Source organism: Onychostruthus taczanowskii, unplaced genomic scaffold (genome assembly GCF_017590055.1).
Source record: "Onychostruthus taczanowskii isolate IOZ18803 unplaced genomic scaffold, ASM1759005v1 scaffold4, whole genome shotgun sequence".
Classification (NCBI taxonomy): Eukaryota; Metazoa; Chordata; class Aves; order Passeriformes; family Passeridae; genus Onychostruthus; species Onychostruthus taczanowskii.
Window position 1 is genome coordinate 14,303,731 of NW_024501459.1, and position 72,089 is coordinate 14,375,819.

Here is a 72,089-nt window from a genome sequence, read left to right on the forward strand (position 1 = left end):
CTTGATCATCTTCTGTTTCTCAGCTTTCTGCCCTTCAAGACAGCTTTGAAAATTTGTCTAAAATTTAAAATCAACACAGGCAGCTTCATCTACCATAACGAATAGGAAATATTTGTGCTGCCTACTGGTGCCCTGTCCAAAATCCTTATTTCTCGAGAACAGGTCCACTGAACGGTGAGAATGTTTCCATAGCTACCATGCTGTGTGGGCATAAGGAAGAAAAATTTTCAGGGAAACCTTTGTTGTTTATTAAACTGGCTGATAAAGGTGAAAAAATTAGGTGACATTTCAGGCTCAGAATTCCTTCTTCAGTTCAAGCAAAATCATTGTGTTCCGCCTATAAATATGATTTTCTGTTTGTTTCAGCTGTCTCACTGATGGGCAAGGCTGTATGAGCCTGAGCTCTGGAAGGAAAGAGAACATCACTCCTGTTGGTCATTCAAGATGTCAGCTTTGATCACTAACCTGGGAAGGACTGTGACAGCATAAAAAGGTCTCTGCCTCTCAGTTTGTGCCTCATTCAGGGATCTCAGCTTTTACCCAAAATTTGTCTGAGACAAACATATTTCCAAGCTGAGCACTGGGATGCATGTGACACAGTCAAATCTCCCAAGACTGTTTTCTGAAGGAATCCATATGCTTGCTACTGTCAACACTTTTCTAAATAGCTGTAAAGTTGCATTGATTTTCTCAGTACTGTAATGTCCCAGTGACATTAGGCAAGAATGCCTGTACAAGTCTATTACCACATACCCAGCAAGTATTACCAGACAAGAAAGAAGCACAACTCTTCAAGTACTGGGGGAAAGGTTGTCCTAGTTCTTTGGAAATCTTCTGTGTTTCTTTGACCTGGCAAAGACCCAAAACTGCCCAGTGCTTTCTTCAAGGTTTTGCAGTTGTGAGGCAGAGCCTGGCAGCTTTCTTAATTAACTTGATAAAAGTGTTTGGAAATGACATATCAAAAGAAGTGAAGCAGGACTAGCTATAGTTACTCATGGTAAAAACAAAAACAACAACAACAACAACAAAAAAAAAAAAAAAAAAAATGGGGCAGGGCTGTGGCCCTGAGTGAGAAACTGAGCTCACTGTTCTGTGAGGCAGGGGCAAGGTTGTGATGGGGCAGACTGAGGCACACCTGGAGTTTCAAGCAGAGAAGAAAAAGTACGACAAAGGGTAGAGCATTATTGTGGTATTACTGGCTCCCCCTTTTTGCAGCACATGATGCAGAATGGGACTAGGAAGATGCTTCAGCTCTGGTACTGTATGTCTTGTCTTGTATGTGGTAGCTGGCAAGGGATCTCTCAGCTGTCCTTGCACAAAGACATCCCTGTCATCAGTCTGCAGTGGGCCCAGTCCATCAAGTGAGCAGACTGTCTGGTACTGTTACACAGAAATCTCAAACTGAGGGATTTTTTACAAAGGCTTGTGAGGGGGATATCCTGTACTCCATCATTTTTTCTCTACAGCTCCTCTAGCCCCCTCCTCCCACTTCCACACCCTGAGCTCAAGTTTCTAAGCCTTTTGAACTATTTTAAAAAATGTACAGCTTGTCCTCTAAGACATAGGAAATTACATTTGATGGTCTATTGTATAAGAATTTCCATATTTAGACAAAAATCAACAGATACAATCTCTGATTTCCTTTCCCCTATACTCCTCATATTTGCCTCTTCTTGCATTGCTTGGTTTGGCTGCTGCCATGGTGTAGCAGAGATAGATGGCATCAATTAGAAGATGGATTTATATTTTATTTTTTTTTTAGTGAGAGATATATTCAAGGAGCCTGCTCATCCAGATCCTGGGTACTCACCCTGGTATGGGTTGTCTACCCCACAGCTCACATCTGCTTTTTGATGCTTTTAAAGGTACTTCAAAGATAAGCTTCTACTCAGCCTGTGCAAAATATATGTCGCGTATAAGGAAATTTTGGCTCCCTGGTCTGTAAATTCTGAAGCAGTCATTCTAAGGCTTTATAAAACAGAGGTTAGTGATATTAGACTGGATTAATTATGTAGCTAAACTCCTAAAAGGATTTCTAAACATTAATTTTGGGTTTCTTGTAGTTATCTATTTGGTGTAACCATGATGTAGATTTTCTCAGTAGCAGTCAACTCAGCAACAATACTGATTGAGGAAGGATCTCGGTAACAAGAGCTCAATAGCTTTGTAGTAGTTAAACCCATTTGAAGAAATCCTGAAGAGGAACACTATAAAACAGAATAAAGTCAGAATAATATGTTAAAATATCAATGCAATAAAAATTAAACTTTTTGATTAAAAATTAAATTCCTTGAAACCTTTAAAAGTATGATTCTGGCTAATTTTAAAGCAAAGAAAATGACCGATGAATTCAGCAAATAAGTTAAAAAAACTTCAACTATCCCCCCCAAAAACCCAAAACCCCTATGAAATTAAGGGAACAGCTACAATTTATCATTTGCACTTGAGACTTTGGCCTTTGTCAATTTAGACAAGAAGAATCATTCTTATATTCAGTTTCCAAACTGTGGGATGGACTTCCTTTGATGCAAAAAACGTTTGCTGAGATCCAGTTTCTACTCTGACAACAGTGCACATATTAACCTTTCCTTTCCCAAAACAAGAACAGATTTCTCTATCTATTGCATACATAAATTTATTCCTTGGGTGGCATTTATGAGAAAATAGAAAATATGTCACATCCAGGGGGAGTTGGTCACCTCTTACATTACAAATTAAAAGTTCCTGCACTTTGATACCCAAAGTGATCCAGGTGCACATCTCTGACCACCAAGGATTCCAGTGTAGTTAGAACTAGTCTTTCATTAAATGTTGTTTAAAAAATCTGAGGGCTCAAGTTCAAATGAAAAAAAAGTTCTTTTGTTTTGTTGCATTGGATTTTTATTGCAAAATGAGACAGATCATTATAAATGAAAAGTTAATGCTTTTTACTTTTAACTCTCCAACCTCTCTAAGTATTTAGGATAGCCTTCACTGTTTAGAAAGCACATGTAAGGTTTGCAAACTGGCCAATTTTTGTACAATAAATCCGTTTAAAATATATAGGTTCAGCTAACCCGTATTTTCCATTGTCAGTCTTCTGTCTTATTTATTAGTCTACAAAGAGTGTTTTGCACTGCGAAATATCCATGTAACCACAATGTTTGTATTCACATGGAGAAAATTATAAGCACATGAAAGTAAAGCACATTCCTCATTATCTTTATGCTGCTTGAAGATTAAGAATACAATAGATTAAAAGAATCCAGGAATAAGTTGGTCTCCGGGGGGCAGTCACAATATTTGCCTAAGTCTATGCTGCTTTACTATATGAATTACAAATAAAGACCTAATAGAAATATTTGAAATTTTTTTTGAAACACTCTAACTATATGGCCCCACCCCCCTTTGGTTTTTGTGTTTCAGAAGTAAAGTTGATCAAAAAGGTTTGTGGCATGCATTTAAAAAAAAAAAAAAATCAAAGTCCAGTCTGTGTACAGTAAGACTATTCAAGATATGTAGTTTTACAAAAACTAAGAGAATATTACCAGAAAGACAATATTTCCAAATAAATGAATGCCCCTAACAAATATTTAGTTCTTATTTGCGGTATTTATGAAGTTTGAGTTGTTGTAGATGATATCAAGACTCTAATAATTACTTGGGGCTAGAGGAAGTTACTTCAGTGCAGTTACATTGATTGGCCGGATCTGAAAAACAACTTTTAACTGCTTCCATCAAGAAATCACAGCCATCTTGTGACATGAAGCAAAAGTTGTTATTAAAAGATTAGCAAAGTTAAAATAAAATATTAAATTAACATTTTAGATCTTGTTAAAATACAGTGGAGAATCATAGATATTAAATACTCCTCTAGCAGGTGCAACGTGGAAAGCAATAGAAATGGCACTACCACAAAATGACAGGTGATGCACTTCAGATAGACTTCTTAATTTGACTCTCTTCCTGTCATACCAGCTTAAAACTGTCTTTATTCTTCTGCCATTAAATAATATTTCAGAAACAAATAAGTGAAAATCGTAATCTGTTTCTTTTTGATGGGTCATTAAACTTTGTCTTGCTCTAACTTTATGGCTCTATTCTTACTCAGTTTCAGTAGCAACCACTTAAATTCAAATTGTATTTGGCAAATACTACCAGTCTTCCAGTTATCAGTAAGAAGCCAAAAGCCCCAGGGCTGAATATCAATCTATACCCAGCAGGACCTGACTGCCAAGCACACACTACCATATCTGCTGCTTTCTGTAGAGTTAAGTTATTTGGAATGACACAAATAAGTCTTTAAGAATGTTTTGCTATGTGTGACTAAAACCTGTAAATTAATTTTCATGATACTGAGAAAGCAAAACTTATTTGAGGTGATCAACTGTGCAGGAAATATTTGCCTTGAAAGAAAGCTTCCAGTTTGTTCATGCCTACTTAGCCCTGTGAGAGTATTGTGAGATTATTTGTTCTCCTGTCTCACTTTTAAATCTTTTGAATGATTTTAAGTCATCTTCTCTCAGAACCCAGGTGACCTCAGTGAACCAAGTGACCTAAGGTCCAAATGCTGTTATTCCCTGTGAATATTCAGAAGAGAATTACTTCATCTGACCACGAGTTTGGGAAGAGTACTTTCTTTGGCTGCAGTACTGGTGCCTTCAACCTGACCCAAAAGTTTCTTTGATTATGAGATTTCATGGCCTGTTAACGTCAGTGGGCATAACTGAATCACAGCTCTCTGGTTTTCGAATGTTTATGCTTAAATTCAGATTTTGGTCAGTGCTGCTTTGATGATTTCTGCATCAAGCTCTATTTTGTGGTGTAGGCATCCCTGTGTTAGTTAACCCAGAGAGAGCTTGCAAAACAGCCATTGTGAAATGCAGGCAGTGTTATAACCAGATGTTGTTAGCAATAAAGGCCTAATTAGACTCTGGTCCCCTGCATGGTGCCAAACCCAAATGGTCTCTCATGCCTGCACTTTTATTGTGCAGCATATTTAATTGAATCCTTGGAAGCAATCTAGGATTCTCATCCCGATGACTACAACCCTGATCTCCTTAAGGGTTAAATCCTCAAATGCTGTGGCCAGGAGGGAATTTCAAAGCAGACCTGCTGTCAGCTTCACCTCCTGCGCAGGCTCCAGGAGCAGCAGTCCTGCAGTGCCCTGTGGGATGTTGCTGGGGAGCAACCTCAGCATGTCAGGGAGCATCCTCAGCATGTCAGGGAGCACGGGATGAGCACCTTGGCAATGCTCCCCTCATCCAGCCACAGCCAGCCAGAGTCCTGCAGGATCCTCCCATCCTGGCAATTCCCACATTCCTGGAGTGCAGTAATGCTGCTGTGAGCAAACAGGAAAAAGTGTGCACGACAGCGTTACACTTCTTGCAACATTCTGCACACACCTACTTTATTCTTCTTGCAGTCAAGAATAAAGACCCAGGTCTTGGACTGCTGTTTTTCTTCAAGTATCTGAATGAGACTTCTACAAAACAATTGCTCACAAGAATTTTTTTATTTTCAGGGCAAGGACATACAGACCCATTTTTAATGGCTAAACAAAACATTTAGAGCGATATCCCTGAATATCAATCTGAGTAATAAATAAATTAGGTGGAAATAATCTCAGATTTTACAAGGGAATTTTAAATGAGGCAGAGGTCCTGAAATGGCTGCCTTCAGACATGAGGAATTCCAAGGTTTTTGTGACCTAAACTGTTCATTGAGCATCCTGACCTCAGCAGAGGCAAACATAAGCAGGTTTGATGATCCTGTCATCTGGCACAAGTCAAGTATGTTCCTTCTGCTTTGGGCAGGGATTTCCTTTGCTGCTGGGCATGCTTCAGCCTTGAGTAGGTAATCATGTCATTTTCTAATAATTTCAGACAGCTGAAATTTCACTGAAGTACAGGGGCAGGTCTGTTTGATGTATTTTTATGAGTTTAAAGAAATGTGGCAAGCAAGTAATATTAGACAGAAGTTCATTGAAAGGTGAGAGCAAGATACCTTTTAATTTTTTTTTTTTTTTTTTCAGACACTTGTGCCCCTTATATTAAAAAGCAAATGATTTTGTTTGATATGTTGTTCTGGACAGGCAGAAGTTTTAGTCAGCCTGGCTAGGCAGTCTGGTGGCATATTGGAGAAGGTTCTCATGTGGAATTCCAGAAATCAAAATAGTTTTGCTAAAGTCTACAGGGAATTTGAAAGATGACGTTCAAAAAGCTACAACCACACCCCTCTTTTAAAGATGGTTTATCCATTAAGATTCATAAATTGTTCTGGGAATTTAACTAGGAATTGTGCCTCTGATTCAAGAAGATAGGACCACATTCCCAGTGTTTAGTTCACTAACCTCATCAGAGGTAATTTTCATTCCTTTGTTGCACATGGCTGGTATGTTCATGTCTAACACATATCAAACACAGGTCTTTTGTTTCTAACCATTCATGCTTTCTGTTTTGCAGATACATAAGCTAAAATAGGAAATGAGTGATCTCTGTGCAGCTTTTTCCACTATTATAGTGCACAGCAAAGCATGAACTCTTTTTTCAGTCAGGAGTTTATTTCTCCCTAACATATCTATCAAGTTTCTCGCATGAAAAGTGAGTTAACAGTAGCGTTTTCTCTACAACACTGCTGTGTTTGGTGCAATTGAGGATCCTGTAGTCTCCATTAACTTTGCAATATCAGGAAGTTTACTAAACTATCAGGAAGAGCTCAAATCATTCTGATAGTTGAGTTTTCCTGGACATTGGGGTGGAGGGGGCAATAAAATTTCAGAAATGCACTGAACATCAGGAACCCCTTTCTATAACTGGAGAAAATGAGGTACAGAAAGATTGACTAATCATTTGATCTTTCAAGCTAAAGTCCATCTTTAACTTGTGAAAAAATAATCAAGGTTAGATGTGAAACAGACTTACAAAGTTATCTGGGGAAGATAAAGTATAAATGGTTGTTTTCCCCCCTTCAACTTTTGCAGAATTCAAGGACTTCAGGCAGCCAACAGGCAAGCAGCTAAAAAGAAGCAAATGACTATGATTTTCATGTAGTGACTCAAATTTTTGTATGGTGGAAACTGAGGTCCCAGAATCATGGGGAGGTCAAATGTATAAATTAATTTGCAGACAGCAGCAACCAGACTCTTCAGTGTAGGAATGTTCATGTGAGCTCCAGCAGGGCCTCATTTGAGGGTATCTGAAGTCTAGGGGGATGTATGAGGGGGAAGGATCACTTGGTATGAGGGGGATGAATCACTCTGCTTAGTCTTGTTTGCTCTTCTCATCACCCATAGATTGCCAGTGCTAGAGATCAGGTCTTAAAAGCACTTTCAATCTGATCCAGTACAGCAATTCCCTTGTTATCTCTAGGTAAGCAATGCTTAGACACAGATTTATTTCAATGCATCTTTATCTCAAAAGTGCTGTCAGGCAATTTCTAACTAATTTGAATAATTCCTTTTCACATCCCTAGTAAGCGATGCCAGGGAGCATTTGCTGTTCAGCGTTTGTAAAAATGCTGATCTATAATAAGATAGTAATCTGTTCCTTTGCTGCCTGGAAAGAAAAAAATTGCCATAAATTCATAGCTGTCTCATGAGGACTGCAAGGATCAAATGCTTTTTGTTTCTCTCTTTCATCCACAATAGCTTCCTTCACAAAGTAGCTGCAGTAAGCAGTGGCACAGCAAGTGAATTCCAAATCACTCCAGGCTTTGTTTGACCTAGAAGTCAATATAAGACAGGGACACAACTGCATTATAGCTTCCTTCCCACAACACAGCATTGTTTGGAAGCTACCCAAAGACTATTACACCACGGACTACATTTTTAGCCTAGTGGGTATCAGTAGCCCAGAGAATTGGTTCCCTCATTTGTTAGTTAGAGAACTTCCCACTTTTACCCAGTCCCTGAAGCTCTGTTCTATATGCAGTACCATCAGTCAGTACCCACAGAGATACCCTTATAAACAGACAAATTTTATATCAGAGAGTAAAAATGTTCTCAGTAGGAACTTTTTAACATTTTTAATGACTGCTGATGAAACAGCAGACACTGCTTTAAATATTTGCTTATTCAATGTTCTCTTCCTCCTTCCTTCCCCTACATCCATGCTTGTCCTCAAATTCAATATACTTAGTCCTGTTATCTTTCAAGCCTTTTGCTAAGACCAAAAGGAGTACATGGTCACTAGAAATAGGCATCTACCCCGAGTATGCAGGTTGTAATTAATACTGTATCAGTGAAAACCATTGTTCATAGTAGTAAGAGCATTACAAACCCCTCCTGTTCTCTAAAATAGGAACAAGGGCACATATTCCAGGGTACTATTGCATTTTCAGTGTTAGGCAGATGCTTCACTGTTTTAAAGCTTAAGACTGTAAGACCTAGCTATCAGGGAAGACAATTTGGGATAATTAATGAAAATTTAATCAAAGCTTAAGACTGTAAGACTTCCCTTAGCTATCAGGGAAGACAATTTGGGATAATTAATGAAAATTTAATTGTGCAATTATTCTGGCTACTACACAGATTAAGTATTATAGTCCTGACATCAACCTCTCTTTATCTATTGCTGAACAACCTTTGGCCCTGTTCCAAAGCCCACTGAGGACAGCAGAAATCTTCCCAGTGGCTTCAATAGGCTTCCAACCAGGCTGTTTGGTATTATCTATTTATAAATGATGTTTATTGAACTTTCTTGTGTTTTTAGACTACCTGAACAGCTGTTAATTAACCACACAGGGGTACAAGGGAGAACTTTTACCCAAAGAGTGGAACACTGGTGGTGTGGCTTGGGGCAGAAAGCCCATGCTTGGCTCGGACAGCAGCTTGCCTGGGGCAAGGCGCCAGGCTCACTTCAGCAGATCCAAATGCCTGGGAAAGAAGGGAGGCTGCTGGAGCAGCCTGACAAACTGCTCAGGGAATGGCTTTCAGTCCTGACCCCACTTATTGAGGGTTCCCATAAAGATGTTCAACTTTAACATCCAGCCCAGAGAATGGTCCTGAGAGAGTGGGTGGTGGGCTCACTGGCTTCCTTTGCTTTCCAGAGCTGCTGCCTGGACCCCACCCTGTGCAAAACATAGCCTGGAAAAGGAAAGTGGGCTCATAATATCCTGAAGTGTCCTTGCTTCAGGTTTCCTTGCCTTTCCCCAGCATCCCTGTGAGGCACTGTAACAATCAGCTGTGCCCTGGCTCTGTGCTGGGCACGGGGACTTGGCACACCGTGTGGAGGAGGCCTGGGCTGACTGTGGTCTCTGGAACGCTGGGCTGGGCACAGGGAGCAAGGGCTGGTGCTGCTCCCAGGGACACTGTGGCAGCTCAGGTGAGGACTGTGTCTGGGCCAGGTAAAGCTGCAGTGGGGGGTATCCCTGTGTGAAGTGCTTCCAGGTGACTTGTGGAGAAAATGCAGGGATTTAGAGGGGCTCCTTATGCTCTGAAATGGGGAATTGTTCTACAACACACCAGATGGGAGATGAAACATTTTATACAGCTTTTTACAAACTGATATATCACTTAACTTAATAAAACCCCTGAAATTATGGGAGTTTCCTAACAAAGATGTGGCATCTTTGGTGATTGCAGTAATTCTTGCTTTGCTACTCAAAAGTGACATAAGCCTGTACAAGTACCTGCCACGAGTGTCAGATTTGGAGGGCTGTGTTTATTTCCTCTGACTCGTCTTTATGGAAGACTATAAAAGTTTATCACTAATAGAGATCAGTGTCTGTCCATGAAGGTTTATTAACCCAGTTTGAAAAAAAAGGTCATTTAATAGACAACATTGTAGATATGATATATTACTGGGTGTCTCCTACCTATATGCACAGTCATTTCACTTCCCCACTTGAAGATGGGGGAGCAGATTTACAGGTATCTCACAAAGACAGATTTAGATGCTGGCATTTACCCAGTGTGCACTGTCTGCTAACTTTAATAATGTTCCATTGTCCCTGGGAAATCACAGCTTCCATAGCTGATGTTTTTAGAATCATGAGCATGCAGCAGCATAGTTTCCTAGGGAATAGAGAAAAGGTGACTGTGACCTGTGAATGAAGCACAAAGTGATGATTCAGGGCTCTCTAATTTTAAAAGGAGGTGTCCTGCCTACCAATGAGTTGGCAGCTGTGGTAAAGAAAGCAGGTGTTTCACTTTTCCCATGTTGTCACTGTTTGGTTATTTTTTTGTAGATTTCAACTCTGAAGAGGAAATGTACTGAAAGGATGATTGTATGCATGAACTTCAGACTTCTCAGTACGGCATAAGTCAAATATGTTGCATTTTGGATGAGGTGATGTCTGAGAGAGAGTGAAAATATTCCTTTTGAAAGCTACTGCTTGGCTTCAGGCCAGTGTCTCCTGCAGGAAAGGAGATGCTCTAACCACCTTTGTCCCACTACCATTTTGATGTCACAGTTCTGGGGATATTTCTTACTGTTTTCTCTGAGCAAAGTCTCATGTCTTGACACAGGCAGACCAAGAAATCAGCTTTCCAAAGTCTGTCTGGTGAGACCTGGCTCAAGAGGGTCCGTCCCAACTTCAGCCACAGAGGCTGTGCTGTGCCTGTAGCTCCCCACCTGCAGTGGTACTTCTAATAGCAGATCACGGTGTGTTCTTACAGCTCAAAAATCTCACTGCTCCACACCACTTCCTTCTCACCATTCTTTTTAACATTTAGAAACACTCTCTGGATAACCAGTACAGTCCTCTCCTGGTACAGCATAGATGATTCAACGCACAGAAAGTAAGCTGTAGGCTTTGCACTTCTGGCCTGCCAGCTGGAATCCAGCACAGATGACTTGTTCTTGTCATCAGCTCTCAGAAGGAGGGTGAACTGAGGGCCATTTTCTATTTCCCATATGACTTACCACAGTGCCAGCTTTTGCATGATCTGCTATGCCTTTCCAGGGGTGGTAACAGGGATTAGGTGTCTCATCACACATATGCATCCCAATAATAGGCCAGAGATGACTTATGGCTAGAACAAACATATATGGGGGAATCTGTCCCACTCTGCACTGATTAGGTCACTCTGTCACAGAGATAACTAAGAATAGCAGTGCCACACAGTCAGTGTGAGTGATGACTCAGAAAGTGTTTTTTTAGCTGAAAAACATTCTTCAGGGCTGTCACGGAGGATCATAGATGCATGAGGAGCATAGCACTAAAATCTGGCCTTTTCATTTATCTTTTACTTATTAGACAACTTACATGTCAACATTTCTTCATGCTCATCTACTACACATTTATTTTTAGAAGCAAGTTCAGTGCCCTCTTGCCCTTGAAAACCATTTCACCTAAAAAGATATGGAGGAAGAAAATAAAGCTGTGCATTAGCGTTGCTTTATAGGCTACTCATGTACTTTGCCACTTTCAAGAATATATGTAAGCAAAATCCTACTGCTTCCTTTCCCCTCAAACTACCTGTTTCTCATAACAGGTTTTTTGTTTGTCCCTATTGCAACTGGCAGGATGGAAATGAACAGTATATCTCAAGATAGCAAGTATTGTTGCAGGTTCCAGGTACATTCAGAGTGGAGGCTGAAAAGCAAATGGTTTTGATGTCATGGGTCATGTAGGGGCTGGAAGTGTCTGCCTGTCTGACTACAGGCAACAACTGTGGGATGCTGAGCTATAAACTTGCTCTGACTGTGGAAATTTCTCCCATTTCTTAGTACCATGCTGAGTTGTCTGTGTGGTAATAAGTCATACCATTAATGTTGGAAAGCACTAATTCTTAATGAATATAAGTTTCTCTAATCAGCCACCAACACAAATTCAATAGAAATATGCTGTAATGCAGTTTATTGGCTTCAAAAACGTTGAGCCATATTTGGTTAACTGCATCTTCCCCAAAACAGCTTTAAAATAAAAGTATAGTCAAGAGAGTCCCCGGCTTAGGGTGCATGTGACTTTTTAACACAGACCTTAATCCTGGGCACTGAAGTACTCACATGATTATTTAATACATATTTAAAATACCAAGAAAAGTACATGACTCTGTAATCACTGATTTACTATTTTCCTCTCTTGTACAGCTAAAAAACCCAGGACTTATATATGTGCAGCTGCTTTTTCTGATCTTCTAGGACATTGTTCACTGCTGGGTAGGAAATTAATTTTATAATCTGGGTTATATTTTCTGCCAATTTTTTTTTCTGATTTCACCAAATACCTATCCTTCCAGTATACTTTAAACTGGACAGTGCAAACCAGCTGAAAGCTTTTCTAGAGAACCAGCTATAAAATAATGAATATTGAATATGCTGGTTTGTATTTAGCACATGAAGTTTTTAACATGCTTTGTGACATTGCTGTTCACAGACCCAAGCCCTTGAAGGGGTGGTAGCAGTAGTGGAGGTGAAGGGAAGAGTCAGTGGCTTCCCTACAGTGAAAGAGCAGTGACACTACACACCCAGAGGGCCCTGCAGACAGCCTTGCTTGCTGCAAATCCCATCTCCCTGGGCCCCTGGGGAAAGGGAATTACACACAAAATGTCTGTAAAGGCTGGGGCTGCCTTGCAATACAGACCAAGGTCTTATAGGGTTAATGTAGCCTCCAAAGACTGATTTTAGGGTCAGTGTGCCTGTGTAACTTCTCACTCAGGTCTGTCCTGGGGAGGTCTTTATCCCAGACAGGTCTTAAAACGAACAGGCATGCCTGTTGGACATCCAGCTTTACACATTCTTGCCTTTTCATGGCAAACTACCTCAGAGGTGTTTAGTCTCATCACCCCAGGAGAGTTTGGCAACAAGCAATGTGTGGTATGCTCAGAAAATACATAGGCTGACCTTGTTCATGGCTTTTTAAATATTCTACATCCAAAAGCTATTACTATTTTTTATGATTAAATCTAATTCTTTCACTTCCTTTTCCAAACTGCTGTGTTGCAGTGAGACTTTATGAATCTCTATCACACGTTGGCAGGCCTTTCAAATACACTCTCAATGAATTGTGTTTCAAAATGCACAAGCGCACGCAGTAAACAGAAATAGAGGAACAAAGAAAGGAGAATTCCTAGACTTGTCATTCTGGTAGGCATAGCTGATCTTTCAATACACACTGTGGATTCAGAAGACTGGGAAGGACTTGGCGAAAAATAATAGACAAAATATTAAATGTCAGACTTCTTTTTATAACAGAGCTTTCAGTACAATGGGACTCATACAGTCCATCAATGCTGTCATGTAACACTCTATTTATACGTATGTAAAAGCAGAGTTTGTCTAGCTTTTGTGTTTATAGAGTCAATCAACTTTCTTTTCACATCTTTTTTTTAAACTTTATTTAAATGTGTTTATTACTTTGCTCCTCTGTTCTTAAAGCTGCCTCCCCCAGAGTAATATTAATATCTCAGAGCCTCAGTTTCATAAAAAAACTCCAAAACAACCAGTGAAAAACAACAATGAAATAGCCAGAAATCTATTAGCAGAGAAAGCTTGAAAATGTGGTTGCTGGCAATGTAAGGACTGGATCTAATGAAAGGGCTGTGAAGTACTGTGGGTTTGGACAGTTTTTTAGGGTTCCATATGTTTGGGACTGATGAAAATGGAATAATTTCTAGGGCTAGTTAAGCATTTCTGAGAGTTGGGATTTCTGTGCAATGGCATGCAAAATGTGCTAGATCTGCACTTCTAGAAATTTTCCTTCCCCTAAGGTGGCATCAACCTCCCCTGCCTCTGTACTACATAAAAGGCAGCTGGCTGTGTTAAAACATCCGTCTGGAAAACAATATTCCAGTTTCCTCCAACAACATGTTGTCTCAGAAGTCTTTTAAAATAGTTTATAAAATTTCCAATAGACACAGCAAAACAGTAAGATGATAACTTCAGAAAATCATCAAAAGCAAACTAGGAAATGAAGCTTTAAAAAAAAATGTGGGGCATGAATGAAGACTGTCTATGCACTTTTTTGTGTAGAGGATGAAAACATTTTGCAGTTGGATAAGGTGGAGCTATGCTGGGACTCTCTCAAGTTACCACTAGTGTTGCCTGCTTTTAATAATAGCAACTCCATGTCCACCAACTGAATGTGTCATACACATTGTCTTCATTTTTTATAAGTGATAGCAAATATTTGTCCCAGATTTTTGCCTTCATGACCTCCTAAACACATTTTGATGCTGTCTATTGAGAATACTGTAGTAGTTTAACAAGGCCAAGTGCAATGTGCTGCACCTGGGTCAGAGTGCTGCACCTGGTATCAACACAGACTGTGAATAAACAGATCAAGAGCAGCCTTGCTGAGAAGAACTGTGGGGTGCTGGTAGGTGAGAGGCTGGACATGACCCAGGAAATGGACTTTTACCATTGTTGCTTTTGTTTTCATCAAAGCATTTTTACCTTTTCAGTTACAAGTAATGTAGGTTTCTTTGATTCTTTCACTGAACTTTATCTTCAGGGTGCCTTAATCTGTAGCTTGCGGCCTCTCCATTTTAATTCAAAGCTACTTTCTTCCAGGAAAATTAGGTAATAGGAGATAATTTTATTCACTCTATTCTCTCCAAAGTTCACAGGGCTTTGTTACATATTTATGTGTGTAAGCTACCCTGTAAAAAGTTCCACACTCTCAAAAATCCTGCACAAAAATGCAGGCATATCTATTTACACAGGAAGCCATCCCAGCTGTTGGATCATATTTCTAACTACTACCTGAGAGCTCTTTGGGAAAATCCACAAAAAGACACAACATAAACCACAAACTCCTATCCAAGTGAAATCCCTAAAATACTTACCACAAGATGCCCAAACTTGTCATCTTCAGACTCTGTGAGAGGGAAACCTGAGACAAGGAATGACCTGCAGCCAATAAGGCAGAGCACAAGTGAGGAAGGGTGCACAAGGGCCTGGGTACATTACCTGGGTAGAGAAGACACTGGCATGAAAGTCTAAAGTGAAATATGTTGGAAAGTGTCAAACCAGTGCTGAACAAAAGTGGGATCTTTGGAAGAATTCTTTTCAGCCTTTTCCTGTTCACTAAGATTATTTTTAAATGACTGATTAATGATTTTTTTCCTCTGAGCATTCTCAATCTAAACAGTACTACTTTCTAACAAATGTGGCCATAATTTTTGTTATTATTTTTCTTTTTCTGATTGGAGAACATTCAGAGGACAAAAATAGTATGATGTATTTCACCAGTTTTTATACAGAAACTTTATTGTTGAACAAAAGAAAGTGTTCTTATTAAGCATCTATAAATAGCTTTTATTTCCTGCCTACAAACATTGCATGGAGTTACTCTTCAACGATTCATCCATCTTGGGTTTCATGCCTAATGTAGAAATAAATAATACATGTGTTGGATTTTATATGTTGGAGCCTTCCGTTGCCTGAGGGCTGGATTTCCTGCTATTGTTTGCCACAGGTGACTGTGTACACTCAATAGCCATGCTGAAGAGCTGGCGTTGCCTAAGGTGCTTTTTGGCCCAGTACCTACAGAGCCAGACTCCAGTGCACGTCCTTTTGTTTGGATTAATAGTGGAAAAATAGAAAATACTCTTTTCACTGAAAGGGTTTTCTTCCTTAACTTTGAAATCAATGTCAGCTTTTTTTATGTGACCTGGGAGTGCCAAGCTGACTGAAGTGGAAAAGAAAAGCAGTGAGCTTTCTGTGTGTTCAAACAACAAAGAAGTCAGTGCAAGGTGCTGTGCTTATGGGCTCTCTACAAAATGACATAGCAAACAATTTTCCCCTCTGCATCTTGACACTCCACCCTTTTCACCTGTCTGCCACAGCTACCATTCACCTGTGGTGATTCAATTGTCCAAATGTTCTAGTTTCCACCTCTATGAATATGGCTTGATATGTCCTCAGTGAGTCTGGTTGTGAACATGGCACAATAAAAACCAGTTTGCCTTGGTGTGGATATACAAAGTCCAATCAGATCTGCTCAAGAAGATGACAGAACAGCAAATGTGCTGGTGGGGGAGAGGATGTCTAGTCTGCCAAATCTAGTCTGCTTTTTTTTCAAAATAAGCATCACGTCCTAGATGCTGTGATTAGCAGCTATCAGTGGCTGCTTGTTACATTTTTGGATATTCACCTACTTAGATGTTGAAGTTTGGCTGTGCCAGCAAGTGAATCCCGCTGTTGGACAAACCCCAACAGAATGAGTTCTGAAAAGATGAAAGGAATCAGTTTTGCAAGGACAAGTGTGCAGCCTCACCTTTGAGAACATTCTCCAGCCCATGGAAATTGCTTGTATCGACTTCAGAATCTCTCTTAGTTAAAACCAGTGATTCCAAAAGGTGCAACTTTTCCTCCATTACTGCTTAGCTGCCACACAGAGTAAATCTGCCTTCTTAGAGACACGAGACTCTGGTTCCTTGTACCACGAATTCCTTGGGACAGAAATTGTCCTCTCTGTCAGTACAATTTACTACAAAGGATGCTACTCCTGGTTTCATCATATTGTTCCAGCTGGATTATAAATGTCCTTCACATTTAGCCAGAAGATCTGATAACATATTGTTCTGCTTTCATATTGCTAGCAACAAGAGAACTCCATCAGATAATGCATCCTTTTCAGGAATGTTTGTTTAAATTGTCATCCTCTATTTTTTGTCTTATTAATGTAGGGGCTAGTCACATCCAAGAGAGAAAATAGGAATATATTTAAAGAAAAAAAAGTCACAGAGTTTGATGGAAAAAAAGCATATTTTCTATAGAAATTGTAGATGAAGTTTCCAAAAGGATGAAGAACTCTTTTACAGTCTATGGATGGATATCAAATGCACAAGAAAAAGAAAACCCAGTGTTATTTTCAATTAATATTGTAGGGTATAAGAATTAACAATATATATTATTGAGTTCTTTTACTTTTCCACAAACTTTTACTGAGCTCACTTTTTTGAGAGGTCTTGGGGTTTTTGTAAGACCAGAGACCAGGCAGATATCATAGAAAAGCCTCAGAAGGAAAGACTAAAAATGTGTAGTGAAATATTTTTGTTATGCCTTCAGAGTTACCTCTTCCCCATCAATCATTGCACAGGAGTCAACCACAGTAATTACTACATTTGAAGTTCATGGATTTCTTAGGCTAAGTAAGGAAAACTAATGGATTGCTTGGGTTAAATAAGGAAAATTAATGGATTGCTTGGGTTAACTAAGGAAAGAAAGTTTATGCTCTATTTTTACCACACATTTAGACTCTAAAGAAGGCAATTCAGGTTTTCTGTCCTTTGGCCATGTCCTCTCTTTGTCACAGTTTGAGAGACTGCGTTTGTAAACAGTAGGAGTACATCAACTCTGTCTGTGTGTTTGTTTGTGTGTTATGAGAAGGATGTGTGTGGAAAGCCATGTGAATTGCAAAGGGTAGTGTCATCATTTACAAGTTATTTCCTTTAACGAGTACTTCTATTCAAATCCAGATGGTGCTTGGAGAATTTTCTATTGAAAAAAGACTTCCCTTCCTCTTGGCTGTGGTACATCCTTGCACCACACCTGGGAGTGACGCTGGTCACATTTCCATTGCCTGGCTTTGGATCTGAATGTTCCATCATGTGATCACACTGTGGATGATCAGCTCAAGTCCCTGGAGTGATGTTCCCCTTTTCTCTGGGACATAAACATCATGCTGTTGTTGAACTCTAACATAAATTCCATTTTTCACCCTTTCCCCGTCTTCTGAAAGTTGTCTCCACAGACTTACCAAGAGAAGAGAAACTCATTGCAAAGACTGCTCTGGAGAGTCCTGAGTAATTTCCTGATGAAAGGTCTGAAATGAAACTTGAGAATCTTGTTTCCATTTTTTGTTGTTACTTTGTGAGTAGAAAAACTGCAGTATTTTTAGAAACAAATGAGGAACAAAGATTTAAAGTTGGTTTTGCTTCCAGTATTTTGAGTGTTTGTCAGGTTCATGAGGGTCTCCTGGGAGCCCAAACTAGGCTATGACAATACAAAAGCATATTTCATTTAGTGAAGAAGGACTTTCTCATTCCCCAGATTCCCACACATTTTCCCAATGCTACAATTAAAAACAAAATTAAGTTACTTTTGAGTTAGGATAGGAAATCAGCTGGAAAACAGCCATCGGTACTGTCCAACCACTTTAGTCCAAGAAGCAGGACAGGCTGTCAAAGCCATTGAAAGAGCAGGAAGGGAGGCAGCAGCATGCATGATAGTGCAGGCATGCAGAGGCAAAAACCCAGCACCTCGTTTAACCACGTATGCCTGTGTGTGATCAGGACCATGCTTTCACAGCTGAGTGGAAGGAAACAGGTCATTTTTGCTCAGTAGATGATCTTCAGCCACGTTAACAGAACTGATCCTGTTTAGAGAACATGGATTGAATGACCCTTATGGATATTGTGGTGTGTCACTGGCACACAGTCAGAGATGTGTGAGGGTTTTCATTGCATCACCAGCACACCACCACTCTCCAGCTGTGTGATCCTTGGGGTTCTGACACCAAAGACAGCTCAGCCACAGACCTGTCAGCCAAAATAGTGGTGAGAGGTACCAAACCTTCAGCTCAGTGAGCTGTTACATCTAGTATCAGACAATAACATAAATTCTTTATCAGGCAGTGAAAAGGAAAAAAGCACATTTCTAAGCTGTTCATCTCCAAAAGAAAATATTTAAAATAGGTCAGCTAAAGTATTACCTGAAGGTATTTGCCATTTTCCAAGAGCTGTAGTAGGGATGTATTTCAAATATTGATATCCATGGTGGATTAGGGGAAAATGTCTACACCGCATTAAGGAGATCAGAGGCCAGGATTCAAGAGGAGAGGAGTGTTAAATTCAGCAATTCACTTAGATACAGATCAAGTAGTATACATTTTAAAACTCACTCTGAAACCAGGGCTTGACTGAGGGATGGCAACATACAGGAAGATGTGGCTGAGTCACAGGAGGCAGAACAGAAATCTGTCTGGGTTTACTGAATTCAGTGGTCCCCACAAAGGTGAGGCTGATGCAGATCTCTGCCTCAGGCACAGTCAGCAGCAAGACTGGCCAAAAGGTGAGCATGGCCACACACATGCTACACACACACCTATATGCAAGGCCAGCACAGACTGAAACATTCAGCGCTCAGACAAACATGGACAGGTTCTGCACTGTTTCCCTCCCTGCTGACCAGGATGAAGGTGCATAATGGGACCTTAAGTTAAACCAGTCATTTAAGCAGGTATGGAAAATATGCAGTTAGAAGAAGAGGCAGAGAACAGCTGGTGTGTGTCTGGTAAAAACAGATGTGGGGACAGTGTGCTGTGAGCAGAGTGGGTTTCCAGGAGGAAGAAGCTTGAACTAGAGGCAAAAAGAAGAAAAGATGTGCTTTAATCCCCTTGTATTTATGGCCACTCATCTAAATGCTGTCTAGAGGATTTGCTTTGTTTGGTGGTTTGGTTTTTAGTGGCCAAATGGATTCTAAGATGGCGTTTCCACCAGACCAGAATGCTGCAAGCTGCGGGGGGAACACTGCCAAATCCCTCCTTCTCTAGCCTTCCTGGATAGGAATGGATGTAGTCAGGCAGCAGAAACTGCACTTGCAGCCTAAGTTGTGGCACATCCCAGACCTTTTTCCGTAAGAGGTGAAGTGCTGCAGGTGCACAGGGCAGGATCTCACATGGGGGAGGAAAACTGGCTGTGACTGCTACCTGGAGCAGTGCACATCATGATTGGGGGTATCAGTCCACTCAGCCCAGCCTCAGCAGTGCAGGGCCTTTTTCAGAGAGTTGGTTTTGACTGGGCTAATTGCTATCTTCCATGCTGGATACTTTTCAGGAATTATGTATTCTGCCAGTGGCTGGGGATAGTCCCTTGTCAGTCTATCTCTATGAACTCTGCCTCCAGAAGGTGCCCAGTAGATGCCCAGCCATAGCTGACAAAGGTAAAGGTAACTGAATTTATCTGAGCAGTAAGAAATAACCTTGGCCTTTTCCCTTATCACTTTATTTTTTAAGATATTAATTCTGAGAGCACTGCCTTACATCAGAAATATAAATCATATTGATTTTTATGCTCCTGTGTTGCCAGCCAGGAGCTGTCAGGGGATTTTCCAGCTGGAAGAGCTGTTGTTGACGTCGAGCTTGAGAATATCTTTAGTCCAATGTACATCTCCTACCCCAAAGTGCTCATAGGTACCATACAGGCAGGTTCTGAGAATTCAGAGCTTATGGATTTCAGGGAAGAACTATTTGCGGGTTAAATTTAAGTCCAAAAGGTACATTCTTCAGTTGTTTTCACAGGGCCCTATGAATAATCTGAAACTTGTATCAAAGAAAAATATAGCAATTCTTTCCTGATCCTAGAAAAACGTTGGGAAGATGACACTTCACAGGTCACAGAATATTCTGAACTGGAAGGGATCCACAATGATCTCCAAGTTCAACTCTTGAGTGAATGGCCAATACAGGGATTGAATCCACAACCTTGGTCTTATTAGCACCACACTCTGACCAACTGATTTAATCACAATTTGAGCCACAACTGTGTCAGGGTGACACGTATAGTTTTTCCAGGAGATACAGTGTCTTCTACTTTGCAAGGACTTCATCAGCTCTGAAACAATGAGAGATTTAAGGGTTTTAGGTAATTTCAGAGGTTTTCCTCTCTCTCTCTCTTCTTTTTTTTTCTTTCCTCTCAAACTATCTAACTTCCAGCTGCTTGTATTCCTTGGACAAAGGAGTAGCTTTGGTGCCAATATGTTTCAGGTACAAGTAACTTCAATCTCCTATTTCTTAAGCTCAAACAGATAGAAAATGTAAGTAGTAGAATAAAATCAGAAGTGTTGTTTGTGCTTTGAGTATTCTACTCTTTTGCTGTAGTTCTTGTGCAAATTTCCTCTTCTTCATGTACTGATCTGTTGCCCTGTGAGAACATGTACATGCGAAGCCGAGGAGAGGTGCATGGAATGATGACTCTCACAGCAGGTGCTGCAGAGGTGAGTTAGCCTCTGCTGCTTTGACTCCTTGACAATTTCAGAGGTGGAGAACAGGAACTTGGTCCTGTATCCCTGGATGTGACTAAAGCATGTGTATTAATAGGTAGTTCTATGTGTGTGTAGATCTACAATTATTGCACATCTTACCTATCCAAGGAATTTGGTGCGTCAATACAAGCCTGCTGTGTCTTTGACCAGTCTCACTTCCCTTCTCCCTGGTAATTTCACATTTCCATTTAAATAATGTTTCTTGGGCCTCATGAATTTCCTCTGAATTGTCTCCATTGATCCATTCCTTTGGGACCGCCTTGCCCAGACCTGAGAATGCATCCCATGAGCTTTAGTAGTGACAAGCAGAGCATGCAGATTACTGCAGCTTGCTGGCTATATTCTGGACTGTGCATCCTGATAGGATGTTTGTGTTTGTTGGTAAGGCCACATTCACCACTCACTTTCAGTCTGCGATCTGCTGTAAAACCAGTGTTTGCTCTAGCTCTTGCTTGTTCTCTATCTGGTATTTGTGCTTTTGCTCATATTGCTTAGTGTATTTTTTCCCTCTTAAATATCCCTCTGGCTTTTCAAACTACTACCTGGGTTTGTTGGGATCATTTGAATTTGAACCCTGCCCTCTTGTATGGTATGCTTATATTTTCTCTCAGGTCTGTACAAATAGTAATATTGTTATTACTGAGAAGATGAACAGGACTGGACCAGCACAAATCCATGAGATTTGTCCTTCCACTCTGCACCATTGACTGGTGAAGTGTGGTTTTTTCATCAATTTGTGCCCTCTCTGTAGCAGCAGCTTTCTGGTCTAATTTATAGCATGTTTATAGACGCAGAATCATAGAATGGTTTGGTTTTGAAGAGACCCTGCAGATCATCTAGTTTCAACCCCCCTGCCATGGGCAAGGACACCTTTCACTAGACCAGATTACCCAAAGCCCCGTCCAACTTGGCCTTGAACATTTCCAGGGATGGGGCATCCACAGTTTCTCTGGGCAACCTGTTCCCGTGCCTCACCACCCACACAGTAAACAATTTCTTTATGTTCAATCTAAACCTCTCCTCTTATTCTAAGGCCATGTTGCCATGTCCTCTCACTACAGGCCCTTGCAAAAAGTCCCTCTCCAATTTTCTTGTAGACCTTCTTGTAGGTTGATGTCTGGTCATATTGTTAAAACATTTCAGAAGTCAGCAGAGGTGACTACCACTGGTCTTCCATCCACAAGACTTGTCACCCTGTGAGAGCAAAATTAAATAGGTTTGAAATGCCTTATCCAAATAGGCCCCCATGCTTTAAAATATTTTCTTCTTTGACACTACTTTTCTGAAGTCATTAACTTAAACCATAGTGATTGCCTCTGTATTTCACAACATGCTCTCTGCCCAACTGGAGTCAGAGCCAGGATAAACTGTTATGATGCTTCTTGATTACACCAAAATCCCCAGAAAAAGGAAGCACCAGGGAGAGTCTTAATCTTGGTTCCTGTGCTCCTGGCCAGAGGGCTCAGTTCCTATCTGGAAAGAACAGACATTTATGCACCTAACCTTTCATAATCTAACTGCTCTATCTCTTGTTAAATGAAATTAAAGCATTTGTGTAGACTGAGTAATTAGGGGCCTTGAATGTTATTCTTACAGTTTCAAATTGCTTTGTAGTCTTTCCTTTTCCCACTGTTCATATGGAGAGGAGGTTTGTAAAGGAATTACAATGTACTTACCTATACAGATCTGTAGGAGTCAATCAGCTATAAAACTCTGAATGCAATATGGTACAAGACACAATAAGATAGCACAACGCCATAGAAAGATACAAACCTCTGCTCGGAGATTATACAAGACTGAGGGTCCTTCACTGTCTTGCAGATTTTTTCATATCAAATGTGCAGAGCTTCCAAGTAAAACTTGAAGATGTTTTAGCCTGGGAAATTTGTACTAGGATCTGAGATGAATGAGGCTGGTTTTGGCATGTATAAGTATTGTACAGTAGCTAGATGCATTACATACCTCCTCTTTCCCGTATTTATGTTTGCACATTTCCAAAGCAACCCTAAGTTCTGTCAAACTTGAAGCAGGAACATCCCACAGCTCCACTGAAAGTGTCTCCTGATGCAGCTTTAGCTGTGACACCACGTCTATGAGCTTGAAAGGCGAGATGGATCCCTGCAGTGTTTGTGACCCCATTGCTGACAAAGGTGTATCTTGTAGGAAGCCTTATCCACAAGGGAGTGTGACAGGGAGCATATTTAGTTTGAATTAAATAGAAAACCCTTTCTTCCTCCCTCATCTTCTCACAAATAGTATGGTTGATACTGGTGATCACATTATAGCAAACATTAAAAAATATTTAAAAATATTTTTATTAATTCTTCACTGAGAAACTGGAAACAAATCCAGTTGTAATGTATTCGCTTCATCCTTCCTAATCCCTGAATGATTGCATTTCTTCTAATTTTAGTTTTAAAATTTTTCATAACATCTGAGGAAAGTACATCTAAACATTGATTTTCTTCTTGAAAGGTGAAAAAAAGCAAACTTTCCTTTGAAAATACTGTATGGATGCTGTCTAACACAGCTTTCCCTCTCTGTAGCGTCTCAGGCACAGTATTATTCCCAGTGTTGTTGTGCCCTTTAGTCCAAATAACATTTTCTTGTGTTTCTCATCTGCAGCAGATGGCCAATAGCCAACCACAACATTTTTCATTGAAATGGTGAGGATATGCTCTAATTGCCTCCCTAACAAAGACCTTGATTACATCTAAATTCCAGGATTTCTGAAGGCAATTTTTTCATGGTATCAGCCTATTTGTTTCTGAGTGATTATCCCTTCAGCACTAACCTTTCACTCCTTATTATTCCTGAAAGCAACAGAACATCTTTAATGAAAATTAGGCAAGGTAGCAATGTCTTGAAAGGCACAGTTGAGCAATTTATATGCAGCACAGTGTTTATCTGCATAATGCGCTGCTTCTTGGAAGAAATGTGGTGAGTGGCGAGGACTTCTTATGAAGTGCAATTACTTTAATAACACAGCCCAATCCCCCTCCCCAAATCTTTGCTATCTCTAGAGCTGCCCAGCCACACATTCACTGTCCAGTCAAACTGTCCCAGCAGGTGACAAGGTTTCTGTGTAAAACACTGGCAGGTCTGTACGTTGAGCACCTGGATGTGTATGAATTCACTTTATAGGAATACAGTTGCTCCCAAAGGAAGCAAGGAAAGTTCAAAGCTGTAGGAGAGCCTATATTCTCTGCTCCACTCCATGTGGGAAAGACTGGATGCAGGGTCCGTTATTCCAGGTTTAGCTATACATCACCAGGAGAGGTTTTCTATCACAAATTGCCAAATTTTGCTCAGTCCAAGGAAACAGCTTTGGTACATGGAGTCCAGATGCCACTTTCATTTGATTTCAGTGCTCCCCATGGGAGCAGAGGGGCTGAGAGGGGCTCTTGCAATTACAGCTTGCTTCTCCTTTCCCAGCAGATGTCAGAGAGGGCAGAGGCAGGGAATGCTGCCAGACCTGCAGCAACTTGAGGACGAATATGCCATGCAGGCAGTTTCCACCATCTCAGGGGATACAGGAGAAACAGTGGTGAGACAAAGCCTTAATAAACTTACAGAAAGAGTGACCAATGGGAGAGGAATCTGAGTGTAGCTGAGTTAAACTCAGCCAGGACTTCATTGCCTGGGGTGGGTGCCTGATGAAGCTGATTGCTTTAAACAATGCTATTCATACACAGCATCAGACTGCCAATATTTCTAGGCTAGGCCCATACGCAAGCTAGGAAAATAGCAAATGTATGACATTGTTTGTCAATGTGAAAGTACATTTCAAGACACAGACATTGTACCTCAGCCTAGATGTTCATTCCAGAAGTATCTGACCTGTATAAAAAGTTTAAGAAAGAAGAAAAACTAATTTGCAGTAAGACACGAAGAAGACCTTGAGACTAAAATGTTCGTATTCCCCCTAAATTCTCCTGGAGACCTGGAGGACTGCTTCACAGACAGCAGTAGCCCAAAGTGCTCAGTTTCTGTGCTGATTTGTACCACCTGCCCTATTGTTTTCGCCTTCAACACTATCAGTGCTGCTGCACTTATCCTGTTTTGGAAAGTCTCCAGCTCTCATGACATTTTTATGTGACCTTTGTATAGAGTGAAAGTGCCAAATGCTAGGCTCCTAAACAGCATATTTGTATTTAGTTAGGAACTTAAAACCCCAAAGCTATCATAATTTTAATTCCAAATCTCTGGGAAAATAAATGCAACTAAAATTTTCTTTAGAAGAGGAAGAGAGAGATGGGTTATGTCACAGAAATGGAGATGACAGTAAAAAAATAAATGAAAAGTAGGTGAGCAGTCCTTTGTTTTTATTCTGTTACTGTTTCCAGATCCGGAAAAACTGTAGTTTCTACCAAAGTAAGCATTTATTTCCTTTGTCTAAGGAAATAAAAAGTTGAAAACTAATATTCTATTAGAGAGGAGATTTTGCATTTAACTTAAGAAGAATTTACAGGTTGCATCAGGAAAAGCCAAGGAAATACAGAGTTTGTTTGCAGCAGTATCTTCTCCCTTGCCTGTGGCTCAGGGGTGGAGGTGAACTCTGATAAAAGGCTCTGGACAAGTTCAGGCTTCCAAGAACCAGGCTGGAATGAGCAGCTCCAGCAGCTTCACTGGGACTGTGTTATACTGCAAGGGAAGGGAATGAAGAAACTGCAGAGCAAAAATCCAGATTCACAAGTCCATTTCAGGCAGATTCTGAGCTGTAAGAAATCTCTGGCTCTCTGTTAAGACACTAGGAGAACAAACTGGAGGGCCGTGTATAATGAGAGTTCGCACAGTCTTATGGAAGCCTGGTAAAATATCTTCGCTCAAAAAAACGTGATTACATTCTGTTTGCAGAAGATGATACACGAGGCATCATTCTGCCTCCATTCCTTGTTGCAATCACTGAGGACCTGGAGTCACAGAAACTCTGACACTCATTGAGGTGAGTTTTAATGGTAAGGTTAAAGACTGGGCATTTGTCCCTTCACCAAAGTTAGAGACCAGGATAAATTTTTCCTTAAAACTGCTGTCCATTAATCCCACAGCTTTCTCTCACTGCTTGTATTTTCTAGGATTCATCCTGTTTGCCTTTTAGCAGCTGCCTGCAGTTAGGCTGCATCTACATAAAAATGTATCCAAAGCTGAGCCCAGATTCTGGCTTTTCCAGTGGTGGGTAGAGAAGAAAGGTGACCTTTATAACTTTCATTTGCATATGATATCCATCTCTTCACTCTCTGCTTGGCTAAACCAGTTTAGATTCTGACGTTCAGGATCTGTCTTAAGCTTCAGAACTTGTGTTCTTGCCTGTAAAACCAGTAGGCAAAGGTTCATATCAGCTCTGCTGTTTTTAATGAGCCAAGATAAACACATGAGCCTCTCGCAGTTGCTTTAACCCCACAGAGGAGGCAGGAGCTCCCTGTGATGGCACAGAGGCAGTGACACAGGATGAAATGTGTTTAGTGTGAATATGGCAGTGATACTAACCACTGGCCAGTGGAGGCAAATATTAATAACCTGCCACAGAGCTTTTTGGTGAAATAGATTTCCAGAAGTTTAGGTTTGCTTTTTCTGTTTTTTTCCTTAGATAAAAGCACAGTAAGTGCAGTGGAAGGAATGAATACTAGCTACTCAGTTTTAGGCTTGACAGCAAACTCTTCCCAATGCACCTCCTCTGTGTGCTTAACAAAGTGTACAATTAAATACTGTGCTGCAAGTAGGCTGAGCACTTTTAAAATTAAGCCCTCTAGCCTTAAGGCTTCTGGAGTTCATTCACACCTGCTCAACACTTTGTTTCATGGGTTTATCTGCTCTTTTGGCAGACAAATATGGAATATATTCCAATTTTTTTCCCTCCAGTATCTGTTTTCTTCCAAGTAAATGCCAGTATATAAATGCTGGTAGTAAAAGAAGTATGAGCTTTTTGGGATGAGTACGAAACAATGATGTGCTAACACTATAAGGCTACAGTGATATATCATACTGAAAGTCAAAAATTCTGGTGGTAAAGATAATTTTCCCTATAGGAGCTATTCAGCTATAAAATCTTTTGTGGGAAAAGAATATTGAGTCCAGGAGGTTATATTTTTTACACATATCAAAGAAGCAGTGTTAGCCCTCTCTCAGATATGGATTACTTGTGTTTCACCATTTTACTCAGAAATAGTAAAATTAGTCAGAACATTTTTTACAGACACTATCAACAGAAAAGATAGTGCCAGTCAAGAAGTAAATGTAAATCATTCATGTGGAGAATACAAACATTCTATTTTCTGTGTTGAGAAGCTTTTATTGGATCACCACAATATTCTGGATTAGTTACACTATGGCTCTGAAATATCAAATTATGGTGTATTCATTTTCCCAATAAAAGGAAATAAAGAAGCACAGTGCATGAGGCTTTGGTCACTGAACTAAGCCGAGGTTTTAGAGCCAGTTCTGGTCCGGTGCAGAGAGGGAACTTCTTCACACTCTTTCATAAACTCTAGTGCAGACAATCCCTTTCATGGCACATTCCTAAGGCATAAAGGAAAATATTAATATAAACCTTTTGCTGACAGCAGTTGTGTCTGCTGCAGTAACCTCTGAAGTCAATGCAAATACAGATGTCATGTTTTTAGAGCAAACAGCAAAGCTATTTTTATATTGCAAATAGAGCTGTTTCTATTTTAACAGCTTTAAACTTCATTAAGTGGCATTTAATGACAAAAAGATTGCAAAATTAGGCTCAGCTTCCACAAACAAATTTACTTTCCTTGGTATTTTTGCTGGCTTGTCAGAAATGCTAGCCTCATTTAGTTTTTGTATCATGACCCACCAACGCTTTCAAATTTTGAAAGTAGTAAGGGTTTTTTGCGTAGAAGCGTAGAAGCAGAAGTAGCCTGGGTATTTCAAAGGTCAGGCTTCAGGCCTAAAAATCTTTGCTCCTCTGAGTCACAAAATATTTCTCTTGACCCTCTCACCCCAGTGGCCTTCAGTGGCTGCTGTTGACTCACGATCACAGGATGCATGCTACAAAGGCGACAGGATGTTAAAAAAATACTTCCTTGGTCTGCAAAAGAGGAGGAGACCTCCACAACCCTCTATGAGGCAAGGGGCAGACAGCAGGACACCAACAGAAAAGGGATTTTACCTCTCTGCTTTATGAAGAGGGTTTAATAATTAAGAAATCTTACACAGAAATGCACCTATGCAGAGATGCAAAAACAAATCAACCTTCCTACATAAAGGGAGGTTTCAAGAGAGCTGGAGATGGACTTTATACAGGGCTGTGTAGTGGCAGAACAAGGGGGAATGGCTTTAAACTGAGAGAGGGGAGGTTTGGATTAGATATTAGGAAGAAATTCTTCACTGTGAGGGCAGTGAGGCACTGGAACAGGTTAGCCAGAGAAGTTGTGGATGCCCCATCCCTGGAAATGTTCAAGATCAAACTGGATGGGGCTTTGGGCAACCTGGTCTAGTGGAAGGTGTCCTTGTTCATGACAGTGGGTTGGAACTAGATGATCTCTAAGGTTCCTTTCAACCCAAACCATTCTATGATTCTACATATGAGAATTTATAACAAAAGACAGTCAGAATAAGCTAACATGTAAAAGTGTAATGCTGCTGACTTCAAACAAGTTGACAAAATTCGTTTGATTCCAATATTTAAAAACTTTGATGAACAAAGTGAAATCTTAATTTTCATAGTGACCCTTACAGCTAGGGTCCCTAAAATGTTTTATCTCCCTGGCTTGGCCAAGATAGTGAAAAGGAATGAGCTGTTTCAGGGACAGCAGTGCCCTGCTCATAAACTTTTGTTTCCATTGCACAGGTTTCTTTTATTTTTTATCCTTATTCCTTTTAAGAACAATAATGTTGAGAGTACTAAGTATGCTGGCAACTTATGGCAGCTCTGCCAATATAGTCACTTTAAAGACAAGTTGCTGTATGCAGCAACATTTATTTCTTTCCAGCTGTTTTCTAAGCTTGATTCCATTTTTCTCTCCTTTAATTTGTTTCATTATTCAAAGAGTAAGCCAAAATTGATAGTCTGTTTAGATAGAAATGTACTGAAGGCTGTATCCCTCTGACCTTTAGCAACGTACAAGGAAAGTGAACTTACCACCACCATCTTCCCATCAACAAGTCTTCTCTTTATCGTGGTCTCTTTGCCATTCCACTTCTGCACTTGCACCAATGACCCTTTCTCCAAGGTTACAACACTCTGCAAATTCCAAAAGAAGAGTTTTAGGCTGTAGGCTGAGCTTTGCAGTTTAGAGTAGCAATTCGCCTTACGTTCAGCAAGACATGCGCTCAGGGATAATGGCATGCTCAGTAACATTATATTCAGCACTATACTGTTTCTTTCAGTGCTTTATTTTAATAGTTTGGAAAAATCAAGGTGCACTAAGGAAGTAGGAAAAATGTCCCCTGCTGCTCTTCTTAGAGATGTTCAGACCACTCAGAGATCATCAGCCCCCTTACCTTGACTTTCCGGTCATCTGCTGTTGTTTCATCAAACTGCTGGCCCAGTTTGAAGGAGATGGTTGTATTTTTGAAGGTGCTTTCAGTTCTGATGGTCACTATGTCCCCTTTCATACTGATGATCACATCAGGCCTTGCCAGGCCACCTAGTTTCCGGGCAGCTAAACCCACTCCTAGAAATCAGAAACAAAAAAAATCATTACATTCCAGAAGCAAGAAACTCAGTATCCTCTCATGATTCTTCAGTGGAAGAATAAGTAAGAGTTTCTTCTTGAATACTTCAATGCCTGATTTAGATGAAACACATTATTTAGATGAGACAGTACAGAGACAAAGGTAGGAATGGAAACCTCAGCACTCAGGGGCTGAGGCACCCCCAACTGATGAGTGCACCTTCAGCAAGAACTAAAGATATACGCAATTATAGAGCTGTGCTCATTTAGCTAAGAAGAAACATGGTTGGTTACAAATCTGCATTAGTTTAATATAGATAAATAAGTAGAAAAATTAAGAGGAAGAGTCTGGTTCTCATAAAAATTTGTAAAAATCCTTTAAAAAATATCCTTGACAAATCTGAGAATTTGTACCTTTGTTAATAGCTGCAGGGAAGAAACTGGACACTGAATTGCCAATATGCTGGTGCTTGTTCATTAAAACATACTGAAGACTGGGTAATTCCTAAGCTGTTATTAACATACTTTAAGGATCCTTGCATATAAACCTTGGTGAAAAGCACAAGTATGAAATATAAAAACGTTGAGGTATGAGGGCTGAGAGCTGCAAAGAGCTTCCAGGAAAATCCCATACCAAAAGCCTTTTGTATTTCCTAGTCCTTTCCAGTCCAATTCATTGTCTATAGGCTGTAAGGCTTGAGACAAGTAGGAATGAAGCCACTGGCGATGTATCACTGCTTCATAAGAGCAGAAAAGGGATAGCTGCAGTTAGTGCCTTTGTTAATGCTATGCCATGCTCAGATGAAAAGATCTGTAAAAAAGGGTATAAAGTTATCTGCAAAGTATAAAGCTATTTGCAATAATTATTCCATACTAAGCAATTCTGTTCAGATGTTCAGAAAAATATCTGCAGCTGGACTTTCCTCCCCCATTCACCCTGGCTAATTAATTAACTGCAATTCTTTTGTTATTCAGTCTAACATTTCAAATAAAGGGAATCAGTGAATCATTTATAGAGCAAAAGCAATGCCATACTGACTGTCTGTGCACTTGGCATACAGAAATGAAGCCAGCATTAAAATGAAAAACAATACTTAATTTGTTACATTCCTGGCATTCTTCAGTAACAGATAGATTCATTCACAGCATTTAGATGTCTGAAACTACAGTGTCATGAGACATCAGCTCCATTATATATTGTGAATTATCATAAGTCACAAGTTTAATAGTGCAATCAAGAGGAAATAAAAAAAATCTGTATCTATTTCCATAGATTATTCTCATGACAGAAAAACATATTAAATCAGTTCACATCAGTTGGATGGAAATAAATTTATAATAGTAATTCATCACCTACCTTTTTCAATTTAGATGCTAAAGAAAATAAATTAAATTATGTTAGAATAGTAATTAAGTGCTTTTCTCGGCAAGAAAGAAGACACCATCTCTGAGCAGAACCTTCCCAAATAAAACTTACTAACAAAAAAGAAAAACAAATAAACAGACAAACAAATCCAGAACATTTCTCACCCAATTCTTTCATATAGTCATCAAAATTTTCGCTGGAGATGAGTTTCCAGGTTCCCACAAATCGGTTACACATTGTACAGGCTTTGTGAGGCGCTGGTCCTGCAGAGAGAGGCAGTGGCCACAGCAGCTCTTGGTGGCAGTCAGAGAGACTGTGTGCCCAACTGAGACTTAGTGGTCTCCCTTTAAAGAGGTCGGGTGCCCGTGGCAGAGGGGGTTGGCCCGTGGGGGAGGCAGTACCAGGGCCAGACAATGTGCACCTTGTCCAAGGCAGCCGTGCCAGCAGCAAGGCTCTGGGTGACGTTGCCTTGGCTTCCTTCACTGGGCACACCAGGACACCAGGGGCGCCTGGGGATGGGGATGGGAATGGGGATGGCGATGGCGATGGGAATGGGGATGGGGATGGCGATGGCGATGGGGATGGCGATGGTGCCACTGTACCCATGGAGTGGTCAGGGCACACTGCAGTGGGGTGTCAGCAACACAGAGACAAGTACAGGAGCACTGCCTCCCTACGAAACCCAGCTCCCACTGTCCTCCCAATGTTATTGTCCTGCTGTCACCATGGAAAACAGAAATCTATAGCAACCATCTCATCCTACTGCCTGACCAACCCAGGGCTGACCAAAAGTTACAGCATGTTGTTAAGCCATTGTCCAAATGCCTCTTAAACACTGACAGGCTTGGGGCTTTGACCACCTCTCTAGGAAGTCTGTTCCAGTGTATGACCAGTCTTTCACTAAAGGAGTGCTTCCTAATGACAAATGTGAAGTTCCCTTGACTCAGCTTTGAACCATTCCCATATATCCTATCCTGGGATACCAGGGAGAAGAGATCAGCACCTTCCCCTCCTCAGGCGGCTGTAGAGTGTTACCACTATTGTCACCTCTGAGCTAGTCAGATAAATCAAAGCCATGTGGATTGTGTGAAGGAGCAGTCAAGAAGATGATGTACAAAGTGGTTTGTTGGTTTTTGGTTGTTTTTACTTTCATGGTTCATCCTGGAAAAGGTCTGTATTTTTTATCATTTGAAGGTAGAACTGAGTTATAATGTTCTGTTTTCTCCCTTTGCCTCAGAGAAATGGTCCCAAACTGTGGGTTCTTCCCTGCACATATCCCAGCCAGGATCACAAAAAGAAGAAACAGACAATACTCGCTGGCTCCCTTTTACAAGCAGGCATATTCAGAAGATCAGTGCATCAGTGGAGATCAGCTCTCGTGCTTGACAGGTGGATGGCACGAAAAGAGGCTGAGTCATTAAAGTGCTTATTCTTAGCTCAAAGCCAATTGGTGAGAGGCACAAAGCTTTGCTGATTGACGGAGGGACACATTCTCTTTTCTTTTTGTCTTTCTGCAAATGGGTAGTTGATCTGCCATAAGGTAAAGGGAAGATTCAAGCCAGCACAATCACATAAGGCATTGCACTCAAATTTGTGCTACTATTGTCAGATTTCCTCAAGTTTCCCTGCTTCCAGGAAGAAATGCCACAACCTCCTTGGGTCCATGTACTGTTTATGCTAGGGAGCCCTGAACTGGACCCAGCTGTGGCCTGCTGAGTGCAGAATAGAAGGGAAGGATAATCTCCTTCAACCTCCAACACTCCTAATGCAGCCCAGGATATCACTCACTCTTTGCTGCCAACGCATGTTCCTGGTTCATATTCAGCTTGGTGTGCACCAGGACCACCAGAATATTGTCTGCCAAGCCAAATTGAAAGATTGAAAGATTAGCATTTTCAGCATTTAAAACTGTTTTGGTTTTGGGGTTTTAGAACTATTTTCTAATGGTTAGTAAAAAACAGACACAAAGAATAAATCCGTAAATCACATGTGGACAGGCAGGAATTTAAAGTGTTATAACTAAAGACACCACAAACTATTTGAAACTATTTAGTGCAAGATCACATCAGATGTAATTCTGTCCTTCCTCCTCCTAAACCATCTTCCTGGGGAAAATTATTCCTTGGTACATGCACAGAGGCTTCTTTCCAACTTGGATGAACAATAGTTACCTGTTTGTCTTTTTGGTATTACTCTAATTTTTGGGTTATGACAACCTATAAAGACTCTTCAGATCTACATTTTAAGGGCAGACACTGTGTTTATAGGTTGTGAGACCAAATTTCTTGTGTTTAGAGTTGAGAATGAGAAGGAAAAGGTGGCGTGCCAAGGAAGATGAGGTCTAGGTCCTTGACTTGAAAGCTGTCATAAGGAAGAAGTGGAACATATTGGAACAGATAAATAAAAGAGTCTGAGGAGTGAAATTGTTGTAGTCTGTGGTTTATATGGTGGTTGTGGGAAATAAGGTCTTCAGTCACATATTTTGGTGGCGTATGCCAAATATTTTTAAACCCTTCAATAATAACATCAGCAGGGGAAGCTGAAAAGAGCTTCCCTTGCTGCACAGGTCTAATGACAGTGAGTGTGGGGAGAAAAAGTCTGGAGTGATTAAAAATAAAAACACGGCAAAGAACGCTTTCTCCCCCACAATAGGAAGCAGGTGCTGTATGTGTAATGAGTGAGTAAATGCCAGTCTTTGAAGGTGTTGTCCACACAAAACTCTTCTAAAGCAGAGATGAATAATATCACATTTTGTGTAAAGAATAGCTAGGTCTTTTATCCCATCTCTGAAAATAAGAAAACTACTTCTAAATGAAACTATCCATTATTGCTCAAGAAATAATAGGAAAATATGCTACCCTTGCTCCTCTGGCATTCTTTGTTCTTTTATTTGATTGGCTTATCCACATAAAGGCACTTTAACAAGACAAGGCTGGTGCCTTTGGGAAATAAAAGATGATTGGGATGTTGTAGAATTAGGCCCAAAGAAATTCAAGAAAAGAAATTAGTCAGAATAGAACAGCTACACTGCAGTACCAGTAACCTTAAGAACAAAAGTAACAGAGAATTATTTATTCAGACAAAACCCCAGTCTTAAGCAGTCTCAAACAATGTTGACATTGCTACCATCTATCTCTTTGTCACTAAGAAAAAACAGTACTTTCATTTAAAGGACTTACAGTTTAGAAAGAACAAGTGCAGGAAATTATATCTCAGTAGAAATAATTGTGGAAAACAAACTTTTCTTGGAGTTTAAAGGGGAAAAAAGTGTCAAGGATTATGAGTACATACAATAAGGGAGAGCTTTGATTCCCTTGTTTTGTTTATGGTTGATGTAAAACAGGATTTAAAACATTGAACTTGGAGATTGTGAAAAAGCACAAGAGATAAAGGTAAAACTTGATAGAAATAGAGAACTAAGAATTCAGAGATTATTTAAAGATACTATTTAAAGAAATACAGAAAGTAAATTTATGTGAATTTATTTAAAGGAAATATGATTTAGACAAATTCAAGGCAAAAAAAGTACAAATAGATCCCCAAGGGAGCGATGAAGAAAACAGAAATAGAAAGGGAGAACAGAGGTCAGAGAGGACTTGCTGTGAGGACACCAAGTATGTTTTACTCTGTGAAGCTGAAGGATCAACCCTGAACATGGGGCCAGCAGCTTCCCTTTTCCCTATAGCTACATTGGAGGGTGCAAACAGCTTCTTGTCCCCTTAGCTGGAACATCCTACAAAACCAGACTGGGACAGCTGGGCTGGGGGAATGAGCCCAGACTGCACTGCACACACAGAGCTTGACTGGCCAGGACACAAAAGCCCTTCAAGCTCTTTCCAATGGAAATAAATAGTTAAAAGGAAAAGAGAAAAACAACTGATAGATCAATGATCAGCATAAGCCTTTCCTCATCTTTATGCTGAATTGCCAAAAATCTGTGGGTGTGAGTTGCCTTTCCCTTTTGTTGTCCAAGGAACCTGTAAAGGAGTAGGGAGTGAATGTGGTGAGGGGCAGAGATCTCCTCCTCGTAGCATTCAAGGCCCTTGCTGTGATAACTGTGCTGCCCATGAGTTTGTAGGGGTTTGTAGGATCCTTCTTTGGCAGAAAGGAATGCTCTGGGGTGGTTACTGACTTTTGGACAATAGTTCAGCATGACAGAAGAGAGAGGAAGACCTGTGCTGCTTTGCAGGTAAGGACAAGACACTGATCTGACTTTAGCCCTTAGAAATGTGTGCTCCCACCTCCATCTGGGTCTGAGAGCACACACCTTTTCTTGACAGAGAGGAATCACCTCCATTTATTCAAGCAGTCACTAGACTGCTATTGTTTTCAGACAATAAATTTTGTCCTTCTTCAGAGACTAAATTCCAAACATGTTCATATTATAAGAAAAGCATCATTAATACTTCCTCATGATGCTGTCCCTGTTCAGGTTTATAGAAAGAATGTCACCTTATTGAAATTTCCAAAAACAGAAGTTTTAAGTGTCTTGATTGATTCACAAAGTTCAAAGTCATTCACCAGGTACCAAAATAAATGGTGATGCTTTTAGAAAAGATTACCCTCTGCTGAAATATTGGGCTGTGAATGTTACAATTGTAACTGCTAGCTGCATTCAGAATGTAAGATTTCTGGATAATAAAACCTGCTGTATGAATATTGAAATATTGGAACTTTTACCTCTTGACAGAGTATTTCCAAATCTGTGGATGACAGACTACTATGAGCTGATATTTAATGTCTATATGTTTTATAGACATTCTATATGTATTATTTAAGCCAATGTTTCTGCTTCTTCCAGTCATCATTCTCATGTAGATTTTCTACCCTTAAACTGTAGCTGTATCCTAACTCTCATAAATAATTTTGGTTTTGTTAAGTATTAAGTAGATTTAGTAGTGTATATATATGGAGTACTCTGAAGCATTCTTCCATCCCATATGCAGCTGCTGTTCTCTAAATTGGTGAGATTTCACAAGTAATAAAGCCAAGGTTAAAACACAGGAATTGTTTGTTCATTGTTATTTACCCATTTTCTGCAGAATTTACTGACAGTCTTTGGCATTGCTTTTAAATGGCTCCTCAGCTCATGTACAATGTAAAAGTCCTTTCGTTTCCCTATCCTGTTGTATAAATAGCACAAAAACTTGGAAACAACCTGAGTAATTCAGTAGAAAGTTCAAGTGTATGAGAGGTCTCTGCTGCTAGCAGTAGGGACTCAGCACCATCACCTCTGACAGCTGACTTTGGGAATGTCAGGAATATGTCAAATTTGGTTCAGAGGTCTTAATTGCTCTAGAAATGGTCATTTCCCCATTTAGTGGTTAAAACACACATTTTTATACTTATTGTCCAGGTTTTCCCTAGAAATCTCTCTCTCTCTTTTTTTTTTTTTTTTTTTTTTTTTTTTTTTTTTTTTTTTTTTTTTTTTTTTTTTTTTTTTTTTTTTTCCTCAATTTAAGCCCTCCCAGGTGTAGAAATCATAGCTTCTGCATGTGCAAAGTTTTGAAATAGGAGACCAGGCCTATGGGTAGTAGAAGATGGCAGTTCAAAAGTAAGCAGAGTTGAAAAACACGGTGTACCAAAGAGCTTTGCATCTGGAAAGGCTCATGTTCCTAAAACTGATCAAGTCTAATGAGCTAGTAGAAAATGCATGTAGGTAATAAAGGAGTTTGTACCACCAACAAACTTGTACAGACTTTTAGTCAGCCTGAGTATTTTTAAAGCTCTGATTAATTCCAGGCTTTTAGCCTATCTAGGCCAAAATGAGATTATCAAGACAGACATATTGACAAAATAATCACAGGTGAAAGCTCTGTTATAATTTCACACTTGAGGTGAAAAAAGGATAAGATCAAGCTGCTTCAAATGGTCTCCGGGTTTAAAATTTTCTGCATTTGGGCACAGAGGGGGTGCCTGGTACCCTGCTCATGTTGGGAAGCCAAAACTGAGGATCCACAGATCATCGTCCTCCCTGTCCCAGGAACAGCCACCTCTGCTGGAAGCTGAGAAGAGCAGCCCCATTCCCCTGGCTGAACACAGACTCCTTGCAGGGGTAGCCCACATGCAGCACTGTCCAGATGCCTGTTCAGGTGTCCATCTGTCACCGTGACACAAGTGCCACTCCCTGGACTCCACAAGTGGACTCCCATCGGCTGCGATGCTCTTTCCGCAGGGACATGGGTGACATGGCTGAGTGGTCCTGGCTCTCACATGGTGCTTTCCTGCCCAGCACCCCTTCCCAAGCTGCATTGCCCCTAAACCCCTTTCTGACAAACTCCAGCATAAGCACACATTGTAGAAAGCAGAATACTTTATTGGATAGGCACAACAAATTAGACTAAATGCGTGTAACTGCTTTGGGATATATCTGAAAAAAGTACAGGTCTCTTTAAAACACATCTGTGGGGCTTTTCTCCTTTGGTTTAGTTGTTTTACTCCAGCTTTAAGCATTAGTCCTGTGTGAAGATGGCTTCTTCATGCTTTTTCATAAGTTCTTTTGCAGGAAACATTATTCATGGTGCATTCCTGGAAAGAGAAGATAGACCAGTAGGCTTTTAACTCTTAAATGTTAGTCAGAAGGTAGAGAATTACTTATCTATTGGGAACCATAGGCTTTTAACTCTTAAATGTTTGTTAGTCAGAAGGTAGAGAATTACTTATCTATTGGGAACCAGTTAAAGAAAAAATTGCATTTCTCTGCCTCTAAAGGCAATTGCTAAAAGAGTGGAACTCAGTTTTGAGAGCTTTAGCAACAGAAGACTGAAACAAGTACAGGAGTGAAAGAATTTTCAAGAACTGCTCTACTGACCCCTGGGAGATTTATAATCGTTTCTTAAATATCTCCAAAGAAGGCTCCTAGGACCTCTGTGGAGGCTGACCGGACCCTGGAGCTGGGCATTAACCATTTTTTCCTTCACCTTTTGCAGTTGTGGTTGTCTTCACACATGTGAGCACAGCACATGCACACACAGAGAGCTTTCAGACTTGCAGCTGCTAGTGTCAGCCTCTGCATGTTAGGCTCTGTCCTCATCTATTTTTCAGTTAGATTAAACTCTGTTTTGTTCACTTTTTCTTAATGAATTTGTAATTAACGATTTCTATTTCTTCTCCTCTGGTCTCTATCCAAAGGAATTTAAATATTGAATTTATGGACATATTATTTTTCCTTAGGGGAGGGCAGAACTCCTCAGGAATTTTGTGTATGTGTATTGTTTTGCAGCATGTAGGAATCTCAGCTGCCTTTTATGAACATAGATTTAGTCCTGTCCCAGATTCTTCAAAGTGTGTTTTCTAAAACTGTAGAGCAGAGCTGGGAAGCCCCAGACTGTATGTGGGCCTTACTGGCACCAAGTCAAGCACAATAGTCTCTGACCAAATAAAACCAACCAACAGAGCTTGGACATGTTTCCTTGCTCTAACATCATATTATCAACACAGTTGCTGCTGATGCATAGCATGTTTCCCACATAAGGTTCTAAGGCTCTGCTGAAGATGAACAGCAGTACTCTGCATCAGCATAAAGTGGATTTATTTAATGTGGGCTTTGCTAATGCTTCCTCTATACTGTCCAGGACTTCCACATTCTGAAATATATAGTTTCCCTCAAAGGGATGTTGGGTTTTTCTTTCTACACTTTCCCAGCCATGTCTTGCTATGGAGAACAGGCACCTCCATACCATTCCATAAGTTTAACAGCTTTTCAGTTTTAACCTACGCTCTAGATTCAATCAGAGAGACTTCTCACCAAGTGCACAGAGCCCTTTCAGATGCATTCCCTCCCTGTCTTTGAATCCAAAGGCATCCATCAGCTAAACATGAATTCTGCACATTGAATTCAGCAATTAAATAACAAAAATTAACTTACCACCACCAGGTTCCCATCCACCACTTTTCTCTTTATGATAGTCTCTTTTCCATCCCACTTCTGCACCTGCTTCAGCACACCATTCTCTAGAGTTATGACATTCTACCAAAGTAAAAAAACAAAATGTGGCTGTTTCATCAGGGCGCTCTGGTCTCAGGAGAAAACTCTCCAGGTCCAAACAGCACTAAGCACAAAGCACCCTGAGCTGTGGAGGCAGCATTCTTCACTGGATGCCAAATCACAGCTCTGCCCTGCTGCTCCCACATCCCTTTTGAGAGATGTTTTTGTAAAATGCCATTTTGGGACTCACCTTTGTTTTTCTGTCATCTGCTGTGGTCTCATCAAACTCTTCACCCAGCTTGAAAGACACCTCTGTATTTTTGAAGGTACTTTCTGTTTTGATGGTTATCACATCACCATTGATGCTGATAGTTATATTAGGCTTGGCCACACCAGCCATCTTCCTGGTAGCAAACCCCACACCTGTAAATAAGATAGGGCACTATGAATTTTTTATCTTTCCTCAATCTTTTTGTCTTATATGTTGGGGAAAAAACCCTCAGTGCTTTTTCCCCATGTAGCTTTCTGAGTGTTAATAATTCTATATTACAGAGATTCTTTTGTAAAATCTTACTTGGTACTGCTCTAGATCAAGCTGGGTAGGTTGATGTAAGGAAATTCTCTGTCATTGTCAAAATAGTAAAAGCAACATTTTGAAGACTGAGATTATATGAATGCCAGATATTTGCACATAGACTTGTTCAGAATAACTTTCATAGATTGTACACTAACTTGTATGTTAATTGTATCTAAATGTAAATAAGCAGGAATATACAACAGTTTCTGAGCCACAAAAGCAACAAAACAAACAAATGAGGGAAAAAAGCAAGCTTTTTATATTTTCAAGTGGGTAGGTTGAATATAAGGAAATGATTAAGAAATAGCTGGCAATTGTTATGTCCTGAGTAAAGTCTGGAGTAAAGATTAAGAGTGCAAGTCTCACTCATTGAAAGCTGTCAGGATAAGCCACAGTAAGTATTTTACCCCTAAACTGCAAATAACCCCCCCAGCTTTTAGTAATTGAATCAGTGCAAGTTACCCCCTGCTTCCTCCACACTAACAGAATGTTGAAACCTTTTAAATCCCAATTTTAATTCTAAGCTAGAAGTCTACACCTTTAGAAAAAAGTGTTAGACATCAAATCTTGCAAGCATCTGCATGAGTCTATGCAATTGTCTTTGTTAATATTCACTGGAGGCAGCTACAGAGTTTCATTCAATATAAGAGCCATGGCAATTAACTGGTGTCCTAATCCAGTAGCACTTTAAAGTTGTTTGGGTGTGTTGCTCATAGACATAAGGAAACTTGCTGCTTTCTAGCATCACACCGATTTGCGTGTCCAAGGATAAAAGCTAATTCACACAAAATAATCCAGTGATGTGTTTTACTTCCATTTATAAAACTACTAATAAGGCATGCATAGACTTGACTTACCTGAAATTATTCCCATCAATTAAAGTTTTTCTGCTTTTTAGGATTTTAGCACCACTTATTGAAACAGATGAATTCTCCAGTTTAAGACTATCTGATCAAAAGAGTGGATTAAACCCCCCTTGATAAACAGCAGAGCCAGAAAAAGCAAGTAAAGTTCAAAATTGGCATTCCTTCCCTGTTCCAGATACAAGAAGTTGAAATAACAATTCTCACCCAGTTCTTTCATATAGTCCTCAAAGTTTTCACTAGAAAGGAGTTTCCAGGTGCCCACAAAGTGGTCGCACATTTTGTCAGGCTAGAAAGATGTCTTCTACAGGTTCAAACAGAAATGCAGGACTGGAGAATATCATGAGCTCCAGGAGAAGAGCACTTATCTTTAAAAAGGAGCTGTGGCCACATGATGCTCTGGGATGACCAATGAAGAGTGAGTCCCAGTGACCAGTGTTTTTCTTCTTCCCCTACCCCTCCTCTGCCAGTGGGTCATAGTGCTATTATTCATATGCCCTTACTAGCACAAAGATCACTGACTTGTTTTTATTTAATTATTTTTGTCGTTCAAGAACACTCTGCCTTAAAGGCAAATAATTAAATCAAATTACCTCTCAGAATAAAAAGGGAGGCTCAAGCTCAACCCACAAAAATTAATGTTCTTGCCCCTACTCTTTCATGTCAGTCCACTATATCAAATGGACACAGCTCAGTTCCTAGACTTCTTTCAGATCCAAAAGGGTCATTGGGATCATTTAGCTTGCTTTCAGCACTCCTGCAACCAGAAATTTCCTCTAGAGAAATACAGAACTACAGGAAGAAGTGGATTTGGAGCAAAAAGAGAGGACGCTGGGGTTATAGAAGGCAAAGGCAATAAAATTGCTTCCTTGATTGGGATCTGCTTGTCCTTGCACTACCTGAATCAATTTAACAATATGTCTGTAATATGTTTTTATGTAATGGAAATGAGATATGGAGTTCTGTGAGAAGAAAAATAATGAAGCAGAGGATTTCTCTCCCTTTTACTCCCACGCTTTCAGACAAATTATGCCCTAATGACTAGTATTTTGAGTAGTTATGGCATAAAGCTAGGCTCTAGTATCAACTTACCAAAAGTCCCTGGACACTTCATTTCTTTTCTGCTTGTGCTGTTCAGGCATTAATTTGTTTGAGGCAAATTGTGCACAGGCCTGACATAATGGGTACATCTTGACTGATCCTCTAAGCCCTGCCATACTTCAGTTCACAGAATAACTATCAGAAAGCAGTCAAGCAAGTTCTTAGACCTTCCTTTATCTGTAATGTGCTATTCCAATGGCAAAAAGCAGCTAACAAGTCCAGCCCCTGAAATTCTCTTTAAGTGGATTTCCAGGAATTGCTCTGCTGGTTGCTAGGCATCGAGATTGTGGGACACATATTTTTCTACTTGTTGTCTCTGTAAGGAACGGTGCTATAGAAGAGTTATTTATACAGGATTGTAAGATCATAGGGGTCATTTGTAAGGGAAGGGAAGTGAGGAGGTCTGCAGTGCATCCTGCCACTCAGGCAGGGTCACCTCTGAGCCCACATCAGGCTGCTTAGAGCTGTGCCCTTTTGGGGATCAGAAAACTCCCTTTGGATCAGAAAACTCCCAGGATGGAGCCAGCGCAGTTTCCCCGGGAAACACACCCCCCTGCCCAGCTGTCCCAAGGGGAGGGAAAGGGTCTCATCTTCTCTCTGAAGCTCTCTACTTTCAGCTTTTATTCACAATTTCTCATCCCCCCATCATTCACCTCCTGGTTCCAACTCCTTGGTCACTTTCCCACAGGTGTTGAGGGCTGCTTGTAAGCACTCCCAAAGCTTAGCCAAGATGAACCACTTCAGTCTCACAGCCTCTTCTCAGAGGGCAAGTGCTCCAGACCCCTGAGGGTCCTGTGGGTCCTCCACTGAACCCACCTCAAAACTGGATGCAGGACTCTGGATACACCCTAATGACTCCTGAGATGAGGGGCATAAGCACTTCCATCAACCTACTGCTGGTGCTTCTGACATACAGGGGAGGATGCTTTTGACCTTTCTGCTGCCAGGTCTCAGCTCACTGCCCACCAGGACCCTGAGGGCCTTTTCTGCAGCGCTTCTCCCTTGGCAGTGAGTCCCCAGCCTGGATTGCCCCGAGAGCTGAGCATGTTTGTACATGTAGAATTAGTTACCCGCCTGTGCCTTTAAGATGTCAGTCTGTGGGGACTAGAATACCTAATCTTAGATTTGGTCGATTCTTTTAATTATTTTTTTTTTCTTTTTTTTTTTTTCATATTCAGTGACTTTGGTAAGATGTCAAAATAAATAAAACTATATTCTAATTATGAAGCAGCTGGTGTCTTTCCTGGTTGGTTTTTGCAGAGTGTCACATGCTCAAGTGTTCTTTAAAAGGAAGTTCTGAGGTCCCTCAAGTTTGTGTCATTATCTTGAGGTATTTTTACTTCAGATTATTGGCTTGAGAAACTCTGTATTGTGTGTGAGCAGATGGTAGGAACATGAAAACTCAAATCCAGCATTTAAATAATGAGAACTGAAAGTACCAGCTGAGGATTGTTGCAGTGGCCCAGATAGAAAGGCTGTGATGCAGCTGAAATCAGCTCCTGTTCGTGCTTTCCTTGCCTTTTGGAAACTATTCTGTGTGCAGCTTACTACAACTAGCATTCCTCTGTTTGGAGGGGAAATAGGGCCTTTATATTCAAAACCACAGTCTGGGAGAGGCAATTGGCCTTTGGTGTTAACAGGGGTCTGCAGTGCTTGTGATATTGGAAGAGTTTTTGGGGAGAGTAGAAGCACCTTTCCATGCAAATCAGTTTGGAGCAGACAAGCGCACCCTCCCCAGGCAGTCAATGACTTGCACTTATTTAAAGTTAATCTGAGCTAATTGTAGATATCTTGTGAATGTGATGGCTCAAAAATGCAAGAGGAAAGCCAACTTGTGGGTTGACTTGCATGTTTACTTAAACAAGAAGCTATCTGGGATCACACTTATGGCTCTCTCTTGGAAAGTATCCTGCCAATGGTATCCTTTCCCTCAGGAGAGACTTCCAGTAACAAGAGATAAACTTATGGCACTGATGTCATCTAATACAAATCATGCCTGCTCTCTGGGGCAAATGCATGCAGTCTGCTGACAAAGACTGGAGTTTTTAATGGTCATGAAGAAATCAGTGAGGTTTCTGAGCCTGGAAGTTTAAGCAAGTGATTCATGTCACTTGCAGAAGTGTCTTGACAGTAAGAGCTGGGCAATCTGGCTAAACAGCCCCGCGGTTATTGACACTGATGTGATCTCATACCACCAAAAACAAGGGCATCCTCAAAAGTGTAGAAACCTCCTTCAAAATAAGCAGAAATTTTGAAGAAACCACAGCAGGCAAGAGGTAAACCAAGAAAGGGAATGTGGTGAGGGTCCAGGACAGGAAATGCTGACAAAGAAAATTCATCTCTTAATCCTGATATGAGCTGAGGCAGCTCAAGTCTGCAAATAACAATGACACACTGTCTGCAATGTGGTCTTGGGGTGCTGTGACAATTGAGGATAGTTCCTGAGGTGGGATATGGTGAAGTGATCACAGAATTCTGTGGTTCTATTAAGTGTGGCAGCAAAGCAGCAGCTGTGCAGGGGAAATCAGTAGATGGGAAGGTAGCAACGATGGGTTAAATCTTGCTCTGTGACTCAGACCAAAGGTGGAGATCTACTTGAGATAAACTGCTTTTTACAAAAATAAGCACAATAGTAACCTCCCTTTGGCTCTTTCGGGCTTGCAGGAGCAATGACGTTCTTCTACTAGAGTATGTGAGAAAGAGGATGTTTATTCCTGTAGTGAAGATCTGCCACTTAGGAGACCTTTTGACTGAGCACTGTGCTAAACATTCCCTGCTACTTTATGTAAGGATGGAATTGTCAAAGTAAAACCACATCTTACTCTCAAAGGTGAAAACATACGTTAACAGTTATGGCTGCGTAAAAGGAGGCTTCTTTCTCAAGTTCCTCCTTGCCCCAGAAGGGCAACAGAGTAAAACTCCTTTGAGTGCTCTGGCTGTCAGAGTGGTGGTTACCAATGAGCAGCAGTGTACTGTGCCTACAGACTTGTCTCCAGAGTTCTTCTACTCTTTGGATAAAAACCGGCGTAAAAAGGCATCCATGCTCCATTCCATGGCTGATGACATTGACAACGACTTCCACTGAACACTTCCTTTAAAGGAACCTGCCTCTGTATGGGCTTATTGCTGGCACACGTGGCAATATTCATAGTAAGAAGAAATACATATTCTTGGTAAAGCTATAACAATGGAGATTTTTCCTTATGCAGGGAAGGAACTGTGGCTTTGATGCAAGCTTCTTGTTCAGGCACAAAAAAACCTGCTGAGAAGATGGACTATAACCACCCTCATGTTAGGAAGGGGGGACCACATCACACTTTCTGGTACTGCTGCAATTTAGACAAAGCAAAAAGCTTTCTTAATGCTTGTCTGGCTAGGTACCAGAATGGAAATTTGTTCTAAGGCCCCAGGGTAGCTACAGGAAAGGTGATCTAATTCTGGAGCAGACAAGAATAGGTAAAGGATTGCTATCTCTGCTCACAAAGCTGCTACTTTCATTTCTAATTAATATTTGAAACAGGTGAATTGCCTTGGACTTCTGCTTAGTCGGGAAAAGTTACATCTAAAGCCTCAAGTACTCATAATGTGACAAAATACTGCCTTCAGTTTGCTTGAAAATTCAAGCAGCCAATTAGTTTTCAGAGTTATTTTTCTCTGTCTTGGGGAAGGAGGTGAGCAGGAGAAAAAACAGGTCCTTTTCCCTGTGCACAGTGCCCAGGGCCAAGCTGAGGCTCCCCCACTTGTGATTGTGGCTTCAGACCTCACTCAGAACTGAGGGTACTATTGCAAATGGTCACTTTGTTGAAGGAGTCAGATTTGCCAGCAACAACAGATCTACTGTTTCCTTGAGTGGGTACTGGCACCATTCTACCCTGTCACATTGCTGGGCTGTGACATTTGGAGACCTCAGGCTTGTGTTCCCAGCACCTGCTTTTATTACTTTTCATGATTCTGGGTTCTTTTATTTCCTCCTGAACTTTAGGCCAACCAGTGAGCCTCCACACCCTTAAATAGCTTTCCAATATTGAAAGCAGGGCCATGAAAATTAAAAACATTTGAAAGGTGTTTCTGAAACACTAAGCTAAGTTTGTGGTAAAGCTTTTAAGAACAGAAATGAAATCTCATAACTCTGAGGCATAGTAAGATCAAGCCCCAAAAAACCCCCAGTGATTGACTCCATTAACTTGCAATTAAAATATGCATAATTATGTTTTCTGAACTTGCTTTAAAGAAGATTTTTTTTAAGATGAAGAAAAAATGCAGATATATCTGGAGGGTACAGCAAACCTCTGGGCCCTTGTCTTCTCCTGAGAGACAGCTGAGATTATGGCTTTTCTCAGCAGATGGCATGGCAATAATATATGCTCTCAAACATCTGTAGTTCATACAGGTGATGATTGCTATTCCCAAGGAAAACTTAGACTTCTCATACTCTCCTTTGACATGTGTGTCACTCATTCCTGGAGCACAGCAATTGGCAGTGTGAATTTTATGAATTGCAGGTTGTGAGTTAAAAGGAATATCAGAATATCAGAAAAGTATAAAAGGACAAGTACTTGCATATTGGGTGTGGTTTTTTTATTTCATTGAAATGAGAAGAAATGCAGGTACACTAACCTCCTACAGACATGCAGGTGATGGGCTTCCAGAAGATAATGTGGACATTTCTGTATATGAATATTTGAAATGTCAGAGGTGCACCTCATGTATCCTGTATCCAGCAAATGCCATAGTGGGATTAGTGGTAAATTGAACTTCATGACTCATGAATGTTTACATGAGAGAAGACCTTAATTTGCTGGCTATAATGTAGGCATTGCAGATGCTTCCTGTTTCTAACTACCTACGGATTCCCCTGATCTAAAGAACAAGTTTAAGGTTGTCTAAGGTTGTTCTGATATTCAAATCTGTCCAAATTTTTGCATGTATGGTACAAGTCTTGCATCTAACATCAGGGCTTCTCCTCTTAAGGGTATATAATGAAAGTTGGCCTTTTTCTGAATCCTGCTTTGTCTTGTCCATGGACTTACCTCAGAGCACATAAATCCTTGTTGTTCTTCCCCTCTACCTTCCCCGCACCCCACAAATAAAAAGATGCTTTTCTTTTCTTACTTTTTTATTCCTAAACATTGCTCTAAATTTAGGTATCACAGCAGAGTTGCAAATGAAGAAAGTAGTACATTTCCCAAAGCACTTTTGGATTTCTTCCAGCAATTTGAAGACTTGCTGGAAGACTAGACTTGCAAATACTACTTTGAAAATCCATTTGTAGTCCTTCTCCAGATGCTCTTCTGAATTATCCCAGATCATCCAGCTGAAACCCTCTCTCAAAGCCTCCATCTGAACAAGGGAATAACACTGTTGGTTACATCTACTTTTGGACTGCCCAAGAGGAATCCATCCCTGCTCTGCCTTGTTACTGCAGCTCATTCAATACCACCTGTTTCATTGCCATACAGATCTGCATTTAGAAACCTTCCACTGTTTTGTTTGTTTGTTTCTCGTTAAACATTTTTATCAAGCTGAACAAAAAATCTTCAGATAGGGATAAGAGAGTAGTGAGTATTGGTAACATACTATCTTGTAAATTTAAGTTATTCCTATCAGTGGTTGTCCTTCTCTTAACAGCTGCCCTCTTGTGAAGCAAGAGCACTCCCACAATTTCACTTGTTTCTATCCCAGCAAAGAAAGAACGAAGTGTAAGAGCAATATTTCAACAAGAATAAAAATACTCTGTACAAAACATTTAAGCTCTGCTGAACCTTCACTCTGAGTAAAATATGCATGGGTTTGGCAGCCCTGTTTATGCATGTCATTCTGCACACTGCAGTTTCTGGCTTCCTATGCTTTTAATCTGACAGCTTGCTCCGAAACTTTCAGGGAACTCCTCCTTGGGTTTGCCAGAAAACTATCTATTATTACAGATGCATTTAGATCACATCCAAATACCTAGTGGTCTATGTAAAGGAAAGTAAAAAAATCCAAATATGAAATGCCCTTCAGAGTTGAAGCCTTCCGGAGAGCAGCCCTCTCCCTGCAGCGTGGTGAGAGCTGGTGGGTGTGAAGGCTGGCAGCTCCCTGGCTCTGTGCAGCAGATCTCTAATCCTCTGCAGCTGACTGCTGCCCCCGGGCGCTGCCAGCTGAGGGAGGGAGAAGGAGCCAGCAGCTCCTGCCCAGCCACTGTCCTTGCCTGGGCCAGTGGCCTCTTGCAGCTGCCTTCACTGCAGCCCCTCTGCTGGATTTCATTGTCACTGCCAATCTCATTTCATCTCACCTTGTATCAGATATAATAGACTGGGAATCAAAAGGATTTCTGAGGAAAGAAATGCTAAGGTTTACTAAAGCAATCCATCATTCCTGTCCTTCACATTATGGACAGCTGTCCTACCAGGAACTAGTCAATGTTGTTTATGTTTGACATGTGAAAACTCACATCACATCTCCAGTAAGGGAGTATCTGTGAAATGCATTCTTTAATGTAAGGTAGTAATGCAGATCCTTGTTTAAGATGCTGTTGAGAGACTAGAAGCACAGGGCAGCTTGCACAGGGAGGATGGAGTTTGCTACCATATGTGCTGCAACCCTCCCAACACCATCAGCAGCAGATGTGGGCAAGGAATGTCCCTACAGCTGTTTTGCCCAAATACCTAACTATAGCCAAGCCTTATTTTTGCTACACAGAGTCTCTAAATCTGCTACCCTGAAGCACAAAAATGTCTTAAAATGCTCGCTTTTGCCTTCTACTTTTTCCCCTCTGGAGGATTCCATCACAGCAGTCAGGCACAACAAATTGTATGTCTCTATTGGAGATACATGCCATGAGGCTAAATGCATGCTTTTTTAACAGATGCTGATCCTTCCTCAGCCCCTGCAGATTCCTCATCCTCTGATATAATTTCAGTCTTGCTGGCAAATTATTTAAGCTGAACATAACTTAATTGCTTTTATAGTCTGATATGGCTTTATGTTGTACATTAGGTTCTAACAGTATTTTCTCCATTAGCTTTGTTAATGGGCTTCTGGTGAGCCAATGCTAACTTGCTGAAATTAACTGAAATATCTGAAAATCTCTTCTGTGATTTTTAATTCAGTGCCTGACTTATTTCTGCTTCAAATTGCTCACCCCAATTAAGGCATGACTGTGTCCAGTCATTGGCACAGTCCCCAAGTCTTCCATGAAGAAGAGCTGTGCCCAAGAAAGCTGATACACTGAGTGTGTTAGTGAGAGGTGGGGTATGCGGGCTTGAATTCTCTTGTGTGAATTCCCTTGAATTCCCTGAAGTGGCTACTGAAGCTACATCTCCTGATACTCAGAGAGTAGAAGACAGGGAAGTATTTTTCAGCTGTTTTTGTTATTTACAGTTGTTATATAGTTTTTCCTCTACCTATATAACAGCTCACAGAATCACAGATCACAGAATCATTTAGGTTGGAAAAGATCTCCATCATCATTGAGTCCAGCCTTTGACTGATCTGCACTTAGACCTAAGCACTAAATGCCATATTTAGCTGTCTCTTGAATATTTTTCCAGGGATGTTTACTCCACCACCTCCCTGGGCAGTCCATTAGAATGTTTATCAACCCTTTCTGTGAAGAAAATTTTCCTGATGTCCAAGCTGAACCTCCCATGGTGCAGACTGAAGCTATGTCCATTTGTGCTGTCACTGGTTGCCTGGGAGAAGAGACTGACTTCCACCTTGCTACAACTTCCTTTCAGGTACTTTTAGAGAGTGATAAAGTCTCCGTTGAGCCTGCTTTTTTTCCAGACTAAATACCCCCAGCTCCCTCAGCTGCTCCTCACAGGACTTATGTTCCAGCCCCTTCCCCAGCTCCACTGCCCTTCTCTGGACATGCTCCAGCATCTCGATGTCCTTGCTGTGGGGGTCCCAAAACTGAACACAGTACTTGAAATGTAACCACACCCGTGCCCAATACATGGGGACAGTCACTGCCCTGACTGGGCACACTATTGCTGGTACAGGCCATTGGCCTCCTTGGATACCTGGACACTGCTGGCTCATGTTCAGCTGCTGTTGGCCAGCACCCCAAGGTCCTTTTGCACTGGGCTGCTTTCCTGTCATTTTCCCCCAGCCTGTAATACTCCATGGGGAGGCTGTAACTAATGTACAGCACCTGACACTTGGCCTTGTTGAACTTCATACCACTGGTCTCAGCCCATCAATCCAAGTTCAGTCTAAGACAGAATTTTTAGCTGCAAACCTAGCAGGTTACATGGTTTAGTTCCTTGATTGCCATGATATCTGCTTAAGCTGAACTCCTTTTTTCTTTAGAAAGGATGAGAGAAAATTTTTACTATCTCACCCCCTATAGAAACATACATTTTCTGAAGTGGAAACAGCGTTATATCATTCTTGTCTTGCCTTACAACTACTTCTCAGACAACACAGTGTTAAGCATTTGGTCCCATTAGCAATAAAAGAACACAAACCACAATGTTAGAGTCAAGCCAGAGAGGTTTATTTGCCAGTTCCAGCAAGTGTCTAGCAGGATAATGATTAGACTTACACTACCTGCTGCTAGTCACAAGGTGTGCAATTTGGGACAGCACTGAAGCTACTGTGTCTTGCAGACCATACTGACATAACTAAGAAAACTCCTACCATCCGTCTCTCTGATTCCATAGGGTAAGTGGTGATACACATCTATCATATGCTTGGAAGTGCTTAGCTACAACTAGATCCAAACTAGCCCAGGTCAACATACTAGCTCATTTTGGGTGAGCATAGCTGTCTATAACTAAACAACTCAAGTTAGTTGGCACCACAAAAACACTATGTGCCTAATATGATCTAATCTAGCTGCATAAGATCTTCTGCTCTGTGAAGCAGAAAATATTGGAGACTGCTTTATCAACTGGTACAGCAAATTACCCATATGTTTCCTGAACATTTGCTGGTACAGAACCTAACTATGGTAACTGTTTTTAAAAAACTCTCTCCATTTGGTAGACATCATTTCTGGGATGAAAGCAGAAGACACTGAACCCAGTATCCACACTGGCACTTGGTGTGGTGTTCACAGAATCACAGAATCGCAGAATATCCTGAGTTGGTAGGTACAACAAGGATCATTGAGTCCAGCTCCTGGCTGTGCACAGCACCAAGAGCCACACCATGTGCCTGACAGCATTGTCCAAACACTTCTTGAACTCTGCCAGGCTTGGTGCTGTGACCACTTCCCTGGGGAGCCTGTTCCAGTGCCAAACAACTCATGGTGAAGAACCTTTTTCTAATAGCCAACCTAAACCTCCCCTGACACAACTTCAGGACATTCCCTCATGTCCTGTCCCTGGTCACCAGAGAGAAGAGATCAGTGTCTGCCCCTCCTCTGCCCCTCACAAGGAACTAGCACACTGCAATGAGGTCTCCCATCAGTCTCCTCCAGCCTGAACAGAACAAGTGCCGTCAGCCACTCCTCATTTGGCTTTCTCTCCAGACTTTTCACATGTTTTTGCTTTCCTTTGGATGCTCTGTAATACCATAATAGGTTTCATTGTACTGTGGTGCCCAAAACTGCCCACAGCACTCGAGATGAGGCCACCCCAGTGCAGAGCAGAGTGGGACAATCCCCTCCCTTGACCAGCTGGCCATGCTCTGCCCAATGCCCCCCAGGACATGGCTGTTTCAAAGTTACTGGGATGAGGCTGTAAGTAAAGTCTTATCCAGAGGGGACCTGTATCTTTCATACACAGTTGGGCAAGTGTGGAATCTAGAATAAAATTCCTACATTTATAATCAATCTGAATAAGTCAGAAGAGGTGGCCTTTGGATTCACATTTACTTAAGCTGAAATTGGTCAATTGCCTCACTGTATATGTATATGACAAAATGTACATGACAAAAAACAGTGTGTTAAATATATCAATACTTTAGGTTAGCAGAACATTTTTTTAAAGTTATATAATTAACACCATCCTGATTAGTTTCTACTTATGTGTTAAAGAGAAAAATGAGGATGTGGCACTTGGGGGATAAGGTTTAGTTGGGAACATGGTGATTCCTAGTTAACACTTGGTCTTGATAATCTTACATACCTTTTCCAGCCTTAAAGATTCTGTGATGCTATGATTCTACTTGTACCATGTTTCATTATGAAGATTATTAAAATTACATACTAAAAGAACAGTTTAATTCTAAAAGGCTCATTTAATGTCATATTGGAGATAAAAGGAGTTCCCGTCTACAAGCAAACACACCAGGATAATTCCAGGTTAAAAGTTTGCTTAATATGTTAGAAAAGGCAATGACTTTTAGTTACTTAAGTCTGCAGTGATGCCAGCCAGCTGAAGTCTCAAAATTTAATATTGCCTGAATTACTGAAATAATCTGTGGAAACACCTTATTGAGTGCTCTTGTGCAACAACCACCAAGGGCTGTTACCAGCTATGTAATTTAGTCTTCATACTGAAATGGCAACTTTCCTATTCATTCTGGGAGAGTGTCAAGTGCAACCAGAATACTTCAATCTTAGATTTCTCTCTAGTGCATTTCAGAGGCAAGCAGATCTGCCTCCTGCCTCACCTGCCTCACCTTTTCTTTTACCTTCACATTTGATTGTATTGTTCAAAGGAACACATTTGAACAAGAAAAATTATGTTACACGTTGATAGAAAACATTAATTCTAAAGACTGAAATAAATCTCTTTGGATTGTTTGAATTAGTACTATTCAAAGTCACAATGACTCAAATCTCTGTTACTGGATGGCCAAATCTTCAACCTGTTTTTAGGCAAGAGGGTGGTCTGTGTTTGGGCAACCGGGGCAAAATTAACACCTCACACAACTTGTGCAGAAAGCATGTCCCTCACACTTCAAAACCTAGTTTCTGCTTCCTGCTGTCATGCTAGACTACTAATGAGCCTCTTTGGAGAGCAAAAAGTACACAAAATTATCTCTCCTCCTCTTCTTTCCTCTATTTCACAAAGCTGGCAGACAAACCTTTCTCTTTTGAAAAAGAATAAGAGCAGTTGTTGAGCTTGAGATGTGTCTGTCTGTGACCATGTGTGACCTGCTTTACGGTGTGAACAAGAGGGCCAGAGTGCTGCCAGGAACCAGAGTGCTCAGAGGGGAGAGTGCCTCTCTCTCCCCTCAATTAGGGCTTGTTAATGCCATCAAGATGAATGGAAAGTCACTGACTCCAGAGAGCTACATCAACGAGATTGATGAAAACTGACTTAATTGTTTTTCAATCAAGTTTGTGAAAAGGCAAAGGCAAAACAGAAAAAAATTGTTGCATTCTTTATTTCTCTTTCTGTATATTAGTAACTTTTCATGCTATAAAGTTGCTTATATTTTTTAAAGTTGCCCACACTTTCTAGTTTCCAAACTCAAGCTCTTGCATTTTGAATCCTTTGTCTTTGCTGCCTCTCTTCAGGCCCAGATATTCATGTCTCTCTTTCAAGTATTGGTGATTTTTTTTTCTCCCTTCACATGCCTATCAAATGAGGAACCTAACTGGGTGACTGTATGAAGGTGAGGAAAGGCAAGGCACCTGAATGTTCTTTTTGACCTTTTTTTTTTTCCTTAACAGAATGGTAAAATTAATCCTTTTACTAATTTGATATAACATTTCCTTTAAAATCAAATAACTGTATTCCTGTTCCTGACTTTATAGAATTCTTTTAATTTAGGCGAGGAAGCAGCAATTTCCTTTCTCAGAAAAAAGCTGAAAATCAGGTTAGTTTCCTGGGGCACCTGAGTAAAAGAAATGTCACATATTTGTTTGCCTCACCAAAGAATGAAACAAGTACATGGTGGAAAGTGTTTCCAGCTATAGGGACCAAGCAAATCACCCACATCCTTTTCCCTTCCCTGAAAAACTATTTCTACAGCACAAGGAAGAGGTTCTTACTCCTTACATTTTATCATGAAATTATTTTGGGGGATTACCCAGGGATTTATTTCAAAGCAATGTTTAGCTTCTGGCATCTGGAAAAGATGAGCTACTGGCTTGTGTCTGACATTCTTACTGGAATCACTGTGCTGTGATATTGCTGCAATAAACCAGCATGTATAAAAGAGTCTCATGATCAGATTAAACTCCAAGATCTACCCCCAAGAGTACTTGGACTTTTTAAGTAATCCATTTCTCAAAACAGTGAAATAAATGTCGCTGTAAGTCTGTACGTCCCAGTATCAGAGTAATAGCATGTACCTGCAAACCAGAAGGAGCTGTTGGCTTGGGTCTTCAGCTTCAGCTGTGATAATTAAAGGCAGATAATGTTAATTCAGTCATGAGGTTGTCATTTGCTGAGCTGCAGCACAGGCAATGGTGCCTTACAGAGTACAAATGCTCTCACTTTTAGGTCGTTGCCTATGCTAGAAGAATATTTTGTCAATCATGTTGTAAATATGTAAAAATAAGCAATATTGTAAAAATAAGCAAGAATGCTCCTATGTGAAGCTCTGTACCTTCATTTCAAATCCTAAGATGAGGTACATTCTACACGATGACAACCATGATGAGAGTTGGTTGCACTCAAGGTTTTCATCCATTTGCATTAACGGAACTTGAGCAGTTGAGGATTATCAAATCATGGCTGTCCCTGTCCCTAGCAATTCGTGTTTTTCTATTGAATCAGAATCCTCATGACCACTAAGCGCAATTTTCCAATCATACTTTAACATTGGCCAGCATTCAATCTTCTGTGTATGAAGCCATAAATCCTTTCCTTGACCTTCAATATCCTCTCTTTGTCTTTGTAATTCTAATATCCAGATGACACCTTGGTCCTAAGTAACTACTGCTTTGTATCCAGGTAATCATCAGGGAGCTAATAAAGTACAGCAGATGAAATAATCTCAGCAATGCAAAATTTAAGTCAACAATGAATAATTACTATACCGCAAAGAATCCTGATTGTAAGAATTTTATATACTTTTGGGAAAGAAGAACTATTGCTAATAGAAGAATGTTGTTTTTAACAATTCCCTGCATCAATTTTTTATTTTTTAACAAAAGTTGATCATATTCTTCTGAAGAGTTGAGAAATAGCCTTCAAATTGATAGCAAATATGCTGTGACTTGCTTTGGTGGAAGTAGAATGTTTGATATGGCTCATCACTTCCACAGTTTTGGGCAAGTGCTGCAGTATTTAAGAAACAATGTCTGATGACTGAACAAGAAAGCACTCAGGCCTTCAGCCACTCTGTCAGCTGGAAAGGCACTTGAAGAGGGGGAAAGTAGTCACAGCAGCCCCCTGACTTTTCTAGAATTCCAGGCAGTGTCTAAAAAGTGTCATTTCCAAGAAACTCATGTACTCTCCTCCTACTTCAGACACTTGATGTGATTGATATGTCTGTGGCTTCTTCTGAATTTTCTCCACCTAAGAGGGAAAGTTATGCCACAGGTCCAGAAAATATTATTTCAGTTATTTTAGACTTGGCTATAAATCAGAACCTGCTGTTCATAATGTACATCTAATTTTCATTGATTCTGTTGTGTTAATTTACCTCAAACTTGCCCTTCAGTGGAACTTGTTCCTGGTATGTGACCCAATTATGCAGAGGAGATGGATCATGTCAACAAGGCACATGCTGAGCCACTTTCTCACTGGACTGGAGGCTGAAAAAAGGCTTGGGCCCCCTCTGTTGTCTCTCTCTTGATTATGTACTTTGTGTTGTCCTGTTTCTGGACATGTTTGGGCAACCTGCTTTCCACAGACACATTGTTGTGAGGAAATGCAAAGGTAATCACAAGCCTCCTATTCATGCTACAGTGATGCTTGAGATTACAGTGGTACAGTTTGCTTCTTAGGATGGTGTTTCTGTTCTACTGAATCACAGAGGTTTGGGCTCAAACCACTTAATTTCAGCCATTTCACAGCTACTTGGTCAACTTAGCCAAGTTAGTCCACTAAGCTCCAGCTACAGACAAGGTGCAGTGAGACATTCAGGTCCAGGCCGGATACTAATGGTGTATATTCTACTGCAGGATACATGTGGAAGTAAATTAATTTTTCCATTGGCTACAGAGGAAACATGATAAGTATCTTAAAATTAAACCTCCTTCCAGCACAGATTTTGGTCTTGCAGAATCAAGGAGGGATTATCCAACACTTGGAAATGCCCGTATGCTGCAGATCAATAACTTAATTGGTTTAGTGTAAAATTGCTGGGCAGCAGTCAGTACTGGCTCAGTCTAATAGCTTTATTAAAAATGGAAATATAAATAAAATCCTTGCCAATAAATCTTGTGGATGACACAAATACTGGCAGAATGATAAATTATGACAGATGAAGGGTTGGTAGTGCAGCATGAGCTGGATTTGGTAACAAACAAAATGTGCTGCAGTATGCGTAAGAAATGGAATACTGGAAAAATGGTACTTTTGTAAAGGATTTTGTCCAGACCACCAAGTGTTAACACCAGTGTGACCAATGGCTAATATGATTATTGAGGGTACTAAGGGGAGTAAAATACTTTTTTGGGATAGAGACTGCTGGATGCAGAATGAGCTGCAAAATTTTCTGAGAGATAGAAAGTGTCTCTCAGGGAGGAGCATACATGGCTTGAACTGCTTAAGGAAACAAAGGCTGGGAAGGAAGCTGAATGCAGCACAGTCATCTTGCCTTCACTCAAACACACAGCAGAAGGTTATTGTTATGTTGATATAGCTCCTCACTCTAAGGCATAACAACTGTGTCACTGAGCAGAAACTGGACAAATTAAGGATAGAATTTAGGTACACTCCCTAAGCAACTGAGATTAATAAAGCCTGACAGATTTTCTCTGTATCTTGTTTACAAGTCAGTACCAGTTACTGTCTTCATCGTCGTCATCATCACGTCTTCAGAAGATATCTTTAAATAATTCAAATTATCTATTCCACCTGCAGTCACTACTGTGTGAATTTGAATGACTTAGGAAATACAGAAGTCTGGCCAGAGTAATGCCTTAACTTCTATGAATCGAATGCAGAAAACATACCCCTCATGGTTTTATTAGCATGCTTGGTCATGTCTGCTCTTCAGTATGGAATACCTATTTCCATTTCAGTATTTTTTTTCAAAAGCATTTGGGTTTGACAAATGTTCTTGCTGATAAGCTGCACGTCTTTTCTCATTTTCTGGAAATACGGGCAATTCAGTGGAAACGTCTCATTTTTACTTCAATTGTAGAGTCATGTGGTGTGGCTTGTTTGAACTCCTTACCCAGTGTGAAGAAGATTGTGCTGCTTTAAAGGCATTTTTTATTTTGATGGTGATCATATGCCTTTCAGCACTGATTGTCATGCTGTGTTAGATTAGTCTGACTGATTTCCTTGAGGACAAAACCACTCAAAAAATAAAATAAAAATAAAGAAAAAAAATCAAATCATCTAATCTCTGCCAGAAAAAATAGCTAAATCCTGTGGAATTTAATGTCTTGCAAATAAAAAAAGTGGCACTGATGGGAAATGCAAATATTTCACAGCATGTGATCTTGAGATCACTGATCTTGAAGTGCTCTTAGCATCTGAAATATTTAATTTCCTTCTGAGGACAGGATTTATCATTTATTAAAGTCAGAGACTCTTATTTGCTAAGTAGGAAAGACATTTTCCAACACTGCAGTCCACTGCTGTCTTTACAGCTGCCTCGGAAGTGCTTTGTAGGATATTCTATACATGTGTTGAATGTGACCCTGACCCTGCAGTTGTGAAATAAAATAGTGCTAAAAACTGATCACTAAATGGAGAACTGAACACAAATAAGAATACATGTTTTTGGCACGTGTACTGATTCCATAAAGAAAACCACAAGCATAATAACACTTAGAGCTGATTCTGCCCATCAGCTCCATTTACTGCCGAAGTTGCTCATGACCAGACAAGCTGAAATAGAAGGCTTAAACATCCAATGAGGATTAGGCCTGAAAGCAAACTAAGGAGAAAGGCAGATCGACTCATTTCTCTAGCAGTACTCTTCCAGAGTCCAGAGAGAGCTGACGAATGAAGGTCATGTGATATTCCAACTGGCTGAATCTTGTTATCTGAGATGCTGCTTACATGAAAAATGAATCTGTGAACATTTTGTTGCTGTACAGAATTCACCTGCAGCTTACAAGCAACCCATCCCATTTCACAGTGAAATGAGAAAGGATCACAAAGTCCAGGTGGGTCAACCATGTCCTGGGGGCATCAGGCACAACATCTCCAGCCAGGCAAGGGAGGGGATTGTCCCACTCGGCTCTGCACCTGGGTGGCCTCACCTCGAGTGCTGGGGGAGGTTTTGAGCAGCATAATCTAAGAAAGACATTAAACTCTTAGAGAGTATCCAAAGGATGGTCACAAGGATGGTGAGGGGCCTTGAGGGGAAGCTGAATGAAGAGGGGCTGAGGTCACTTGGGCTGTTCAGCCTGGAGGAGACCCCACTGCAGCCTGTAACTTCATAGTGAGGGAAAGAGGAGGGACAGACAGTGATCTCTTCTCTGTGGTGAGCAGTGACAAGACCCAGGGGCCTGAAGATATGTCAGAGGTTTAGGCTGCGTATCAGGATAAGGTTTTTCACCCAGAGGATGACTGGGCACTGGAACAGGGAAGTGGTCCCAGCACCAAGCCTGACAGAGTTCAAGATGCATTTGTACAATGCTCTTGGGCACGCAGTATGACTCTTGAGGTCTCCTGTGCAGGGTCAGGAGCAGGACTCAATAATCCCTGTGGGTCCTTCTAACTCAGCTTATTCTGTGATCTTGAGTCAGAGAAGCCAGAGTACCACAGAGATTTGGTGCTCAGAAATAAAGGACAACAGCTGTAGAACCCAAAAAGTCTTGAGAAAGAGCAAAATGCAGCATCCTGCTAATTCTGGGGGATACCAGCTGGATTCTGGGTGATACCAGCTAAGAGGTTGCCTGATGTCAAAAGAAACAGGAGACTTTATCCTGAACAAGCAGCCGAGGCGCCTGCGTGGTCCAAAGCAGAAAGCAGCCAAAGCCATCACACACACTGCATGATGTAGGCACAGATGTGTGAGTGTTCCCTGACAAGGAGGCTGGGACAGCTCTGCTTCACACTGGAGGCTGCTCACACCTGCAGAGAATGACCCTGACAGTCATCACCACGTTGTGCAAACAGCTGCATCTACCTGACCATGCACCTGCATAATCAAAATTTCTCCCAAGCCAATTGAAGCTGAACCACAAGCCTGAAGGAAAAATCCAGGATTTCCCAGAGATGCTAATTAGACTGAGCAAGCTGAAACAACTCCAACTGATCAATCTCATGAAAAATATTTGCAACTTTTATAGCTCTGTGTGCTTTGTGAAAAGCTGTTAAGAACCTACTCCAGGGCCTGGTCTATCACATCTGACTTTTATTTATTTCTGTCACAAGCTTCTCAAAAGTGGGAGATGAGCAAAAATAAAATATATAATGTATAATTCCTGCTATGGAAAGTGCCATTATATCTGTTGTTTGATGGGATTGTCTAGTGAGCATTGCTAGCACGTTTTGAACCCTATCTCTCTGGCCTCCTCAGTGCTGGATAAAGATGTTTTACAGAGAATAGTTTTGCAGGTATTTTTCCCCTGCAAATATCACTGATTTTACAGTTCATAAAAACATACAAAATAAAATAATCCTTCAAACTTCATGCCTTACAAAGACAAGCCTGAATGAAGGACCATCACAGGAAAATCTTGTTTGCAATCCCCTAGAGATATTCTGTTACATCTCTAGGAGAGACAAAATTTTCAAGAATGAAAAGCAGTTGTGTTCTTAAACTGGGGCAGCTTGATGTTCAGAGAACACTTCCCAGAACCACAGAGATTTGGAAAATTATTATTGAACAGACACATCTCAGGGTAGAAAAGATGTCTGAGATTGGTTGTAAATGTCTCCATATTAGATTGCAAACAGGAACATTGCAAAAAAGATTAAAACAACTAAACTCAACACTCCTCCACCCCCCTCCCTGAGTAATTTATTTATTTCTAGCAAATGAAGAACAAGTGTCTCTGCTCTTCTGTGTCATTCAAATGTTGGCTCTTTTTGAAGTGTTCATGAAGTTTAAAAGGATTTTCATTAAAACATTGATTTCTTGCCTTCTAGATGCAAAATTTCATCCTTTTGATTAAGGTTTTGATGTTTCCCATCAAAAATATTTCCCATTTTTTCTTATGGAAAATAAAAATGATCCTTAATGTATTAAATCTTAGCTTTCTTTATAACACCATTTCTGTGAGAAACATACAATTTTTTACCAAATCTGTTTGTGTCAGAAGACTGACATATGGGTTATTCGTAAGTGGATGTAACAGCAGAAGCTGACATTCTCTTCCAAGTGAAGCAGTGTACACAGCCCATGTGAACCTCCCAAAACAGGTTACTCCCTGTGGTTTTCTTTCCACCCTTTGCTGAGTCTATTATTCTTTCTTTGCCCACAAGATATTCTATAGATATTCTCTGTCTTCATAGTTATTGCCACCTTATTCTTGCCAAGAAGATAGTAAACTATTTCATCCTTTCTCTTCTATCCCTATTTCTGTTATTTCTGTTTTTAAGTGTTGTCAATAAGAGTTTTTTTAAAATCATATATACACTTACATGTATTCTGTACTTAAATATGTATACATATACGTGTGTATGTACATATAAAAATATGCATTAAAACTTATTAAATTCTTTCATATATTACATTAATTTTTTGCAGGAGGTTGAGCTCAAATTCCCAAAAGATGATCAATGACCTTTCTGAATATGGTGAAGGATAAAAAGAAACAACTGTTTCAGTATCATGATCCAAAGAAGACTCATTTGCACTCTGTCACACCCTATCCGTGGGTCCATAAAAACCAGACTTTTCTAGTGAACGATGACACAAGCTACTTAGGCAGAACTGATGTGAAAAAGTGTTTCAGAATCCAATCCACAACCCCTTCATTTCCATATCTCACTCTTCAACCCACAGTATTTCACTTTTCCCATTAACAATTCAGCTGAGTCTGAATTCCCATTAACAACCTTCATCTGCTTCCCACTCTTCTGCTCCATTCTCAAAGGCATAAGAGGGCAAGTCTAGCCAGGTGACTTGGCAGTTTTGCAGGGAGGCTGATGATGCTAGTGTGGCTTCCCAGAGGATGTTCAGTGCTCTGATCCTTGGCTGAGCATCAGCAATAGGCAGAAAATATCAGAGGGAGGGAGTGGAGAAATATCAGATGGAGACATGGGGATACTTAGTAATTGGGGTTTAAGATGTGGCAGATGATGGCTTAAGGTTACTGTACAGTGATGCTGAAGAAAAGAGCAGAAGAACAAATGAGAGTTCAAAGGACAAGAACTGGTGGGTTTGAGAACTTGGTTATACAATGACAAAGACTTTTTCTGGAACCTTTGAAAGACCCAACAGGGGTGAAATGTCTGGGGCCACTGGGAGGAAGTGATTGCCATTGGAAAGAGATGAGGAGATTCAGAGTTCTGTTGTGAGCACAGAAACAGAAATCACTTCTGTATGTTGCAAACAGAAAAGAAGACAAGTATTAAGAGCTCTACCCAAATAGTCTGAGTGGCTGGGGGAAAACCTGCCCAAACATCTTCAAATATCCAGAGAAGGAACATGAGTTGGGAGCTATCCAGGCAGTAGTCAAAGACTTTTCTTTGTAATTGATGGAGATGCTGTTGTCAAGGGCTGAAAGCTGCATTATATGTTTAAATATTAACTAAGCAACTGCCCTTGCCTCCTGCTGGTGCCACGTGTTTGGCCCTGCTTCTTCATTTGGGCACACAGGGGCAGGAGCTGGGAGAGCAGCAGGTCCCAGCAGGCTGTATGGCCATGCCACACAGTTTGTACCGTGGTGCTTGCTAGTGTTGGCTCTTCTGCAACAGCCATTGAGGAGGTGAATAATGTAACCTCTGAGTATGATCCCACTAGAGGAACTGAAGGAAAAAGAAGTTTGCTGGGGAGAGGGATGTGCTGAAATTCTCATTTGTGCTTTCTATTGCTTAGGTCTTCCCTTGGTGTTAGAAGCAGCAGCTCGTTCTGTGACCTTTTACTATCATCATGAATTGGGTTCTAACTATTTCACTTCATGTAGGTCACCTGGCACATAACATTTTAAAATTAATTCATGCTAAATGTCTGCTGAATGGAAATAAAGAAATTGACCAAATAATTATTTTAGAATTTGGCAAAAAACCTTCATGTTTTTGGAGTGGCTTATTTCCATGGGGATGTACTATCTTTAATATCTCTATTATCTGGTAAACTAAATCAACTAAAATTACTGAGGACAAAGACAAGCCTAGTTCAACTTTCATAAGGTTTTTCTTCAGACCTGAAATTGATGTAACCATTGGGAAAACTAAGGTTGGTTTGGAACCAGAGGTTTTCTCAAAGGAATTTCTTGTTTCTGAATGGCTGTATTTGTCACATTACCTTTTTCCCCCTGTGTGTTACATTCAGGTTCCGGAGTTGTTTATAATCACACAGTACAGCTGAAAACTATTTTTTGCTTGGGAGTCACCTTGAAGAGTTTTCAGACAGTCCAAACCTGTCATTGTGTAAAATTTGGCATGATATGGTGGGTGAACATATCCCCCCCACCACTCTGGAGATTTAGGAAGCTTTGAGGGTGAGTGGCCCTCAGCTCAGTGCACTATGAAATAACAGGACACCCACAGAGGGCTTCTGCTCAAAACAAGAGTGATGTAAGCAATTTCAGCTCCTAAGATGAATATTTCCTGCTGAAATCTGTTGCTTCAGGACTCCCCATGAAAGGACCTGGGAAACTCAGGTGCTTGGAAGCTCAATCCCAATGAGACACATCCCACTGCAGCTAATGCTGACCAATTATTCAAGCTACCAGTGTGTTATTTCTGGTGGTCAGCTCTTCGTGCCCTTACCATTTCCTTAATCGTCTTTTCACTAAATCCTTTTCTAAACAATTACTTAAGAGAGAAAGCAGTACCAGGTAAATCAGGATTAAAATACTGATCTTCTCAATGAACTGAGACTCAGAAAAATGAAGGCATCTCACAAATATGAAAGCCTCTAAGATTTAGTTTACTTCTGCTGAATAGGATTAAAAGGATTTTGACAACCTGCTGATGTTTCTCCCAAGGCTCTCCTCCCCAACATATACCCCAGAGAATCATGTAGAAACCTATTGAGGAAATTGAAGAGTACTCTGAGTTTGACGTTTTAGAATAAATCCTTAACTGAGTCATAGACTTCATGTATAAAAAACACTGAATGATGTTCAAAACCAAGTGATGGATAAATCTTTGTGATGTGGTGAAAACATGTTATTAAAGAAGAGACTCTTTAAACAGTAGTTTTATCACCAGTAGAGCATAACAGTCCAAATTCTCTCCCCACACCTTCACAAGACATGAGCAGTTTGCCCTTGGGAACGTATCTGGAAAAATACAGGCACCCTCCAGTACCTGATGGGAGCCTTAAGTGCACAGGCAGGGCTGGCTGATAAAAGTCTCACATGTACCAGCAAGGCTAGCAGATTGCAGCCACAACATTTTCTTTCCAGAGAAATTGAATTTTGTTTGTTTGTTTGTTTGTTTTTAAATGTAGCAGGTGCCTTGCTAAGAAAAGCAGTCCAAGCTGTGCCAAAGCCCTGACAGGAAGTGATGATGAAAAGAGCCTGTAGCTGTGTGCCTTCACCTTTGGGTAGCATAACTGTGCTCTAGAATCCTTGTCATCCACTGTGAATTAAAAAATAAAAAAAAGAAAAGGAAAAAAAGGGTTGAAAAAAGTACCTTAACATTTATCTTCCTAGCAAAACAAGATATATTATGCTGTGTACAACAGCAGAGCAAGCATTTCTTGCCTTCACAGAAAAAGATGTGAAATTCTGTAATGACACAGGTGTTGATGTTTTCTGCTATTTACCTTATTTTTCTCAATATGAGTTATTCTGTGCTATTATCAAGCGGTTTTGAAAAGCATTTAAAACCAGTCAAAGCACTATAATAGATCTGACCTTTCTTGTAGCTTTCCTTTGACTATTTTTTTCCTAAGAAATGTGACCATTTTCTGATTCCATAAGTTTTGGAGTTATTCTCCACACTATCTGCACAGAATATCTCTACTCTGCTATCAGTGTTTCCAGCTGATGGTTTTACCTGCATTCTCATTCATAGCTTCCTTCAAATCCCATGGGAGACAGAGGCTTTCGTTTAAAATCTGAGTTTATAGCTTTGCTGACTACAGAAAAACCCAAACCAAAACCTCACTAAAGATGCATACCTGATAAGAAATAGCATACAATTGATCAGTTTAATATACCTATCTTTAAAATTAGCCATATGAGGTCACCATTGTTTGTTGGGTTTTTTAATATTGGGGACTGACTTTACTGAGTTTCCTTACATATATATTTATTTCTCTGTAGTGTGGCTAGTCAGAGGTTGGTGTTGAAGGGCAGACTGACTATGTCTTTGCTAGTATCATGTGAGACTTAGTCTCCTCTGGCTTGTTCCATCAGAGGACCCTAAATTTCTGCTGACCCAAACCCACAAACATGTGTAAGAGAGTGGTGGGGTTTGCAAGGATAATAACAGTGTTTACAGAAAACCTGATCTGTAGAAAGAAAAAAGTGGACTAACTTCTGAGCCCACCAGCTCTCCCAAAGTTGTCTTTGATTTTCTGTCCTTGATGTACGCAGAACTGCAGGTACATCAGCCCTGTGGGCTGCTGCCCATGGGGCAAAAGGCCCTCTGCTCAAAATCACACAAACTCTAACAGCAGCTCAAATCTTGCAGTTTTGTCAGTGTGTCCATGAGCTGCAGCAAGATCCTGGTGAGCTGGGTTGCTCACTTCTGTTTGAAGGGCTTCCCACCAGGCATTAGGGCTGGACATGGCTCATCCAAGGGAAATTAGGTGTCAGCTCCTGGACCTGGACAGGTTCCTAGCCACAGGCAGCGTGGTCAACCTGAACAACTACAGTGCCCAAGAGTACCAGTATCACTGGCCACCTGTACCATTGCCATGGTAGCCATGGCTCTGGACTTTGTCCCCTCCTGGCTCTCCCAGGTCACAGTGTGAGCCGTGCATGGAATCCCTCCCTTCACCCCATCACTGGTGGCACGGCAGCCTCTGCCTCTGCTGCAGAAGGAGCTCTCCCGAGGACAGGTGCCAGATCCAGAGGCAGATGCAATGAGCTGGGAATGGGAAGATGGCAAGCAGACCAGACAAGCTATACCCACAGGCCCTGTAATCTCATGGACCCATTATCCAAGAAACCTTAGAGTTACTGCTGATAAAGTAATGCTTTTCTGATATCATCATAATGACAGATTCAAAAGGGTTTCTCACCTTCATACACTGTGCATGTATACACAGATAGCTGGGTGGGTTATTTGGAAAACAATTCCCAGGCTCTTTAAACTTTGCTTTCTGTTTGTTACTACGTGAGAAGTAAAACTACAGGGCCCAAACTACTGCTCTCTAATTTTGTCCCGTAAGGGGAGATGTTTTTGCATTTTGGAGACAAACTGTGACAGAGCACTCAACAAACAGAAAAAAATAAGCCCAAACCAGTCCCTTGCCTCTCTGCTTCTCTCACCATCCCCTAAAATGAAATTATCTTAAAATAAATCCAATTTTCATAATATAGTTTGGTTTTGTTCATTTTACTTCTGTGCCTTCAGCATATTCTGAATTTCTCTGCATCTAGGAGAGTGAGAAACACATTCTTCAGACAGAAATTGTAAGTACAATTTTTTGGCTTCTGACCTGGTTTTGAGAAGACAAAATCCTGGAAACCAAGAAAGAAAGCACAAAATTTATGAAATATTCTTCAGCTTGGGATAAGCTTAGTACAGTTAGCAATACAGTTAGCATAGATGCACTGCAGCCATAAAAAGAAGGCAGCAGATTTTTATGGAGCCAAATTATGCAATCAGACTGATGGTTTAGGCAGGAAAAAAGGTGTTTACTTTATCTTGATAAACAAGGTGTATGTTATTTTCAAATAAATTATTGTCTGGTAAGCAGAAACAAGGAGAAAAACAAAAGAAAGGGTCTGGCTCACTGTGGATGAATTATAAAACACCTGGACAGGGAAAGGCCTCTAAGAACAAGGTGAATACTATCCATCATATTGAGAGCTGCCTGATCCAAGCAGAGCACATACATATAAAAGTGAAATTGGGTGTGATTTCCTTTGGAAATTACTGATATTGGTTTGTTTTAATAGCACTGAACATTGAAGGGTCTAAACTCAGGGGATTCCTGCACCTCTCCTTTCATCTTACATACTAACACTGCTGAGCATCCAGCATACTCAGTATCATCCACTTGTAATTAAACAGTTTGTAGCTAGGAGCAACAGATTTTAACTGCATTTTTAGAAAGAAACATTTTTCTAAAAATAGCAGAGACCCAAATAACTTAACCAGTAATTTTTCTCTCTCCTTTTTTGCTCCAAAATATGGTTTATACACAGCAGAACAGCATCACAGAGGTCAGCTGAGATAGCTGACTTCCACAATGTCCTACAGCTTTTCAACTAGGTCATCAGTCTTAAAAGGAGGCTTTGATGTGCCAAATTAGGGCTAGAAAGTAATTTAGCCAGGGTTTCCTATTTCAAACTATGCCAGATATGGACATCCAAGATTCCTCGTTAGCTGTTTTCTGGCACAAGCAAGAAATTTTCTGACTCCAAGAAAAGAACTGGTCTTTAACTGTATGGATGAGCTTTTCCCTGACCTGGGTAAAAATCAGGTAACTCTCAACTGTATGGGGATTCTTCCACTCCTTGCCTACTTTGAGCTGCCTCCAACCATGCTCAGTTCTAGCTCAGTTCTGTGCTCTAGCTTTTGTGGGTGCTGCCTCTAGGACCCTTCCTTTTGCCCTGTTCTTTGCTCCTGCCATCTCTGCTGCCTTCCAAAGGAAGGAGACCTGAGACAAGACACTTAGTGCTCCAGGCATCTGGAGTCAGGGTCCCTGGAGCCTGCTGGGACATACGTTGGCCACCCTGTGTGCTGGTTTTGGCTGGTATAGTGCTAATTTTCTTCACAGTGGCTGTGTTTTGAATTTATGCTAATATAAATGATAATATAGAGATGTTTTTGTGACTGCTGAGTGAGGCTTGCATAGAGCCAAGGCCTTGTCTGCCTTTTATACTGCCACAATGGTGAGGAAGTTGGAGGTACTTGGGAGGCTGGAAGGAGACATGGCCAGGACAGGGGACAAAGGGATATTCCAGACCATATGACATCATGGTCAGTATATAAAATGGAGGGAAGAAGAAGGAAAGGTGGGGATACATTTGGAATTATGTCATCTGTCTTCCCAAGTCACTGTTATGCATGTCCAGCCATCCCCCTGCTGTCCTGGCGATGGCTGGACACCTGCCTGCCCGTGGGTAGCAGTGAATTAAGTCCTTGTTTTCCTTGCTTTTATGGATGGCTTTTGGCTTTTTTTTTTGTCTTTGTGTCAACCCAGGAGTTTTCTACCTTTTACCCTTCTGATTCTGTCCCAGATCCCTGGTGTGAGTGAGTGGCTGTGTGGGGCTTGGTTGCTGGCTGGGGTTAAACCACATCATCCTACCCAGGAGTGCACCTGTATTTCTGTGGTGTGTGTCAATTCCTGCTTTGCTACTTGGGTCTTATTTCTACAGTTGCCCAGTGTGCACCTGTGAACCCTTTTAGCTCAGTCCAGCTGTTCCAGAATACTTGTAAAATTTGTTTCACATTTTGTTCAGGTCAGTATGACTCTGGACAATTTTTTTTTTTTTTTTTTTTTTACAGGAGCATCTCTTTATATTTTCCCAGCATTGCATAACAGGTAGAGAGTTTGGTTTTATTACAAAATGCCTGGGCTGGGCTCCTTTCATTTTGCTGCAAATGGAGCTGAGAGTAGAGAGAGAATGTCCAAAAACCTGAGATCAGAAATCAGCAGGTCTTGTTTTAACAAGCCCGTTGAAAAAGCTACAGGCTTTTTGCTGAGTGTGCAAGCAGCAACAAAGAATAAACTTCAGTGCCCAGGTGCTGTAACTGCTCCATTCTCTTCCCAATGGCTCACATCTGACAGCTCGATGAGCTAAGCTGCAGAAACAAACGGGACACCTTTCTCTGCCTCCATGCATGTCTTAACAATTTTTTCCTGTTTTCATCTGGACAAAACCCAAGTCCTTGCATTTGATGCAACACGCTTATTCAAGATCAGGATTTTCTGTATGTGACCTTAATTCTACCATTTTGTTAGAGGTTTAACTAACTCCATAATTACTAGCTAAGGCTCTGATGGTGTTGCCATAATAGATGTTGGAATCTTGGCTGCTATAGTAGTGGTGCACACCGATGATTAGAGAACCTCTCCATTCCCTCCTGGTGCCACTGCAGATGAGAAGCCTACTATTACTTGTTACTATAAATATTTATACATCTTCCAACTCTGCAGCAAGCCCTACAGGAATGAAAGTAGATTCTGTTTCCAACTTCCAAGAGTCCTTACACTTATCATATAAGCAGAAGTTTTGATTTCTGCTTCCATGTTTGTTTCCTTTTTTTAATCAGACACTGTCCCAAGGACTTCCAGTCTCCTGAGGCAAAGAAGCAAAGGAGAATAATCTGCTAAAGTTTTTTGCTTCATTTTCCTTCAGTTGATAACTTCTCTTGTCAAATCTGCATTTGTTTGTATATTATCATAGAAGTCAGGCAGTATGTCTGAAAAGGACCTTGAGAGGACCCTGACGCTGAAGGGATCAACACTAACACTGAATTTCTGAGGGATATCTGCATAACTAGTTCTTGCCAACTTGCAAGTAGATATTTCCCACTCTCTCCCAGACTTTTTTTCTTATGAGAATTAATTTTTCTTGCTGCAGTTTAAATCTATGGTTTCTTGTGCTGTCTTCACTAAATGTTCATTCTTTTTGCAGAAGCTGCCTGAATATTTCAGTCAATACTAAATATGCCCTCAGTTTCCTCATTTCTGTTTAACAACTTTCCTCCTTTGAGTCCAACTCTTCCAGGTGCCCGATCCTTCTTGCTGCCTTTTTCTGACCTCCCCTGACAAACACAGTAAGATAGTCTTTTTTAACTTGGTGCTTCTTTACTGCTGTCAATGCTAAGCACACTTTTCAGTAATGACTAGCAAAGAAACTTCAGTATGACTCTGTGGCTGGTCCTTCTGCAGAAACCAGTTTAAAATATACTTTTATTCTGAGGTGTATAAAACAAGATTATGAGGATAGTTACAGTCTTTGGCTTTGTTTTCTTAGTCATCCTTCTGGCAGAAATACAACACCATTTACGCAGAAAGAGCTCCAAAAGTCTTCCATGTACAGACTTGCAAGTAGGAGGAAAGGCAATTAGTGACCCATTTATGTGCAGAAAGAGTGGCAGCCTGTTTGTGAGGAAAATAAGCAGAATTTGAAGAAATGAGTTTCCAAATGAGGAATTAATGGTCCTAATCAGAGAGATTTGGTCCTAACCAGAGAGATCTGGGGGTTGCAGCATGCAAACACACAAGATGATGCTTTGAAACTTTATGAACAGTATACTGAATGATCAGTCTAAACTCAGCTAGTTAAAAGTGTTCAAATACAACCTGGAGCATTTTCTCCATGACCAGAATATTTTCCTTTTGTCACCAGATAGCAAAGCAGGAGCTTCTGCTGGTTCCATGCCCTGTGCTCCTGACACATGTGATCATTTGGTGATGGTTGAGGCAGATTGAGCCCTGACTACTTCAGCCACCTGGGAGAAATGTAAAGAGCACCCCCAGGATTTGCATCATTTTATGTCTTCCCTGTAATCATTCATTGCCTGCATTCCTCTACCTACACTGACAATTCAGCAGACTGTTGAGAACTCAGCAGATATATTCATTTTTTCCACTGCAACTTATCTGCTGCCTGGACATAGGGCTAATTTCCTTGTGCTGGAAAGGTTTTAGATGCTGTTTTCACTAAGTAAAACTTTATAAAGTGTAAAGCTGCAAATGACATAATAAGTTTGGATATAGTGTTGTTATCAAGATCAAGAGGCTTTTATACACACAGGGTGTGAAGCAATCTTTACAGTCAGAGGTATTTGAATCATAGAAAATTATGGCTGAGAAGAGCTTCCACAGATCAGCCATTCTACCTCCCACCCAGACACTGGATAAACTCTACATACAACTTTCCTGGCAGATATTTGTCTTATGTCTTGGTCAAAGTCTCCTATGATAAAGATTTTCACAGATTTCCTTAGGCAATTTATTCCAGTGCTTAACTGTAATGTCATTTTCCTAATGTGTAATTTAGACAGAGTTATCTTTAGAGAAGAAAGCAGTATGATCAGAGAAAGGTAATATTTCTATTTATCACCAGTACAACTGCAATAAGAGAGTGACACACTCATATATCTTGAAAGCACTAACCCAGAGAGACCTGTGCACAAACACGTGTGGATCTGAGCAGGGCAGCAGCAAAACTGACAGGGAGTTATGCAAACAAGGTGGCTGGAAGTGCTGAGCTCTGACATTTTCCCAAAGTGCCTCCCTCTCTGGGTCATTGATGGCTGAGCCAGTGCTATGAAGTGATGCTTCCCTCCAAGTAGATTTCACAGCCCTGAGTCTTCACCTGGGCCACCTCCTTAGCAGCAAGAGCAGAGCCCACTCCCACTCATCAACACAGACTGGCAGGAGGAATGAACTCTTTTTATAAATCACTCTAGCTTTCATATGAGCTGAGGAAAATTGGGTTCAATGCCTTCTTTTGCCTAGTGAGTCCTGACTCATAATTTGCACTCAGGTGCCTTGTTTTCAGATTGCTCACAGTTTTCCGCTTTTGCAATGCCCTGCTTGACATGGAAAAAGGTTTAATTGCACTGGAAAGCAAGAACGTGACTTACAGTATTGCAATTAGATTCTTACAGTGAAGCTTGAAACAGTAGGTTTGGGTCTGGCCACAAGGATTGCATCAATATTTTATGCAATATTTGTTTCATGTAAAATGCAAACACAAACTCTGGCTGAAAGAGCATCACCCTCCAGCCCAACTGCTTCTCTCAGGAATCATGCTTACTTTCTGTGACTCACTCAGCATTTAACTTTTCCATACAGTGGAACAAGTTTAGCAGGTGAAGCAGAGCCTCCCCTGCCCTTGGTTACACGCCCTTTGGAAGGTGAGCAATGGTGGTTTTAATCCTTTCCCACAAAGAGAAGAACAAACCCTATATCCCAGTTCCTGGTGAGTGTTGCAGAGTGTTTAAAATATTTTCTATTTAGCTACACTTTGAAGGAAAACGGCAGCTTCCATTTGCCTTCATGTGGATCCAAGGTTGAGAGCTCAGCCTCACCTTGCCTGCCCACAAGGCAGGAAGAAGAATATCTGGGGGGACACAGACAAGTGAGAGCAGAGGCTGAGCTACACATTGCCATCCCAATGGGCCCAGAAATGCAGCTGCAGAATGGAGACCATTGCAGGAACCCCTCTTCCTTCATGGCAAAGCACTAACAAACACAGGTCTTGAGGGCTAAACAACTGGACTTAAATTTTCTGCAAACAACTGCAGTTGAACTTAAATTGTCTTCCTAAGAAATTCAAAAGAAGTATAAATCTGAAAATTTTTCATGTCCTAGTGAATGAAACTTAGCTTTACAATACCACTAATGTGTTAGGGGATATTGACTTTAAAATGTTATTGCTTTTAAAAATGTTATCCTGCATGTTAGAGATCAGGGCACCAATTAATTAATGTAACCTTCTTACTACTCTTCATCAAAGAAATTTTATCTAATTATAGTAGGTTATGGCAAACTTTTCCCCAGGGAGTTTCAGACTGTGGTATTGCTAGGTGTGCTGAATTAATTCAGGAAGCATGTTTCTAATTCTGCCATTCAGGAGTATTTTAGAGCCTAATTCTCCCAGACTTTCTTATCTCTGTTGTTTTAATTTCAGTTGTCATGAATTTAACTCTGGAAATTACTTAATAACCAGTAGACAGAATCTGATATTGAAATTGGCTTGCAAAAATGTGGATAAAAGAAAGAGAACTCACAGGAGGTGAAGAAAAGGCAGACTAGGAAAGCAAAACAGCAGAATTCAAAAAGGTATATTTGAGTAAATTCAGGTAGTGCATCCTGAAAATTTCATGGGAAGATGAGAGGGAAGGTTAAGCTAAGAAGAATGGCTGTCACTCAGAAAGAATTAATAGGAAAGACAGATACAGAAACAATCAGACAGAACACAGAGGCAGCTTGCCTCCCTGCCATTTCATCACTGCCCTCAAATTCAAGAGGAAAAAGAAATGAAAAGGAGGTCTTGTTCATAGTTACAGGATAAGAAGAATGAGCTTGAGCAATTACAGACAGGATCCAAAAGACCAAGGCATGAAAGAAGATGTCAAATAACAAGAAATTTGGCTTTAAACAGCCTTAGTAAGGGAAGAACCAAGGAAGAGGAAGGCCTCTACTTCACTTGCAAAACAGCTTTATGTGGAGAAGGCCAAAATATTCAGTTGTTTCTTTTGCTTTTGCTTAAAGTGTCCAGTGATGAGCAGGTCTGTAATAATTAATGTAAGCCCAAAAAGTGTAAGATTTCAGCCTAGGTGAAGGATGGGATAGGGAGATGTTGGAAGGAAAAATTCTTATATGTGTGATGTCTCAGCACGGCTGATAAATTTTCAGAATGGTATTTAAAGACAGACTGAAACAACCTCAGTGGAGAACATACTGGAAAGGAAAAAAAGAACAGGAAGGGAGATATCAAATAATGGGCCTTACTAACAACAATTTAAAAACTAATTCTAAATATT

At 40.6% G+C, this 72,089-nt stretch overlaps 2 protein-coding genes across 2 annotated transcripts; both read right to left on the bottom strand.

Annotated features, from left to right (window-relative positions):
• Positions 1-27,180: 27,180 nt before the first annotated feature.
• On the bottom strand, positions 27,181-31,229 carry LOC121340258 (myelin P2 protein-like). Its single transcript, XM_041412895.1, has 4 exons — positions 31,082-31,229; positions 29,379-29,551; positions 29,017-29,118; positions 27,181-27,428 (listed from the first exon to the last, which is right to left on the bottom strand). The coding sequence occupies exons 1-4, from the start codon at positions 31,152-31,154 to the stop codon at positions 27,378-27,380; spliced, it is 399 nt and encodes a 132-aa protein (XP_041268829.1). The 5' UTR covers positions 31,155-31,229; the 3' UTR covers positions 27,181-27,377.
• Positions 31,230-37,212: 5,983 nt separating this feature from the next.
• LOC121340137 (fatty acid-binding protein, adipocyte) lies at positions 37,213-40,681 on the bottom strand. The gene is made up of 4 exons (XM_041412652.1): positions 40,492-40,681; positions 39,095-39,267; positions 38,785-38,886; positions 37,213-37,445 (listed from the first exon to the last, which is right to left on the bottom strand). The coding sequence occupies exons 1-4, from the start codon at positions 40,562-40,564 to the stop codon at positions 37,395-37,397; spliced, it is 399 nt and encodes a 132-aa protein (XP_041268586.1). The 5' UTR covers positions 40,565-40,681; the 3' UTR covers positions 37,213-37,394.
• Between the last annotated feature and the right edge of the window lie 31,408 nt (positions 40,682-72,089).

Excerpts from the sequence above, each read along its gene's own strand:
- LOC121340258 (XM_041412895.1), bottom strand. The coding sequence starts at position 31,154 with ATGTGTAACCGATTTGTGGGAACCTGGAAACTCATCTCCAGCGAAAAT. Across the intron at positions 29,552-31,081 it reads TGACTATATGAAAGAATTGG|GAGTGGGTTTAGCTGCCCGG; the intron begins GTGAGAAATGTT and ends TCTGATTTCTAG. Across the intron at positions 29,119-29,378 it reads CAGATGACCGGAAAGTCAAG|AGTGTTGTAACCTTGGAGAA; the intron begins GTAAGGGGGCTG and ends TGGAATTTGCAG.
- LOC121340137 (XM_041412652.1), bottom strand. The coding sequence starts at position 40,564 with ATGTGCGACCACTTTGTGGGCACCTGGAAACTCCTTTCTAGTGAAAAC. Across the intron at positions 39,268-40,491 it reads GGACTATATGAAAGAACTGG|GTGTGGGGTTTGCTACCAGG; the intron begins GTGAGAATTGTT and ends TCTTATTTACAG. Across the intron at positions 37,446-38,784 it reads TGGATGGGAACCTGGTGGTG|GAATGCACCATGAATAATGT; the intron begins GTAAGTTAATTT and ends TTCTCTTTCCAG.